Source organism: Bidens hawaiensis, unplaced genomic scaffold (assembly GCF_021521415.1).
Source record: "Bidens hawaiensis isolate Kalapana, Puna unplaced genomic scaffold, B.hawaiensis_p1.1 tig00040253_1, whole genome shotgun sequence".
In the NCBI taxonomy this organism is placed as follows: domain Eukaryota; kingdom Viridiplantae; phylum Streptophyta; class Magnoliopsida; order Asterales; family Asteraceae; genus Bidens; species Bidens hawaiensis.
In genome coordinates, this window is record NW_027497113.1 from 71,809 (window position 1) to 143,897 (window position 72,089).

The 72,089-nt window shown below is 34.4% G+C and overlaps 3 protein-coding genes, 1 long non-coding RNA gene and 2 pseudogenes across 6 annotated transcripts; 2 read left to right on the plus strand and 4 right to left on the minus strand.

The window, feature by feature from the left end:
- The first annotated feature begins 7,457 nt into the window (after positions 1–7,457).
- Positions 7,458–13,776, plus strand: LOC143591995 (receptor-like protein EIX1). The gene is made up of 2 exons (XM_077072027.1): positions 7,458–7,478; positions 12,286–13,776. Exons 1-2 carry the CDS (start codon positions 7,458–7,460, stop codon positions 13,774–13,776), a joined length of 1,512 nt encoding a protein of 503 aa, XP_076928142.1.
- A 3,708-nt stretch (positions 13,777–17,484) lies between these two features.
- LOC143591994 (annexin D5-like) lies at positions 17,485–20,645 on the minus strand (annotated as a pseudogene). The gene is made up of 6 exons (XR_013145826.1): positions 20,484–20,645; positions 19,131–19,276; positions 18,826–19,041; positions 18,152–18,367; positions 17,972–18,061; positions 17,485–17,863 (listed from the first exon to the last, which is right to left on the minus strand). The product of XR_013145826.1 is annotated as an annexin D5-like (transcript).
- An 11,886-nt stretch (positions 20,646–32,531) lies between these two features.
- On the plus strand, positions 32,532–39,477 carry LOC143591996 (type IV inositol polyphosphate 5-phosphatase 9-like; annotated as a pseudogene). The gene is made up of 9 exons (XR_013145827.1): positions 32,532–32,543; positions 32,642–32,766; positions 32,864–32,971; positions 33,058–33,325; positions 33,403–33,593; positions 38,840–38,948; positions 39,018–39,154; positions 39,249–39,363; positions 39,454–39,477. The product of XR_013145827.1 is annotated as a type IV inositol polyphosphate 5-phosphatase 9-like (transcript).
- Positions 39,478–39,849: 372 nt separating this feature from the next.
- Positions 39,850–40,359, minus strand: LOC143591997 (uncharacterized). The gene has a single exon (XM_077072028.1). The coding sequence runs from the start codon at positions 40,357–40,359 to the stop codon at positions 39,850–39,852; it is 510 nt and encodes a 169-aa protein (XP_076928143.1).
- A 2,943-nt stretch (positions 40,360–43,302) lies between these two features.
- Positions 43,303–44,998, minus strand: LOC143592001 (uncharacterized). Its single transcript, XR_013145829.1, has 3 exons — positions 44,048–44,998; positions 43,464–43,919; positions 43,303–43,386 (listed from the first exon to the last, which is right to left on the minus strand). It is a non-coding gene; the product is annotated as an uncharacterized LOC143592001 (long non-coding RNA).
- A 3,249-nt stretch (positions 44,999–48,247) lies between these two features.
- LOC143591999 (protein FAR1-RELATED SEQUENCE 5-like) lies at positions 48,248–51,685 on the minus strand. The gene is made up of 5 exons (XM_077072029.1): positions 51,493–51,685; positions 51,045–51,055; positions 49,131–49,631; positions 48,429–48,980; positions 48,248–48,328 (listed from the first exon to the last, which is right to left on the minus strand). The coding sequence occupies exons 1-5, from the start codon at positions 51,683–51,685 to the stop codon at positions 48,248–48,250; spliced, it is 1,338 nt and encodes a 445-aa protein (XP_076928144.1).
- Positions 51,686–72,089: the final 20,404 nt, after the last annotated feature.

Here is a 72,089-nt window from a genome sequence, read left to right on the forward strand (position 1 = left end):
CTTGACACACTTAAAATGACCTCTAATTTATCTATTTATACTAAAATAAAACACACTAACCCTACTCAAACTATACACAAATTTGACGAACTCAAAGTCAAACTCCTAACTTCTCAGTTCTCACCTTCAAACAAACTAGATAAACTTGTAAAATATTTAAAAACTAAACCGACAAATCTAAGCTTTCAAACTATTAATTAAACCCTTTCCATATACCCCTTCAAGCTTTACTTTATTTCAAAATGACATGTTAACTTTCTTGATAACCTATTTCAGAATTAACTTTTAGTATGAATTCTCCTTAATCGTGAAACGACGTGTTCTCTTGATCTTTTCCCCGATCACACCACATGGGCAATGGCATTCTTGCTAGTTGCTTGTTCTTCTTCTTTTTCTTGCTTCTTCATGCTTTGTTTCTTTTCTATCTATCTTTCTTTCAATTCGTTATTCTTACTTACATTATATACTTGTTGAGTTCTTGATAAAGCCTTTTAAATTATTGTGAATTCTTTCGTGCTTCATGCTTTAACTTGGAACCGAGTTTCTTGCTCTTGATCTGATCATATTTGCTCCTAGCCAACTTGATAATAAGTTTTTTGGCATATCAGTTAACTAGTTTTTCTTACTCCTTACCCACTTGCTAATCAGATTTCCTTACTACAGAGCTACTTGTTGATCTGACTGACTTACTTGATGATCATATGTTCTTGCTCCTTGATGAAACGAACTTGCTTTCAAAGCTTGAATTCCAAACAAACAAGAACCCTACTTGCTTTCTTAGTTGTTCTTGTTGCTACTCTCTCTCTCTCTCTCTCTCTCTCTGCCCCGCAGCTAATGGGGTTGCTTCCCTTTCTATAAAAACGAATCTCAAAATCGCATGATACTAATTGTAGAAAATGAGACCCCAAAAACATGAACACAGAGTTTGATCTCAACTAAGATGCTCTTTCTGTTTTTTATAATTATCGGCATACTTACAGTTACTTTTAACACATCTATTTATACTCAAGCTTGTAGAACAATTAAAAGCTAAATACATAAATCTAAACTTGCAACTATCAATTAAATCTTATTTAGTTAAACTCTTTCCAATTGTCTCTTCAGCTTTTACTTTCTTTCAAAACTGATCCATTAACTTTTTTATGATCCGTTTTAGAATTAACTTTTTTTGCTTGAAATTTTGTAACACTTGCATCTTTTCCACTAACTGGTGTTATAAGTTATGTTAGTTTTTTTTAATGACTATTTTGTTCTTACGCCTAAAAAGAGAGTGTAATTTTTACACTTCTTTTCACAAAATGACTATTTGCCCTTACACCTAAACTTTCAAAATGTGTAATTTTCACATTTTTGTTTACAAAATAACTATTCTGTCCTTGCATCTAAAAGCACAAAATTTGTAGCTTCCACACTTCTTTTTACAAAGTGCCTATTTTATATTTTGCCGTTACTATATGTGTAAACTCTTCGCCAGAAATGGCGAGCTTGGATTATTTTCATTCATTGTCTAACCAAACTCAACTACTTATTATATTTCTCTCTCTTTCACATACACAACCAACCAAGCCCAAAATTTTCAGTTAGAGTAATCTCATCCTATCCTCTAAAATTATGTGAGAAGAGTTTGCAAATTATAAGATGAGTTGTGAGTGGTTGTGATTGTAAATTATATGGTGGATAGAGAAAATGTAGTGATTTTTTCATAAATTTAAGGAAGCTTTATTTGCTCATATTTATTTTTTAATATTTGTTGAATAGGTTGTGAGTAGAGGAGAGAAAAATGTAATGATAAAAATATAAAAATATTATTTAATTGAACAAGAGAGATAATTGTAATGTTTTTTAACGTAATTTTAGAAATAGATATGAGGGATATGTTGAGAATGCTCTCATATTAACAACACAACCAAACCAAGTTTTTAATGCATAAATATATATTACTAGCTTTTACCCCTCGTATTACGGGGGATGTTTTACATTTTTTGTTTCTAATAGTTATATATTTTTTTGGATTTTAATTTTATTTATTGTAATGAAGTTAATAAAGGTTTGATTATAAAAGAGTTTCACAAATAAATGAGAAGTTAAACTTATTTAAAAGCTATCTGAGTTTGATGAGATGTGTGATCTTATTTTTTTAATTACTATATAATTGTTTCTTAATTATAAATAATATCTTTAAAAAAATCGGATATACTTTTTAGTATATCCCTATTTTATATGATTTTCATATCAAATATTTGATAGATAATTTTTAATTTAATGGGATGTTATAACCCGGTTAAGAGGTATCTGAGTTTGGTGAGACCTATAGCCGTAATTCAGGTCAAATGTATGAGAATGTTCCATTTAAAAATAAAACAATTTGACAGTTTATGAAAAAGTAATGAAACAACTAGTGAGCTTTTAAAGGTTTTATTTAGATAATTTAAGATAAGATGATTAGACAATAAGATGTAATTGGGATGGGTCCGGGAATAGGTTTCCTTAGCTAATTTTATATCAATGTCGGTTGTTCCCATCAATTTGTCGACTCAATTTGGGCTTATTTGTCGCCCATTACATACACCCTTACGTGTTATAGTTCCAGTTATTAGTTATCTAATTAAATAGTTGAAAAGATCAATAAAAAGTAATGGTACCTTCAAATTTCCACCGAGCTCTGAAGAGTCTTTTGGTGAGAGGTTTAGAGTACATGATTTTGTATTCATTTTCAATGAGAGCACTTTGTGATGCATCGCAATGTGTCCCATTGATAACTGATGACATTCGTTTTTTTATTAATATTGTTTTGCAGAAACGAAAAAAGTGATAACTTTCGTTTGTAAATCGTTTTGTTCTTGAGTTTTTTAACTAAGGAAAGAAAATGAAAGGGGAGGGAAGGATAAGAAAGAGAAGGGAAGGGAATGTAATTTTTTTTAATTAGGTGTGTTATTAAGTTGGAAGGAAATTAGAGGAAAGAAAATGATAATTATGTTCTTAAGTTGGATGGAAAGAAAAAGAAAATAACACTTTTATAATTGACCTAATGAAGTAATGACGAAGATGAAAAGATTAGTGGGTAATATTGTAATTTGGTTTTTTATCCTTAGTAATCATCCCATTTCTCAGAGGATAATTTATTGGGAAAAAAACATCAATTTAGTCTCTCCTACTTCTTTCTTTTCCATCCTAAAAAAAACTCAAGAACACTCATTTTTTAACTATTCTTAGTTTTCCTTTCATTTCCATCCTTTAAAAAAACCCAAGAACAGGTTAGTCTTTGATCATGTTCTCCGGTTGACATTTTGGGCCAGTCAATCGTGCATTAACCTTTTTTCTATAGCGCCTGTAGGTAGAGGTGCACAAATCGGTTTTTTTAAAAAAACCGGTTCGGTTAATAACCGGACCGGTTAATAACCGGTTTTTGTGTATGAAAACCATAACCGGTCAAACCGGTTAGGACCGGTTTAGGAACCGGTTAGAACCGGTTAATAAACCGGTTTTTTTATTAACCGGTTTTTTAATAACCGGTTTAACCGGTTAACCGGTTTTTTTTTTTTTTTTTAAATAACCATTATTTTTTCACAGTATAAACAAACCGGTAACTACAAGGCAAACCGGTAACTACAAGGCAAAACGGACTGACTCCATTCTTTGCTTTCGTTAGGGTTCTTTGCTTGGAAGATTAAAAACACATAACTTTCATTTATAGCTTTTACATTAAAAATACAAACATTAAATCGTTATCGCATATTCGTAACTCAAAAATACAAACATTAAAGAATGCTTAGACACGATTACATTAACAACTTGCTGTTTCTTACTCATTATTTTCCTCGCTACCCGATCCCGAGCTATTTCTTAGGTAATCGTCGTACGCGGCTTCTTCATCGGTCATTGGTTGAGTGTGTCCTTGATTGACCTCGTCTTCATACAAGCCCGCCTCATAGTCCATTTCCCCCTCGAGTGAGCGTTGATGTTGTGCCCTATCTAAAGAGTCCAAGTAATCCTTGTAGCAAATAGACATCTCTACAGCTGGTGGAGTGAGTCGAGTCCTCCTAATCGATATAACCCTGCCAGAAACAGAAAAAGCAGACTCCGAAGCTACCGTGGAAGCTTGGACCGTTAGTAAATCTTTGGCCATAGCGGCGAGGATCGGAAACTCATCCTCCTTACCTCTCCACCAAGCCAGCAAATCAAGACTTCTAAATTCATCTGGAGTCATGTGTTTCACAAAGTTGGTACCACCATACCTTCCAAGTTCACTGCTTGGGGTGTTTACCTTTTGACGTTTACCGGCGTCTTCCCAAATCATGTAGTACATCCCCATTTCAAGGTCGGTTTGGGATTGGGATTGGGCAACAGCTCTTAACGAGTCATGAATTTGGGAAGACGACCCGTATTTTGTAAGGTAAACATCATACATGTTAGACAAGGTGGTGTTGAAAGCATTCTTTAAAGTTTGGTTATAATAGGGGTTTTGATCGTCGTTTAACTCTAGCTCATCACAAATTTTTTCTATTAAAGCTTCAACACCACCAACATTTATGCAAGGGTTTAACGCAACAGCACATGTCAAAACAGCGGGTAGTTGTTGAAAATATTTTCTAAATTTTTCTTTCATTTTTACACCCATATCAAAATAAGGTGCACCCCTACAATGAAGTTCACTCAACTTTGTGCACATGACAGCAATTTTTGGTAAAGCAATGGGGCTTGTTGGATAGTAAACCCCGGATAAACTAGTTGTGCAAGATTTAAAAATTTGAAGGACCTCCGTAACGATCTCAATCAATAACCAGTTTCTAGGATCGTACGGTGCACATTTACCCCTACTTGACATTATTTGATGAACGCAATTAGTGATTCTTTTTGTTGGATGGCTTTCTCAAACATATCACAAGTCGAGTTCCATCTTGTTGGACAATCCCAATTGGGCCCCAACCATTGACAATTAGCTTCATCACAAAATTTTTTGTATCTTGAAAATGTTTTATTGTTACTAAAAACATCTCGTAACATTCTTTTAAAATTGTTTCTTTGCGTTTCGATCACGTTTAACCCATCTTGCACGGCCAAGTTGATAATATGTGCAATGCATCGGCTATGAAAAAACGCTCCATCACAAATAGGTTTATACTTTAATTTTAAATGGCCAACCGCGGCCGTATTGTTGGACGCGTTATCAAACGAAATTGAAAATATTTTATGTTCAATCTTGTATTGTCGAATGACTTTATCCAAGAGTTTAAAAATATTTCTACCCGTGTGCGGGTAATCAAACAATTGAAACGCAACGGTTCGTTTCATCATTTGCCACGACTCGGGGTCAACCCAATGAGCCGTCACACAAATGTATGAGTCGGGCGAACCATTAGGTACCGACCACACATCCGTTGTTAAGTTTACACCAGTTTGTAAGTTTGAAAAGTATGAAATTAGTTCGGATTTAGCGTTTTTCCAAGCTTTAAGACAATCTCTTCTAAGGGTCGAACGACTTACGTGTTGGTAGCGTGGTTGAACATACTTTTGCATCATCTCCGTGAATTGAGGGTTGTCGAAGTGGTTGAAAGGAAGTGTATTTTGAATCACAAAGTTTGAAAACTGTTGACGTACCGCTTCAAGGTCGTACGTAAACACCGTTCCTTGATTCGTCATCTCCGGCTGCGAACTACTTCCCGATTCGTCCTTCAAGGCCTTGCAAAAGGGCCTTTGTACATGCGCTTTTAAAGTGGAGTTTGCATCTTTGCCATAAAACTTCAAACAATGTTTGCATCGAGCTTTTTGGCTACCGTTAGACATTTCGCATAGGTCGAAATGTTGCCAAACATCTTGGTTTCGTTTCGTGGGGATGACCCGAACGACCGTTTCTCCCGTGTTCGAGGCACCCATGTTGACGGATGAAGCAGCACTTTGGGAGGCCATGATAATCGACTACGAAATAAGAGCGTATGGAGTGGTAATGTGGTATAATTGAGCGTAAGATAACAAAATAATCGCGTATGTAATAAACGTTTAGAGCGTTTGGAGTTGTATAATCGAGTGTGATCTAACCAATACCCAACCTAAGCTATATATAGATGTTTGTGGGGGGTAAAATGGGGAAAAAAAAAACGGTCAAAAAATAAAAAAAACGGCTATATGGCCGTTACTCAACGGGAAAAAACCGGTTTTTAACCGGTTAACCGGTTTTTTTATAACGGTCAAAAACCGGTTTATAAAAAAACCGGTTAACCGGTTTTTTTAATAGGTTATTAAAAAAACCGGTTTTTTAATAACCGGTTATTAAAAAAAACCGGTTTTTTTTATAACCGGTTATAAAACCGGTTTTGGCTCCAAATTGTGTAACCGATATATAAACCGCCGGTTTGTAAACCGGTCAAACCGGTTTACAAAAAACCGGTTTTCTTAAAAACCGGTTTCCGGTTTAAACCGGCAAACCGGTTCGAGGACCGGTTTTTTTGACCACCTCTACCTGTAGGTACCATAACGGCATCATAACGAACTAACGACCCATCTTTAGCATTGCATCGCACATGTTAAAGCCAACTAGTTTAATTATTTGTTTATTTATATATTAATAAGAAACTAAGTCATACATTTATTCAGATTTTTACGGTTATAATTCAAGTAGGAAAAAAGGGCAAGGGCATAAAGATAATAACACATTTGTTGATTTTTCACATGCATGACATATGTCAATTCCTCCGTAATTTTAAATGTCCATAAACTGTTTATACGACGTTTTTAAACAAATATAAAAACACCATAATAATAAGTGTTTTTTTATCTTTAATATATTGCTATATAAAAATAAATAAAAATTAATAGGTTTTCTATACACTGTGTTATGATCATTGTATTTTAATAATTGTGTTTTAACAAATTTTATTTATCATGGTCTTTTTTTCATGAAATAAAAACACATTTCATCTTGTACCTGATCGAATTCAACATTTAAGAGTTAAGACACAATTGTGTTTAGAAAAAAAAATAGCCATTGTGTTTTTCCAATAATTACTTAATTTACTTCTACTATTGCATATCATAAAACACAAATAAGTTGAATCTACACTCCTAGTCAAATCCAAGTATAATCATGCCCATATCCCCAACTTCTTATATAATGTATTTTTCATTTTGTTTCTCATTGTGTTTTACCATCACAATCATCACCATCACATCACTTTATTCGCCGATCGGAAACTAACGAATCGGATGATGGAGGCAGCAACAAAGACTGATCAGAATGGAGCTTGGTGGTGGATGACCTAGAAGCTCTACGGAGATCGACAACAAGAAGCAACCTACGTCGTGACACGATGTCCGCCAATCTTGTGGTTTAAGAAAATGTTGGTGACACATGGTGCCACGCTGCCACTCTCTGGTTTTTGGTGGTAAAAAGCAACTCTCTGGTTTCTAAAAACTCTCTGACGCAGTGTCACGTAGTGACACGTGGCGTGCATAGTGCCACGATGGAAGATCGACAACAAGAAGTAAGTGACACACATGATTATTAGAATGGATTTCTTTTAAATTTTTAGCTCACACTTTTATGAATTTACAATATTATCACATGCATGAATGCACTTTTCCTATCAACACATCAATGCACTGTTTCCTGTTTTTTTCGGGCGAGCAAATAACTGAATTAAATGAATCATAATTAAACTAACCAACTTAATCGAACAGAATTAACCAAACCAAAAAGTTAATTGATTGCTCGATTAAGCTATAACCAGATAACCAAAACCATGGTTGATGACCATCGTTTTAGTCAATTCAAAGGTCTAACTAACCTAAGTAGCTAGGGTAAGTCAGATATCATATCCACGAGTAGCATAAGGTCAGTATTATACTTTTTCGTATGATTATTTACTTAAATATTGACTAAGTTGGACAGACGATGTCAAGCGAAATTTGAAATATTGATTTTAAACAATTTAAGGAAAACGCAACCTCCTCTGGATTTCAAGTTCTATGTTTCACACAAAACTCGTTTGATTAATCAATTGGACACCACATAAAAATGGTGCTGGAAAGTTGGTTAATCTAGGTGATAATTAAAAACATGTCTTTGCCTTCAGATATTTAACAGTTCAATTGCCTATTTACTAGCGGGAATTAGGGTGTTCAAGAAATCCGAAATACAAACCGAAACTCGAATAATCTAATCCGAATTCTTATTCGGATATTCGAATATCCCAATAACTAACTGGGATTCGGATGTGATTCGGATATGAATTTCAAGAAATTCTGGGTAGTTCGGATTATTCGGATATCCAAATATATAACACTAGGTTTTATCCCTTGTATACGGGGTTGTTTTCATTTTTCGTTTCTATTATTTATATCTTTTTTTATTTTTATTTTATTTATTGTAAGAGAGTTAATAATATATTTAGGATTTGATAATAAAAGAGTTTCATAAATAAATGAGATGTTATAACACATTTAAAAGTTTTCTAAATTTGGTGAGACCCATGACCTGATTATTACTTTTACTATAAAATTGTTTCTCAATTATATATAATATCCCTTTTTAAAAAAAATATATTAAATTTTAGTAGCATATCCCTATTTTATAAGATTTTCAAATCAAATATTGGTGAGACTAATTTTAATATAATGAGACATATAACCCATTTAAGGGTTTTCTGGGTTTGGTGAGACACATACCCGTGAATTCGAGTAAAATGTATGAGAAACATTCATTTAAAAATAAAACAATCTGGTGGTTTGAGAGAATGTATGAAAACAACCAGAGAGTTTTTAAAGGTTTCGTTTATATATATTTAAGATGCTATTAGTGTATATAGCAAAGTCCATTAACATTTACAATGACCTTATAACCATAACTAAATTATTCGTTCAATCAACCTAACGCTCCATAGGAAAAAATGTGGTAAAGCTCTGTCGTTATACTCTCTAACACTACTTAACTTCCTTGTAGTATTTTATTTTTATTTTCCAGTTTTGTATGTTTATTTTGATATAACTTAAGTTTGTATATTTGTTATACGAGTTATTCTGAATACACCCGAATTCAATTCAGAACGTCCCAAATTCAGATCGGATCGGATGTCGGATAGGGTTTTAAAATTTTCAAATCCAAACAATCCTAACCGAATAACCTGTTATCTGATCCAATGAACACCCCTGTGAATTAATCAACATACTCTATGCCATACAACAAGCTACTAAGTATTATAATCAATCGAACAAATTGTAAAGTAAGAATTACTAACATATACAAATAATTTAAACAAACCAACACATCAAATTGTTTATACAACGTTGTCAAGGTCCCCGAACCAATCTTGCCGTCCAAATTCTTATACCTACTAACGACATATATTTCTTTATTCATGATATGGGCCTGCCTAACTTCAATATACAAGCCTATATTCCGCGTGCTCCTCTGGGCCTTGGTCCAACGTTAATGAGTAGTCCATGATGAATTATTTTATTAACTTGAGCCCACCTGATTCGCCTTTGTTTTATATAGGGTCATCTAGACCGCTCGTCTAAAATTGCTCGGGAAATGCTTGCTTGTTTTTCGCTCGATTGTAAACGAGCCACTCTGCTTGGTTCGATTTGTAAACGAGCCAAGCAATAAGCAAAGGTCTGCTCGGTTCGATCCAGCTTGAATATTTTAATTCATTTTATATATAATTATATATGAACAAATTATAAATTTATAGACAACACACATAAAATATAAGTATAAATTTTTTAAACCCTTTAAATTTTTTTCTATTCCATCAATTTTATAGTTTCATTTGTTCGTTTCAAGTTTTCAAATACTAGAAGTTTGTTTACATGTTTATTATATCCCACTTCAAACATTTTTCTCATAAAAATTTACAACATATCACACGTTTGTCTAAACACTACTAATTTGTTTACAAAATATATTATTTACAAAATATATTATTTACACCCGTAAAACTTGTTTTTTATTGAAAATTTTAGAATGAAAAAGAAATAAATATTGCTCGAAAATCACTCGTTGTTCGATCTAAAAATGCTCCATTCGATTTTGGCTCGTTTCGATTTTCGCTCGGTTTGAATCTCAGCTGTTTGGTTCGGTTGGGTTGTAATTGAGCCAATCAATGAGCAAGTCTTCCCTAAGTTCGGCTCGGCTTGTGAACAAATAGCTCTAGTTTTATACTTTTATTTAAACACTCCTATTCAAAAAGTCAACAGTAAAGTAGAGCAAATAAATTCATGACATAATTATATATATATATATATATATATATATATATATATATATATATGAGAAGTTTGATGCCGCTAACCACGTGCGGCACCAAACTTGTCCATACCATTTTGATTGTCTATTTTAGTATCGGCAGCATAGCGAATGTAACAAGAACCGACCTAACGTCAATTTTTGTTTACGTAACAGAAACATATTGAATTGGTGTAAACTCACTGCATCAACGTCCGGGACTGACAATGCTAGGGCTTTGATGCCATTTTGTTTTTTTGTTTTAATTCCGGTACCATAACGAACATAACGAAAACCGACCGTATGCCAATTTTCTTTTTAATTTTTTGTTTTAGTTCTGGTACCGTAACGAACGAGAAAAAAACTAACCAAATTCGCGTAAAGTCATTGCCTTTTGTTTTAGTTCCAGTACCACCGTAACGAAAACCGACCAAATGCCTTTTTTTTTGTTCTGGTATCGTAAGAAGCCGACTGAATTCACGTCGACTTATCATCTCAACGCTCGAGAATGACAATGCCTGAGTTTTATCACCACCCAGATTTTACCGACCTGCCCGGCGCAACGCGCCGGGTAAATTCCTAGTTAGTTAATAAAAGTAAATTCAACTAAATACATTTGATGGATGTTAAGAGAAAATTAGTTAAAGCTCAGTTTTAAGCAATAACCAAACTGAACCAGTCAACCAACCCATACTCACCCCTAAAATTTTCTCTTTTTTAACAACATATGGGGTAAAAATAGTTACAAATTAAAGCATATTTGCAGTATCACGCGAACACAAACACAAACACAAACACAAACATATACGTACAAGAACAACGTGAACGTACTACACTTTCTAACAACCATACAGACTAGAGTCTATTAATATCACACATTTATTCAAACACGCGCAAACTTCTAGATCACATAAACGGTCTAAAGCTAGATGGAATGCTAACACATAATTAATGTGAAATTAAAAGGTTTAATACCCTTGAAAGCTTTGTAGAGGTGCATGGCATACATTTTTGTAACATACATTTTTTGAACATATGGAATTTGTAGGATTCGAAATTTAAAATTCAATTAATTCTTAACAATAATTAAGTTTTTATTAAACACTTGGCATTTTAGAGCAAAAACTTTAGTCAATCAGTATTGATGGAAAAAGTAATATATAAAAGATTAAACCTTTATAATTTTTAAAAATAAAACTTACTTAGTTTACAAAAGAGGAAGAACATATAAATATAAAATCTATAAAATTTTAGATCTAACCCAACTGAAAGAAAATAACTATTTTATTAAAAAAAAATACAAAGAAAAAAAATACCTAGCTACATCACTCTGTTGGTGCCTTGGTTTTAAAAAGTGAGAGGGGAAGCAAAGTGCTGGGGTTTAAAACAAAAGCGTCAAGTGTTAGGCGTAACAACAAGTGCTTTTTGCGCGCGAGGCGAAATTATTTATATATGTATATTTTAACATCCTGACCCATAATCTAGATATATTTGAACATTATATATGATTTAATTATATAAACTAACTACACACAACATAGAAAGCGTATTGTATAGCATTTATATGCTTAAAAACCATTTGCGTACGAAAGACGACCGCCTCCATTTCGCTTTAGGTCGTTTTTGCCTTATATCTCGCCTCAGGCACGCCTTTTAAACATTGTCCGCCTTGACTAGCCTAAAGCAAATGAGACCCTCGCCTTAGATCGTCTCTCGTCTTGGTTCGCCTCAGACACACTTTTTTAAACCAAGGTTGGTGCTCAAAATCCAATCATATACAGAAATAGTTTTTCATATTAAAAGCTAAGAAATTTACAAACTGAAAGTTACATATTTAAATACGACATGACAGGAAAGTTGACGTGGAAAAACTGCAAACTGAGAGCGATGACTATAAATCTCCTAGTCAACTCTTGAAAGAAAAGATCAGTTTTTAAAAAGAATTTTATTTATTTTATTTATTGTGATTCTTATTTTTTGCATTACAAAAATAGATTTTATAATATTCTGCTTTACTCCAAAATGAAACCCAATTTTCTTTTCTTTTTACATTCCTCTTCTTCCAGAAACTTGGCTTAAGCATTGTTACCACTTCTTCAAATGTGACATGTACCCAAAGGGAAAGACAATCCCTTCTCCTATTCAAAAAAAGCCTCATAGACATAGATAATGTTCTATCAACATGGAGCGGATTAGAATGCTGTGAATGGCATGGAGTCGGGTGTGACATAAGAGATGGTCATGTTGCCAAACTTGATATTCGTGACAAAGGGCTCGGCGGTGAATTGACTCATTCGTTACAGAATTTGAAGCATTTGCGTTACTTAGACTTAAGCTTTAAGTATTTCTCAGGAAACATTCCTGAATTCATTGTATTGTTTCAACGTCTGGAATACCTTAACTTGGCAGGCTCATTTGATAGCGGAGCCGTTCCTCACCATCTAGGAAATCTCTCAAGTTTAAAATATCTTAATCTGAGGGATAATAATGCCCTTGACATGACCAGTATCGGTAATGTTAAAACTCGAGGCCTTATCACAGATTATTTGGAATGGGTGTCTTCGCTATCGTCATTAAGGTACCTTGATCTATCAGGGATAACCATTGGTAAACGCATTGATTGGTTTAATCCAGTAATTAACAAGCTCCCTTCTTTGCTTACATTGAACATGGCTCTATGTGATATCAGTATCCCTTTAACTGGATTGGTCAATTTCACGTCTCTTAATTCAATCGAGCTCTCTTTCAATTACATCGATCCCACCATTCCTGACTGGCTATCAAACCTTACCGGTCTCATGCATCTAAACCTTCATAAGAACCACTTCCAAGGTAAAATTCCTGGTTTTATTGGAATGTTTAGCACTCTTGCTACCATCGACCTCTCGTTCAATTCCTTTGATACTTCGATACCAGATATGTTATGTAATTTGAGCAGCCTTGTACATCTGAACCTTTCACGGAACATGTTTTCTGGTCCTATTCCTGCAAGCGTGGGACTACTATTGAGGCTAGAAGACCTATGTCTTCGTTATAATCGATTGACTGGGAACATTCCCATGAGTCTTGGGCGACTATCAAACCTTAAGAATCTAGATCTCTCCCATAATTCATTAGTTGGGATTCTTTCTGAAACTCATTTCACCAAGCTAAAGAATCTAAATTATCTAGTGTTGTCTTGGAATTCGTTAGCATTGAACTTCAGCTCTCACTGGATTGCTCCCTTCCAACTACGGACTCTTTTTGCAAGTTCCTGCAACATCGGACCCCACTTCCCAAATTGGCTTCAAACACAGAAAAATCTCCAGGCGTTACATCTTTCTAACTCGAGCATTAGAGATACAATACCAGAGTGGTTTGAGAACATCTTGTCTCATATTCTTGACTTGGATCTGTCCAATAACCATATTGGTGGCAAAATACCACAATTTCATGGCATAAGTAGTAACCCGACAGGGGCGCGGATCTTGAAGATGAACTCGAACAAATTTGAGGGATTACTAGTTCCGTTTTCATCAAATGTGAATTTATTGGATCTCTTAGATAACTTACTATAGGGACATGTTCCTGAAACAAATGATACAATGAATCCAAGTCTACAATTTGTTAATCTCTCAAAAAACCGCTTAACAGGAAGCATTCCAGTACACTTATGCAAGGTTTCTACCATCCGAGTTTTGGATTTATCACAAAATAATTTTTCAGGAAGGCTTCCTGGGTGCTTTGTGAACTTGATTAAATTGAATGTGATAGATCTTTCAAATAACACTCTAAGCGGTGTTGTTCAAAGGTCATTGGGTTCTCTAAAAGATCTAAACTCGTTGCACTTGCATAACAACAAATTTGAGGGGGGCGTCCCTATGTCCTTAAACAGTGGCGGATCCAGGAATTTTTTTCAGGTGGTACAATACATTTAGATGTTTTAATTTCATAGAGTTGGGTATAAAAAATTCCGGGTCGATTTGAGGTTCGGGTCGGGTCGATGGTTCGGGCAAAGTTCATTACATAATAAGGATACGATAAAATAATAAAAGAGACACTGTCATTAGAAATTAAGTAGTTAACAATCAAGAACAATTAACATTTAACAATGAATGTAAACTTACCTTCAAAGTGGGAGGATTCGAGGAAGAGTAGAAGGCAGCGGCGGGGTGACAGGGTGTCGCGGTGGTCGCCGGCGTGCCACGGTGGTCGGAGTGACGGGGACGGCCGGCTCTCGGCTGGTAGAGTGGTAGGTTTGAATAGGGTTAGGGAGAGGCGTTGTGTGTTTTGTGGACTGTGAAGGTCATGAGCGCTGAATAATTAAAAACAATTAACAAGAAGTCAAGAACAATCAACATTTATTATCTTATTTCCAAAAACTATTGTTACTTGAATATCACCAAATACCACAGACACACAAATATCACCAGCCTCAACATTTTCAGCATGAGCCCTACAAAATTTCTCAAACACAAATAACTCTACTGACTCTTCCAAATCTGCAGGCGTCATCCGATGTGCGTATCTGAAATATTAACAAACAAAAGAAATAAATAAACCAACTGATTTGCTTCAGACCAAAAGATTGTTAGGAAAAGATCTAGGCTTGTAAATGAACACGAACAGAGCATGTTCGTGTTCGCTCGTTTAACTTAACAAAACAAACGATCAAACACGAATTAAAACAAAGGGGGTCTTCTTGTTCATTTTCTTAACGAATGGTCAGGAACAAGACACCCCTATTCGTTTAAAAGTTCATGCTCGATCGTTTCTTCAGGGTTCAGTTAAAGTTGAAAAGGAACACCGGAATACGAACATGCTCCATTTGTGTGCATTCGATTCGTTCATAGGTCTAAAAATCCGCTTCTATTACTTGAATTTATAAATTATAACACTTTAAATAGGTGCAAGAAAAGTTCAAAATAAAATAAACGAACCACTATACAAGAGCTCAAATAATATTATTAAACTTACACGAACATCCATGCCTCTGTTTAAAACATCAGCATGTAACCGACCAATAGCTATTTTTCCTTTTGTGTTCATCGCACTCAGTGTGTGTTTTTATTATAAAACCCTAAATGATACTAGGGTAAGTTAGTAAAAATAAGAGTTTCAGAACCGGGAATTGAACCTACGACCTCCGGGTTACAAAACCAACAAGTTACCAGCTGGACAAGTGATTCAATTGTTTATAAGGTGGTTCCTTCCTAATTTATAAGATGGTTCCTTTATTATTCTCTATATAAAAATACACTATTATTTCAAAACTCGGGTGGTTCCGAGGAACCACCCGTTAATACCGTGGATCCGCCCCTGTCCTTAAAAAACTTGATTAGTTTGGACACTATGAATTTAGGGTACAATTCTTTCATGGGCACTATCCCTTCCTGGATTGGCGAAAAGCTATATAGTCTTACATTTTTGAATCTACAGTCAAATAAGCTAACAGGCAAGATACCACTACAGCTTTGTCAACTCAATGCTCTTCACTACTTAAGTTTGGCACGTAACAACATAACTGGGACTATCCCTCAATGCTTCTGGAAATTAAGAAGTATGAAGCTCACAACTTTTCGGACAAGCTGACTTTAGCTATGGCCAATATATGTATTCCTACCAAGAAAATATTTTAGTTACTATGAAAGGAATGCAGGACTATGTGGTCCACCAGTTTCAAGGAGTTGCAACGGAAGTGATGTAACCGACGCCCATGTTCGTGGGGATGAAGGTCAAAATGATATTAGAGGCTTGTGGTTTTATACTGGCATGGGACCAGGATTCCTTGTTGGATTCATGGGACTACTTGGGAGTTTGCAATTCATCAGGAGCTGCAGGGTGGCTTACTTTGAAATGCTCGAAAAGGTTTACAGTTGGCTAACGATATTGAGTCTTGCTTGCTTAAGGAGGAATGTTTTCGAATGACGTACGTTCCCAAACTCCGGTTCGCATAAATATTCAAATAAGCATGATAAATAAAAACTCTTATACAAGTGCAATTATGTTATTATTCAACTTTCCCATATTTGTGAATCCAATATAATATGCAACATTGTTCAATGCATGAAACTAAAAGTCGTGGTCTAGATTTTGGCTTCCTTTCATTGGTTTGTATTGTAACAACTACTACTAGTTAGGGGCGTACATATAACCGAATTAACCAATCCATAACCATATTAACTGATAAAACGGAACCGAACTTAAAACCAATGGGTCGGTTTATATTTTTTTATGAAAACCACTAAATTCGGGTATTATAGATAATTGCCTACCCGCCATAACCGAATCGACTCATGCATATGACCAATCCATTTGTTTAACCGAAAATTAGTGCATGTCCAAAAGAAATAATTAATATTTTAGCTTTGAGGTTTTTTTACTACCATATCAATCTTTAGAATCACATTCAATTATTGATATATTCCAATTTCATAATCACAATCCGTCAATCCCAAGGACACTAACAAGAATGTTTATTGGTTTATTAAAGAGATTATCTAATTATAATATATTAGTTTGAGTCCTCGTATTACGGGGGTTTATCAACTTAACTAAATTAGTTGAACCATAATTAATTGACGGCTTGCTTAAGCCATAATTAATTAACCGAAACTGTGGTTCGGTTTCAGTTTTGGTATGTGACATAACCGAATTAACTGAGCCGAACCAATTATACATATAGCTATTCAATTTTTGTAATGTTCTTTATGATATTTATCTTCATACTCTATATTATGATACCCCAAAAAGCTTATGATTAAAGATTTAACCCTTAGTTAAAACAGACTCCAATATAATATAATGGATTCTTTATGATATGAAAAATTGAGCCAAAATTGTTGAGTTGAAAAAAAGTTGCAAAGTCAAACTCGATTAACAAGTTAACCGAACAACAAATTAGGAAAATCTTGTCGGAAATAGTTGGCTTGGTCTGACCAAGAAAAACAGGGGACTCTTTGGGCGTTGCTTGGGTCGAGTGAAGTAAAGACTGGCTACCTATAAACGAAACAAGATTCAGGAAGACTTCCCTCTAAACATCACTGAAAATTTCATCTGTTTTTCAGGAATGTCAGATATAAGATTTTTAGTTCAAATTAATGACTAGTTGTGTTTTTTTTTTGGATAATTGAGGCGTTCAGTTCAGCAATAAGCAAACCGAACCAGACAACCAACCAATACCAGTGCTATAAAATCCGCTAGGCACTAGTCAGACGGTGAGGTAGGGACTAGCGATTAATTGAGATTAATAAAGGCCTACAAATAAAAACATATTTACAAGAACACATACACAAACAAATACATAGAACAACGTTAACGTACTAGACTTTCTAACAACCATACACACGAGAGTCGAAACATCACACATTTATTCAAACACACGAAAACTTCTAGATCACATAAACGATCTAATGCTAGATGCAATGCTACCACATAACCACAACCCTGGCCCGCTTCCTAATGATGATTCGGACCCAAGAGCGCTAGAAGAAAGGTACGGTAATGGCCCGATGTCTCAGAGTGAACCGCATCGTTTAGACTTTTGTGATGCTTCTTATGATACTCCGCCTTAATGTACTGCATATCAATCTCAGCCCTCGTCACAATTACTCTTGTCAATGTTTTATCGTTCGTTCCCAAACCTTTCATTGCTCTATGCAATACCTACAAAAATTTTAAAGTTTTTTAAAACATTTTAATTAATTATTAAATACAACTCAATTTTTTATAAAAAACGTATTAAAATTTTTAAGGCGTTAATATAAATGATACCTTAGCGAAGTACTTCGCAGGATTTTCAGCACACTGTAAGATGGTAACAAGCGCGTGCTCAAAGTTTCCCGACGTCTCACCTTTTACAGCCTGCAATAAGCAAATAAATAAATGAACACTAACGTATAAATATATCGAAAAATGGTTATTTTGCATTGTGTAAATCTTTTTAGATTGCACCTTTTTTAGTGAGTTCCCGTACATATTATGATATGCGGAACTAACAGCCGCCATATGAGCTCAACTTCTTCCACTAAAAATAATCCTAAACGTCTTCTCATCGGTCCCGAGCCTTTTCTCACCAGCTTTAAACAAAGCCTTAGCATCATTATCCACTGTTGTTCTATCAACTTCCAACCCTTCGCTTCGAGGCGTACTCAAATATGCAAGAAGCAACTGCAAAATAATATCTGAAATGTTAAATCACACTCGTATTATTATCGTAAATTACAGTTTTCGTCCTTTAGGTTTACCCTAAACCGCAGGTTGTCCTTTAACTAAGGTATTTACAAAGAACGTCCTTTATTTGAAAAGTTGTAACACATTACGTCTTTTTCACTAACTAGTGTTAAAAAAACTTTTTTAAATGTTTTTACAAATTGACTATTTTGCCCTTACGCCTAAATAGACAAAATACTTAAAATTTCACATTTTTTATTACAAAATGACTATTTTGCCCTTACACCTAAAAGAACAAAATATGAAACATTCACGCTTTTTTCTCACAAAATGACTATTAAGGCCTTTCACCTAAAAGAGCAAAATGTGTAATTTTCACGCTTCATATTACAAAATGACAATTTTACCCTTAATATAATGAGTTTTTTCCCTTAATGTAACATATAAATCTTTACCTGTCCAAGATCACCAGAAGTTTGAGTTTGAATGGCGTGCTCAAGGTACGCACCGTGAAGCGCATGGTACAACTGCTTAAGATGTTGTAACTGGGACGGAGTCCGGGAACATATGACTTCAGCAGCTGCTTTTAGATCAATATCAGTTGTTAGCGCGTCATGTAATATCATCGCATCCCTTCTGGCTGGATCAGGCATCCAAAGTAACACTGCTTTCTGAAACCATTAAAATCGTCATTTAAATTATTAATTATATTATTATCTTATCAAATTGTTAAAAAGATTAATAATAAATATAATAGTACCTTCACATTTCCACTTAGCTCTGAAGAGAGTCTTTTAGTAAGAGGTTCAGAGTACATGATTTTGTATTCGTTTTCAATGAGCGCGCGTTGTGATGCATCGCGATGTGCAAGAATATTGATAACTGCTGCCGTGTCACAACCGAGACCTGTATACAACGGGTCAAAACTGGTCAACCCAAGAGAACTAGATACCTTAGACCGAGGTCCAAACGGGCCAGAACCAACTTTTTTTTAGAGAAAACTTCTGAACATTTATTAGGAACTCTACTTATGAACATTTATAACTAGTATAAACAGATTCAACATCTTTATGTACATTAATTAGCATTAAATTATTGAAAAAAGTAATTATTATGAGCTTTTTCTTTGTAGTCATGAATTTGACCAAAATTTAATGCATAAAAGAATGAAAACAGGGAGATAATTATCTCGTCTCGTTTTTTAACTTACGAGAGCTTGAGCTTGGCTCGTTCCGAGCTTTTTTCAGAAGCTCGAGCTTGGCTTATTTATCATTTATCAATTATATTATATACAATTTTAATTATTTTTATATATTTAATATTTGTAGCCTAAGCTCAGCTCGAACTTAGCCGTGTAATGCTAAATGTATACATAGAAGTCCACAAGAGGTAAAACTTATATATACACAAAGCTCGTTAACGCTAGAAAAAAACCTAAACGAGCTTCCCATAAAAGGCCCGGGCCCGGTCTCGATAACTTAGCGAGCTTTATTAAAGCTCGAGCTCGAAAAAGCTCGCTTGTTTCGACTTACGAGAGCTTGAGCTTGAGATAATTAGCTCGGGTCACGAGTCGTCTCTTCAAGCTCAGGCTTGGCTCATTTATCATTTATCAATTGAATAATGAAATTATTAATTATTTTTATATATTTGAGAAAAACCTTAAACGAGCCTAAGCTCAGCTCTAACTCATGTAGCAACCTTAATCGAGGCAAATCTCGGCTCGCACTTAACTATGTAATGCAAAATTTAAAGTCCACAAGAGGTAAAACTTAATTATACACAAAGCCCATTAACGCTCGAAAAAACCTAAACAATCTTTATTTGACACTTGAGCTCGAAAAAGCTCGGCTCGTTTTGAGCTTTTTATCGATCCGATCTCGAGTACCCCAAAAGTATAGCCTTAATAATATTTAGGGATAAAAACAAAAGAACAATGACTACAATTATTATCCCCAAATTATCAACTCAAAAATTTAAAGAATCTGCAAAGAAATGAACACTAACATGTTGAATTACAAAATTAAAGACTACCCAGTTCAACTATCAACTTATAATCCAACTGCATGTTGTCAAAATCATAAAATCTGAAACAAATTAAAAGGTTTAATAATACCCTTGAAAGCTTTGTAGAGGTGCATGGCGTCATCACGAGGTGATGATAAGACTGGTGGAATGGTTAAAGAAGCCATTGTAGAGTGGTTTGTGTTTGAATGATATGATGATTGTATTGTACAGTTTTATGTTACTTTGAAATGAAATGATGAAGAAGAAGACAGAAAGAAGAAACAGAAACCATGTGCGTTTGGTATATACGTTTAATAATAGCATTGACGCGTTTTTTCACTTTTTAGATAAACGTCACGTTTACCTGACCGTCTTATGATGGGAAAACGTTAAAAAGGTAGACGTTTTCCTAGATTGCACGTCGAGGTAAATCATGGAGGTGGTGTTTACCTGGACGTCTTGTGACGGGAAGACGTCTACGTTAATGTAAGGTAAAGTTTATTATTATTATTATTATAAAATAGTTATTAGATTAAAAGGTTTGACAAATCAGTTTAAAACTAACTTGGAGGTAATTAGTATCAAACATGATACACACTATATTTTTTTTCACTTTTCTGAACGTCTATCTAACCGTCTTGTGAAGGGAAAACGTCTAGGTAAAGCATAGACATTTTTCTAGAGTGGCTAGTATAGAGATGGTGTTTACCTGGGACGTCTTGTGAGGGGAAAACGTCTATATAAATGTAAGGTATATTTTGTTATTTCGTTTTTTTTTTATTTAATTAAACAATTTTTGGGCAGTTTGTTTGCTTTTTTTAATGATCAACAACACTTTATTAGATTAAAAGGTCTGCTAATTTTGAATCAGTTTATAACTAACTTGGAAGTAATAGCTATCAAACACGATACAACCCCTGGCCTTAAAAAATAAAAATTAAATACATATCATATGTATATTTGTAATTGTTTGGAACGTTGAACGCATGTCTTCATTAAATAATTAAAGATATTAATATTTTACCTGCAAATAAGAGAGAGCGTGACCGACTTCTTTAATTCATAAACCAACGTTCCAATCAAATTCAATATATTATGGTTCTTCAGTCGCTGTTGCTCGCTACTTCATCTCGCTGCAATCGTTGGACGTTCTTCAATTCGATTGCTCGCTGCTTCATATCGCCTTTCTATTCAAGTATTTGGTCACAATTCAATTGCTGTCTGTTCTTCAAATGTTTTAATTGTTTTGTGGATTGAATTATATTTTAGTTTTAGGTAATAAGTAGTTGTATTATATTCTTTATTTGATTGATAGCTGATTTAGGATTAATCATTTTAACAATGTCAAATCGAATTCGAAAGTATGAATCTGGTAATTCAAAAAGACAAAAAAAAAAAAAAAACTAAACGAGATGCTTTAACAGAATCAATAAAAGGATCACTACTAATATTTGTAACACCTACAAGCGTTAATGAACCTAAAAACGTTGATGAACCTATAAACATTGATAAAACTACTAACGTTAACGAACCTACACATTTAGATGAGCAAACAAATTCGGATGAACATATGAACCTTGATGAAAGTGAAACTACAAATGAAAGTAAAGTTAAAGAGTCCCCAAATATTGTCGATCCGAGTCAATGGAATAATATTAGTACCAATTTAAGAGATCTACTTATTGAAAAAGAGGCCTTGTTAAAATTTATGATTATAAATTTCCAAAAGACGAATATTCAAGAAGCTTTAATACGTCTCTTTATATGCAAAAGTTACCAAATGGAGAAAAATTTGAAAGAAAATGGTTGATTTATTCCGTGGAATTGGATAGAGCATTTTGTTTTTGTTGTAAGCTATTTAACGTGAATCAATGTATAAGCAAATTAGCAAATGAAGGTACTAATGATTGGAGAAATATTAGTACCAAACTAAAAGAACATGAAACAACTAATGTGCATATTATGAATATGAGAACATGGATGGATCTAGAGATAAGGTTGGCGAAAAATAAAACAATCGATAAACAAACTCAAGATCAAATAAATAAAGAAAAGGAACATTGGCAAAATGTGCTAGTAAGAATTATCGCCATTGTAAAGGGTTTCGGTAAAAATAATATCGCATTTCGTGGGAAAAATGAAAAACTTTATGAAGAAAACAATGGTAACTTCTTAAGTATAATTGAGATTATCGCGGAATTTGATTTGATAATGCAAGAACATTTACGACGCATAACTAATAAAGAAATTCATAATCATTATCTTGGACACAATATGCAAAACGAACTAATTGATTTATTAGCAAATGAAATCAAAACTAAAATAGTTAAAACGGTTAAAGAGTCTAAATATTTTTCAGTTATTCTTGATTGTACTCCCGACACAAGTCATAAAGAACAAATGTCTGTTATTTTAAGATGTGTAGATATTTTGTCAACTCCGGTACAAGTTAAAGAATACTTTCTAGAATTTCTAATTGTAGATGATACAACCGGTAAAGGTTTATTTGATGCTATTATTGAAAAAATTAATAAAATAGGACTTGATGTAAATGACATTAGAGGGCAAGGTTATGATAATGGCTCAAATATGAAAGGAAAACATCAAGGAGTGCAAAAACGCTTGTTAGATATTAATCCTAGAGCATTTTATACACCGTGTGGTTGTCATAGTTTGAATTTAGTAATTTCTGATATGGCTTATTCATGTGACCATGCTATAGATTTTTTTGGTTCAATACAAAGTATTTATTCTATGTTTGCATCATCCCCTAAAAGATGGAAAGTTTTACAAGATAAAATACCAAATTTGACTCTTAAATCATCATCACAAACACGTTAGGAAAGTCGATTAGAAAATGTTAAAGCTATTAGGTTTCAAGCTCCACAATTAAAAGATGCAATATTGAAATTATATGAAGAAGCTAGTGATCCTAAAACCAAAAGAGATGCTAGATCTTTAGCAACTAATGAGTTTGAAAGTTTTGAATATTTATTAGGGATGGTTATTTGGTATGATGTTTTGCATGCAATTAATTTAGTTAGTAAAAACTTACAAACAAAAGACATGTGTGTTGATGTTGCTATTAAACAACTAGATAGGCTTATTTTGTATTTTGAAAAATATAGAGATGAAGGGTTTGAAAATGCTATGATTGCAGCTAAGGAAATTGCTATAGATATTGGTATTGAACCTATTTTTCGTGAGAATCGTATTATTCATAGAAATAAAAAATATGATGAAAATGTTGACAATGAAACTGTGAAAACTCCTATTGAACGTTTTAAAACTGATTACTTCTTGTACATTGTAGATCATGCTATTAGTTCTCCTAAAAGTAGATTTGATCAATTTAAAGAATTTGAAAATATTTTCGGTTTTATGTTTACTATAGAAAAGTTAAAATCCATCAATGAAGAAGTTTTAAAAAATAAGTTTATTTCTCTTGAAAATTTATTCAAACATGATGAGAAGTTATATATTGATGGTTTAGATTTATTTCAAGAACTAAAAATGTTAAGATATATTATACATATAGAATCTGACACACCTATTAATATATTAAGTTATATTAAAACTTTTAATTCTTTTTCAAATGCATATGTTGCCTATAAAATTATGTTAACTATTCCCGTAACTGTTGCTTCAGCCGAACGTAGCTTTTCGAAGTTAAAAATAATTAATAATTACTTAAGATCTACGATGTCGCAAGAAAGATTAAATGGTTTAACTATTTTGTCAATTGAGAAAGATTTTTTTGAAGAACTTGAATATCAATATTTGATTAAACAATTTGCATCAAGTAAAGCAAGAAAAGTAAGTTTTGTGTAAGTTTGTTTATACACAAAATTAATAATAATAACAATAATAACACCAAATTTTTTTTAACTCCGCCAACTGTAAGCTTTTTAGTTTATTATTGTCGGTCTCAAGCCCGGGTGAAGGAGGAGGGTTTATATCAAATCATTTTGAAAAAGGCCCTAAAAATTTATTAAGCTTTAGGTCTTCAAAACCGTTGAGCCGGCCCTGTGTATTCTTTCAGGCTGGATGGTTTGAATGAGTGTTAAATCAAAGATCAAGTCTCGGGATAAACGGACACTTAAGTCATATTGTTGTTGTCGGTTGAAGTTTACAAATGTTAAGTTATATAGTGTTGATATAACCATGACCTTAGTGTCAATTCTATATAAAAAGCTTTGTAAACAAGTAAACAACTAAGTTGAAATATTTAGGGGAAAATTCCAAATAGACATTATGAGGTGAGAGAATGAGAAATAGTCCAAACTCACTATATATTTTCAAAAGGCAAGGGATTCTCTCATACCACCCTGGATCTTCATACACCATTTTTTGTCTTATACGGCTCGTATAAGGCTATACGGTCGTATAGGACCTGAATCGTGTCAGAGGTTGTCTGCCATCGTTTATTGTGCCTCGTATAGGCCTATACGGCCGTATACACCCTTTTTTTTAAAAAAATGATGACCATATATACAATATATGTGATTTATACGGGTCGTATTTGGCTCGTTTATAGACACTTTTTAAAAAAAAAATGATGACCATATATACAATATATGTGATTTATACGGGTCGTATTTGGTTCCTTTATCACGGGTTTAAATGTTGAGCTCAAGCTTAGCTCGTCAAAAGCTCAAGACTGTCTAGACATATTTTTTGTTTACATATAATAAAAATTTGAGGTTTTTTTAACATCTAGTCAACGTACATTAAAATAAAAATGCACCCCAAAATTTGAGGTTTTTTTAAATCGTTTTCCGACAGCGATTAAGGCAGTCTAAATGTTTCTGCAAATGTTTTCTATACGGTCGTATAGCCCTATACGACCGTATAGCTTTTATGGTTTTGTCTAAATGCAATATGAGACATTTATTGCCTATACGGTCGTATAGGCTGCAAAAAGCTATTTTTTTGTCCCCTTATTAGGCATGTGTACCCTATACGGCCGTATATGTCTATACGAGCCGTATAGGCATGTGGGGGTGGTGTTGGAGGATCACGTCCCTTTTAAAATAGCCCACTACATATTTTAAGTGTCATTCCGTCTATGGTCAACTTTCAAAAATGATAAAAGAAAAAGAAAAAAGAAAAGTTGGGGACCATTTTTCACATTACATGACTCGGAGCCTTTAATAAAATTTTAGATGTAACAAGTTTGGTATGATGTGAATGATATAAATTGAAGGATGATGGTGACCTATGAAGTTAAATAATTTTGTGTGTTGAGAATTTTAAAATCCATTAATATTTATATTGTATTTAATGCCCATTAATCTATGATGGGAGTGATATGCCACTTATACCTTGTTAATTTGTTAACTCAGTTTTAATGTTGTGGGACGTTAAGGTATACCTCTGAATCTGATCCTAACAAGGTGACAAATTGATTAATGATGAGTCATCAATACAATTTTAAAGTCCTAACATTCTTTTCTTGGTTGTGGGCCAATTGCTTTATGGACCCCACTCCAATAGGCTATCATCCAAATTGTTCACAGGCTTTGCCTCATCATAACATTCGGTTTTTGTTTGGGCTAAATTTGCATATTTCATGGGCCCAATCCCAACGGGCTAAAACCCAAATTATTAGTATTATTGTTTTGGTGTAATGGTGATTATGGAGCCTTATGCTATCTAGACTCTAGTTACCTATATATTTATCGACTTATTATTTTTATTTCAGCAACTTAAACAGTTGAATGGAGCTAAAATGTGGTTCAGTGGTCAGCTTTACATGCTCCTTCTATATATTCTGCTCTTGACACCACATTGTTTTATATAAACATGACATATATGTAATTATTTATAAACGTACTAAAGTTGTTGAACAACATTGTTTAAAACAGGGTGAAAATGGACATAAAGTGCTTGTAATTGTAGGTGGATACCTGCTTTGATCCTATATGAACCGTCTATTTCGCCATCTATAGAGAGAGGATATATTGAAACGGTAGGTTTCACTACAACAAATCTGCCCTATTCCGACAACAATTTCCATACTTTTCCCGACAACATGTAGTTGGTATAAATCTAAATTTTTTATCCCGACGACATGTGGTCGGGATAGGTGTTGTCGGAGTAGCCTCTTCCCGAAAAAAAACAAAAAACGTTTCCCAACAACATGTCGTCGGCATAAGTAATGCAAAAAACATTTTTAAGAAAATGTTTTATTCTTTATTAAAATGAAAAAAAAATATTTTAAATAAAATATTAAAATCTTATCCCAACAACATGTCGTCGGCATAGTGATATGAATAAAATATTATTAAAATCTTATCCCAACAATATGTTGTCGGGATAGTTAACTGAATATAATAATATTAAAACTTTATCCCGACAATATGTTGTCTGGATAGAGTTTTAATATTATTATATTTAGTTAATTATTCTGACGACGTGTTGTCGGGATAGAGTTTATAATTATTTATATCAGCTAAATCCTACTGCATTTTTTCGCTATTTTCCGGATTTCAACCTGTTTTTCGGCTAATTGCAAAATACCAAAATCAAAATCCATAATACGCAATACATAAACTTAAATTATCCTACATCATATATACGACATTCAACCCGTCAATTTGTTCAAAAAAAAAGTTATCCAAATGAAACACAACTAAAATGTCATAGCCCTTGTTTAAGCATCACTTTCATCTTCGCTTTCGTAAGGTCGATGTTGCCATTGTTTCTTGGCATCTTCAAGTTTTTTGTCAAACTCTTGTGACATTTAGGCAAACATCTCTTGCATTTGACTTTGTTGTTGTTGTTGAAGTTCGGCTTTTAAACTTTCATGCCAATCTTGTTGTCATGATCCGGAGGAAGAACCAATTTTAGGTACAATAGGCTGTGTTGCCCTTCTTGCAATTTGTCCAATTCCCCGGAGACGCCTGCGTGATTCACCGAAAACATTTCGAAAAACTTATGAATTGCAATAATCATCCGATACATCTTGAATTCTTCTTCTTTCCGCTTTAAGTCGTTCCTAAAAAAATAAACGGAATATATGCTCATTTTGGCCCAAACACACTTTAATTGACCAAAATAGATAAGTTTTGGTAGAAATGGGTAATTTTGACCCATTTGGACCAAAACGTGCATATTTTGAGTTATGTAAAGTGTGTGATGCTCGTTTTGGCCCGAACACACTTTAGTTGACCAAAAATATATATGTATTGGTTGAAATGGGTAATTTTAACCCATTTGAACCAAAACATATATATTTTTTTCCCCCGAACACACTCTAATTGACCAAAATATAAAAGTTTTGGTTGAAATTGACAAGTTTGACCAAAATAAATACAATGGGTCACAAAGTCTAATGGTGCCGCTTCGTTGACCCATTCACCATCCTTTGTATGGGTATCCTCAAAACCCTCAACATAACTTGCTGGTTCTTTGTTTACGGTCTATATATATTGAAAAAAAAAATGAATACTAACTCTTTTAGCATGAGGTTAAACTAGTATGTCTTTGTATAATAGTAACATTTTTCTTACCTGCACCTTACGTGGGTCCTTGCGAGGTGGTTGATTACCACCATCTCCCCCGTGTGCTCGGGCCACATCTGCCATTCCTACAAAAATTACAATCTACAAAGTAGTGTATATTACAAAACTAGTTAGTTATACTTACAAATCTTAATAGTCAAGTGTATCTTAAAACATCTACAATCTACATGTATGCATTACCCTTGGACACAAATAGTCAAGAAATTTAATTGTTATCTGTGTTCATTGTGAATTTAATTGTTTTAAAAGTCTAGAAGCTAATATCACATTCGAATTCTTTATTTTTAAAATTGATTTGCTTCTTTTGCGTTCTAAATTCCATTTAATATGAAACTAAAACAATAATTTATACATTAGTGACACGTTATTTTTGTTAGACGACATAACGAGTGGGCTGTTTTGGGTTGAACTGTGAGCATGTCAAATATACAATAAATACAAGTATAAAGTTCACCCACCCAAACCAAATTGTGAGCACCAAACCAGTAAGAATATTAAATGGCGTTTAATCAAAAGTAAAGAATTAATTAAAAATAGCAGTGTCTCTCGGTCCATCGAAAAACCTCTCGATAACGTAAATGGTTTCATGCTCACATTAAATCTGAGCGAAAACCAAAATTGAAATCAATTGTTTGATGAGATTTCCATTTTTCAAGTGAACGACCCAGATTCAATTATCAAACAATTGAGGCTTATTATTAACAAACAATTGAGGTTGTACAGTTACAAGCAGTTCAAACCAAACCCAGATTCAATTATCATTAACAAACAATTGAGCAAAAACACCCCAGAACCCTAATCTACAACATAAGGTATAGAATACTCACTTAATAGAGGTGGATTTGGGCTGCGTGGCTGAGACGGCGACACAGGTGGACGGAAATGGCTGAGGTACACTGCGGCTTCGTTTGATCCGGTGGCGGAGGTGGACGGCGCAGGTGGATGGAGGCGGTTGGTTTGTTCTCTTTAGAATCAGTGCAATCGGTGGCGGAGGTGGACGGCGGCGGGGTTTGTTCGGAGGTAGACGGGTTCTGGTTATGATTTTTTGTCATGATAGAGAATAAGATGGGTTTTTATTATTTATATCAGGGTAATCCTATCCCGACAACATGTCGTCGTGATATGTTATGAATTTTTTCTTTTTTTAAAAAATTTTAATAATGACGTCATATGTCCACCCTATCCCAACGACATGTTGTCGGAATATGACTCCTAAAAATAATAGCGGGTGTATTTCAATAAGGCGGGTAACTTGAATTATTTTCCAAACATTTCAAGAATAATTTATCCCGACGACATGTTGTCGGGAAAGGTCATTTTTTTTGTTATATACATTGCATACATTATAGATACGTACATAGATGGTTACATCTAATAGTACTTTACGTATACAATATATTTTTATTGTTCACATGATTTCAATGGTATGATTAAGCTATTATATATTATTACTTAAGTTAAATATATTTTCCCGTAATTTTTAAGATAATGTGATGATTAGATTTTTGACATATGAGTCGGTAATGTGTCTCTAAGCTTTAAAAAATATAGAGAAAGAAGATGATTATTTAACATTGTCTTAAATATGTCTTAATTTAAAGGGTAATTTGATAAAAAGACTATTTAATTACTCTCACGAGTTTGGAAAGTTCATTTCACTATGGGCCTCTAGAATGGTTGACCAGGTCTGTTCCCCTTGACCCGGCCCATTTTTTTACCTAGTAAATTTTGTGCCCCCCCTCCCCCCCCCCCCCCCCCCCCCGTAGAGAATTTATGGATCCACTTTTGTATGTATGTATGTATGTATGTGTGTAACAATCTCTATGTATGCATGTATGTAACCATCTCTATGTATGTATGTATGTATGTAACCATCTCTATGCATGCATGTATGTATGTATGTAACCATCTCTATGTATGCATGCATGTATGTATGTATGTATGTAACCATCTCTATATATGTATGTATGTAAGTAAGTATGTATGTATGTATGTAACCATCTCTATGTATGTATGTAACCATCTCTATGCATGTATGTATGTAACCATCTCTATGCATGTATGTATGTATGTATGTAACCATCTCTATGTATGTATGTATGTACGTAACCATCTCTATGTATGTATGTATGTATGTATGTATGTAACCATCTCTATGTATGTATGTATGTATGTATGTAGCCATCCCTATGTATGTATGTATGTATGTATGTATGTATGTAACCATACCTATGTATGTATGTATGTATATATGTTTGTATGTATGTAACCATCCCCATGTATTTATGTATGTATGTATGTATGTAACCATCTCTAAAATGATTTTAAATAAAAGAAAAAATAAAATATAAAGTTTATCCCGACAATATGTCGTTGGGATAGGGTAGTTAATTTTTTATTATTTTATTTTAATTTAAGATGATTTTAAAGAAAAGAAAAAATAAAATATAAAGTCTCTATCCCGACAATATGTCGTTGGGATAGGGTAGTTAATTTTTTATTTTTTTATTCTAATTCAAGATGATTTTAAAGAAAAGGAAAAATAAAATATAAACACTCTATCCCGACAACATGTCGTTGGGATTGGGTAGTTACTTTTTTATTATTTGATTCTAATTTAAGATGCTTTTAAAGAAAAGGAAAAATAAAATTTAAACACTCTATCCCGACAACATGTCGTCGGCAAAAGAATCGAGTCAAAATTTGGTTTGGTCAAAGTTGGTATCGCGAATTAACGATTGACACTTGTAACGAATTCTGGGATTTTCTATCCCGACAACATGTCGTAGGGATAGAGTTAGCTATACCAACAACATCATGTTGTCGGGATAGGTTTCGTCGCAAAAAGACCAAATTCTTGTAGTGTTTTATAACTTTCTTATAGATTGCTAACACTAACAAAGGTTTATTGGAGTACATATTGATTACATATATATATATATTTTGTGTAATTACTTAAGAATGATAACCCTTCATTTAATTTAAATAAGAGAGTTTGTCTCTCAGCAGCCTGTAAAAGAAAATTGGTTAGTGAGTAAATCAATATATTTGGAGATTACAAGCAATTTATTAGTTGTTGTGGAGATTAAATATTGTGCAAAAGATCTCTTACAATCTAAAAGCCATCGAAATGGCTTAAACTTAGAATAATTAACAAGAAAATGCGCGAGTCAAACCTTTTGATAAGACCAAATCTTTGCGGGTTTGGTATCTGTTCAAGCAGCTTTCACGTTAAGTTGACTTTGAGAAAGTGTTTGGTTTTCATAAAAGAGATTACACGTGGGTCGGTTTAGAGGAACAAATAAGCGGGTGGCCAAGTTTAGAATGTCATCTTAGCAAAGGAGTGAGGCAAAATGTAGTGGCAAAATGTTCGTATATATATCGCTAATGGAAGTAAGGGAGAAAATTTTATAAGACGTCATGCTATCAACACGTTATGTAAATGGATTGTGGGAGAACTCTACAGTTAAAAGATGCCTGATTGTATGTCTTCAAATGATTGAATTTCGGTTTTTGCACGTTAACGAGCATGATAGCAATAATTTTACAGACTCTATTGCGTTTTGGTGGGCTTTATTTACACTACTAAAATCTACTACAAAAACGAGCAACTTTTATAGACGGAAGGATCCGTTAGAAACAAGTATAGTTTTATAAATACAATATCATTCACAATGTCATTGAACAATATATATAGTATTTTTGGAAAACTTGCTTTCACTCTACCCAACTTTGGAGCAACGTACTAAAACTCGACCGATCAAAATAAGTCCCAAATAAGTTAACTATCAGAAGAATGAACAGAGTTCATCTTCGCTTTCCGTCTATATGTGCCTTCAACTCTTCAAGTTCTTCTTCCTCGTCACTAGTACCGACTTTGATAACATCATTTGTGACAAGAGAAACATGTTTGATATCCAAATTCATTGATATATCCCACTTCAATTCGGCTTAACATCACCCCGCCAAGATTGTTGGACTGCCTAATTAGGTCGATTTTCGGTTGATGAAAATTTTGTCCATCGGTAATTTCTAATTAATGACATGTTACTAATCGATTTATTTTTTTTAATTCTCCAAAATTACTAACATAATCTTCGGTGATACTCTTTTAATAGTAGAAGTGATCCGGTATGCAGAAAAAGAAAATCAAAAATATTTTGATTTGGGAATCTCCCGGAACCTTGTATCTAGTATATATGACTATGAGATGATATCACATATGCTATACTTAACGTTGGATAATGTTTTTTTATCATGCTCTTTATCATAAGTATTATAATTCAATATAAAAGACCCAAATAAACACATGATATATAACATTAGCAGCCAGGTTCCAAATGGTAAGCAATATTATGATAAGCAAACAAACAAACATATACATATGTAACCTTAAAACCAGACCCCAAATATTAAGGGCTATTAATTAAGGAAAGCGTGTACAATATTATTATGTTTAATAGGTCTAAAACAACGTCATGTACAGATGAATCACTATAGTTTTTTAAATTCCTACTTGCTCTCCCTCCAAAATACAGATGAATCAGTGTTAGCCTTGTATTGTTTTTAAATTCCTACTTGCTCTTTCTTCCACTAACCTCCCATCATTTGTTTACATATATATGATTATCATGCCAAAACAAGTATCTCTCTCTCTTTCTCTCTATATATAAATATATATACATACAAATATCTAGATATTTAATAATGTTTGATCATATGATAAGTTGCCGTGTTTAAGGTTATGTGGCCAAGGTACTGTACAAAGATATTAACCAGAATGATGAGCAGCAATAACTCTGTGACCGATTTTCCGACAAGTCCGGAACTTATCATTAATGGTCTGCTCACAACACAAAACTACAAGTATGACATTAAGTTAGTTTGTTTCATTGTCTCAAAAGATGCATTCTATCTTCGGTAACAAATAAAATCTTTTTATTTTTATTTTTTCAATTTGAAGTATTTTCGTTAGCACGTGGAATGTTGGAGGTGTAGCTCCCACAAGAGATTTAAATATTGATGATTTGTTGGATACACAAAATACTACTTGTGATATATATGTTCTTGGGTAATCTTTTCTTTTCTTAAATTTATAGGAATATTTAACATGCAATTACAATATTATTAACGTATCACTAATGTTAATGTTTTAAGGTTTCAAGAAGTGGTTCCTCTAACAACTTCTAATGTTCTTGGGTTGAAGAAGGACAATGTTTCGAAGAAGTGGAACTCTTTGATCAGAAAGACGTTAAACAATAAATCAAGAATCATGACCCCTAAAAGCGAATTTCGGTGTCTCATCAGCAAAAGAATGGTTGGTTTGCTAATATCGGTTTGGCTTCGTAGCGATCTTTATCAACTTGTACAAAATTCTAATGCCTCATGTGTTGGTTGTGGCATCATGGGTCTCCTAGGAAACAAGGTAAAAATTGCATCAAAGTTAAGATTTCTAAATCAAGCACGTAAAGTTAGTGGATTCTTATATTATTTCCCTCACAGGGTTCAGTTTCAGTTCGATTCTTGTTACGCAACACAAGCTTCTGCTTTGTATGTAGTCATCTTGCGGCCGGAGGGGGTGAAGGCGACGAACATAAAAGAAACTCGAACACACATGAGATAATTTCACGTACAAGTTTCCCAACAACGAATGGATCTTCAGTTAACCTGCCCGGAGGGATTCTTGATCATGAGTACGTATACATTTTAACTTGATATATTTCATAATTCAAATATTTGATATACATTATATATATATATATATATATATATATATATATGGTAGAGAACCTGTTCGCTAATGCCTTAACGTACGAGAGGCACGCGAGACGCTCAAAGGCAAAAACCTAAAACGCTCCGAAAACGCTCACAAAAACTTAAACGCTCCCAAAAACCTAAAAAGCTCAAAAAACGGTCTTCGTGAAAAAAGTAAAAAATTGATCGATTAACGATCCAAAACTGTTTTTTTCAGTTAACCAATGATTAATTGGATATGTATTGACGATTTCAAGATGTTTGGATGTCATTTCATGGATTGATTCATGAAAAACGGGATTCGCGTACGTTAATGTATGTTAAGGATTTGTGTATTGGATCTTTTCTATATATACACACACTATCCTTTAATTAAGTGGACAAAGTAACCTAATATGCATAATGCATATGTATCTTCCACCATGGACTCTTTTAGCGATCCAAATTGCTTCATGAGAATAAAATGGAGCCAAATGGTTTTGAAATGCTAAATAACAAAGTTAATGAAAGGAGATTAGATATTTTGAATGATAAGTAAATTAACATATAAATATTATACTACTCTCTTCTACTTAAGTGGGCAAAATAACTTATTATGCATGTGTCATCATTTCCCACCATCAACTCTTTTTAGCGATTGTTAACAATAAGTTTCGTGTATTAAATTTTATTCGTTAAAGTAACATATAAATATTAAGTTATTGCATATTACATATTTTTGTTTCAAACTTAAAACCTCACATTTCAAATGAGAATGAAAGGTTAATTAAGTGGATCATAACTTTCTGTGAGAACAGAAAGGGCAATATACATACTTATTTTTTATTTGGAAAAATCAAATAAGAAAAATTATTCAAATGCTATTTTATTATCTCTTCTAACATTCCAAATAATATGTAAACAAAATTCGTTTTTATATACATTTACAAATCATGTATATATAGGAATGTGCAAGTAATGTATGTTTACGTAAATGTTTAAAAATAGGAAAAACAAATTAGTTCAATGGTTTTTCTATGTACATAACATGAACGCATGTATATAAAAGTAAATTTTATAAAATTTATGAACCATTGATATATTAAATGATTTAGATATGTTATTTTCTTCCAATAATTTAGTCTTCCGTAATGAAATCTCAGTGAGAGGTAATACTAAAAATTAAGGTACCTATATTTTAAACCCTTTCTCCGTATTCAATTAAGATATATTTAAAAATTTATATATATATATATATGTATGTATGTATGTATGTATAAATTTCATTAACTTGTATTTCTCCTAAAGTTTTGTTTAATATTCCAAAACCAAAAAAAATATTTTTTAATAAAATAAAATTCACTTTTTAAGTTTATATTGGAATATAGATAATAAATAAACCCAAATTATATGTAATACTAAATATTATAAATCATGAGAAAAACCTACGCCCATATAATGTATATATGCGTGAACCCTCAGGTGGGCAAAAGTAAAATTGCACTAATTTTGACATTATTTTACTAATCTCATGAAAATAACGTTAAAAGTGGCGGAAGGTTAATCAGGCATCATGTGGTGGCGTTGATAGCCGAAAGACAAGGGCACATGCACCAATCAGCCGGTGTCCCGATGATTGAGTGCTATGTGCCTTATGTCCAAGGCTTGATGCAAAACTACTATCGAGCCGGGGGTCTCACCGGAAGCAGTCTCTATATCCCTATGGGATAGAGGTAAGGCTGTCTACATTTTACCCTCCTCAGACTCTACCATAGCATTGCTATTGGTGGGATATACTGAGTACGATGATGATGATGATGATGAGAAAAACCTAATGTGTATCTTAATGAATGAATATATCGACAAAAGAAAAAAATAATAGGGGTAAAGTCTGTGAGTAGCATTTTTTTATTTCAAGGTTTATAACAGTTATGTTAGTTTTGAAAAAACATTATAGGTAAAACAAAACAGACTAGTTATAACATACATTATTTTAATAGAGTAACTATATATACTTTTTATTACCATCATGAAAGACCACTAAGGTAATGTTATAACTTATATATAACCTAAGACATTTATATATTTTTAATTAAATTTATTTTAACTTTTTTTTTTATCGGGGTTTAAATTTTAGACCTTCCAAACCGTGTCAGTCTAAGATGTTTAAAATTTTGTTTTTGTGAATGAACCACCAACCTATTAATCCAAGATCTTTATAGTTTTCAAATTAGTTTTATTATGCAAAAGTGATAATTGACACAGCTTAATTGACTTTTATTTCAATGTAAATGATTGAAATTACTTAGAACTGACTTTAAGACCACTTGAGTCATATTATTAAGTAACTTAAAAGCATGCATTTGAAATTTGTTTACTATTTAGTTATTAATTTTTTCATTTTAATATAACTAATAAAGTGATCTGCTTTTAATAAAACATGCATTTGCTTTGCCATTAAAATTAGGGTATAACTAATAAAGTGAGAATACGACATAACTAATAGAAGGTCCTGGATTTATTATCGTCTGATACTCTAATGTTTCTGATTTGTCGATAAGTTACTGTATAATTAAAGATGGAACATTATATAATTAACTAGAAAAAGGTTTCGCATTAACCTTTTTATCCAATGATAATAATTTATTAAGGAGATACTCCAATGGTTTACAAGATTTGTGTCAATTAAATAATTAATAACAATTAATTTATAAATTTCATAACTAATTGCAATTATTGGTGTTAACTGGGTTATGATGGTGACTAGTTTGGGTGTTATTTGTCAAATTGTATAACTTATGTCTATAAGAACCTTGGTATTCAAGGGGTCAAATTCATGACATTTCACGCGTTTTTTTTTTCTCAAAGAGTCATCTAAAGACATAATTGTTATTTGATAAAGTTATTATTTTTGTTTTATTGGTAATCGAGCAGGAAATATAAGTATAAGTTATCTGGGATAGAGTGGTTAAATAACCCTCTTTTAATCATGTAATTGTCTTCTTTGTCGTATGTCTATTTTCTTGCTAGTCGGTGGTTTTAATAAAAAAAGTTGTTGTAAGAAAAAAATATATAAGTAAGAATGTTTACCCAAAACATAATAAACATAGTGTTACCTTTTACTGATCTCTAAATAATAAATAATCTAATAACAACCAATTAATCCTTAATTTGAATGTATATTGAAGGTTTAAAAATGTTCATTGTGTATTTTATACTTATTTAGGATGTAAATTTGCAACACTGATTAATAAATGTAATATATTTACTGTAAGTACATTAATTAAATATTTCTAAAACTATATTTTGTTTTCTATGTAGAAACTCAAATTGGAATGCTTGGACCGGTTAAATCACAACCCACTAATAATACTTCTAATTCCAAATTATCATTATTTACCGTGTACTTTAAACCTTTAACCATATGAAAAGAAACAGCATTATATGCGTATATCGACGCTACTAAGCTAATAACCCTTTGTTATGAATTTAATATTAATATGCATGGTTTGAATAATTTCTTTTGAGTGATACAACTAATATTTTATATATTAACTAATATATATTTTGATGGTGTAATATGCATGGTTCGAATATCTTCTTTTAACCTAACATCAAAATAACTAGTAGTATTGTTTCATGAAAGAACTCAATGTAACAAATTGGTATTTTTATATTTTTTATACTTGCACTATAACTTATAACATTTATGTATGTATTTCTACAAAGTTCATTTATTTTTATTTTAAATGTAACTAAATTGCCTGGTACATAGTACATACAAATAAATCAATGTCACTATAAGATGCTAACATTATCGTTTTTATATTGTTCTGCATTTCCTAGTTGTTTTTAGTTTACGATTGGTGTTAATTATTAAATTGAAACAATAACTAAAATGATTAAAAATTTTGAATTGACATGACTTTTCCTACAAAAGTTCGTCAACATATCTTTCGTCTCCAATTATATCAGTTTATCTTTCGTCTCCAATTATGTCAGTTTCAAGTTAATTATACTATACATCCTAGTTCTTAAATATCTTAATGATATGTGGCTTCTAGTTAAATTATATTTTAATGCATTAGTGATCATATCACAAAGTTAAATTATATTTTACTGTATTAATGACCATATTACATATGTTTAATTACACACGTAAGAGCATTTACAATAGCCTCCCATCAAAAACCTCAAATTTAAATTATAAGTTAATAAGAAAAAAAAACATGCGTTATTTGATTATCCATCGGAGCCATCGTCCCCATCTCGATAATAGTTGAGGATTACTATTCACCTCATAACTATTTTTTAACATTTTTATGAGTTTGTGAGTGAAAGAAAGATAAATCATAATAAAATTATTGAATAAAAAAATACTATTAAATTGAAATAATGATGATTTTTAGTTAGATTTGAGGGATATGAATGGGTAGTCAGTCTACCATGAACGCTCTAATGGCAAATGTTCGTGTCCTAATGAAGGTTTCATTTAAGTTGTTGGGTATACCCTTTTTTTCCTCAAGCGTGAGGTGAGTTGGCAAATGAGTCATCCCACATGGCATCCGATGTGGCACGGGGGTCACGCGCATGACACCTCTGGAAACCCTCCCCTTTGTTGGTCACACATCACGCACCCTCCTTCTCCTTTTTTGTATTAAATAAAAAAAAGGAAATGAAGAATGAGGAAATGGTGTATACTCATATCTTCAAAACTGGCGTGACATAGACGTGATGAGTGAAGGAAAATGAGGCAACTGGTGTATACCATTTAGTTGCGTGAATAAAAATTTAACTAGATTTTTGTTTTGAACGACTCAACATAATTCGACTTAAGTTACATTTTACTTGTTCTCATTATTATTGTTGATCGTGGTTTTGCCGATAATCGATTCTCACAGTTAGAGAAAATAATTATGCATCATCAAGTTGCTAGATAATAAATAACTAAGGTTAAGTTTAAGAAACATTTTTTTATTATAGGCACTTTTCGAAAAAGTCATGGTTGTCGCTTTTTCTTTTAACACATTTCGTCGTCTTTTGGGACTTGGTCGGTCACCTTCGACCTATAAAATGCTTAAATCAATTTTTAACCCTTAAATTTTATATTGCTTTGTTATAGGAGCAAAGACAGATAAATCTAGAATTTTTAATGTATATTCATTATAAATGTTTAATTATTTGGTTCACAAATATTTAGCTACAGTCATGTAGTGTTGCTTGGAGACTTGAATTATCGGATTTCATTGCCGGACAAGGAGACAAGATTATTGGTAAACAAGAAAGATTGGAGTATGCTTATCGAATACGATCAGGTAACTGAAATAACGTAGGAGAATTTAGGGGGGGAAATAATGTTTTAACGGATTTTTTGTTTAACAAAGTTGCGATTGGAGCTCATGAATGGTCAATTTAAAGAATGGAACGAAGGGCAAATCAACTTTGCTCCTACGTATAAATATTTCCCTGACTCAGATGAATATTTCAGCAAGGATTATGAGACAAAACGTGTGCCCGCATGGTAAAATCCCCATCGTTTTTATATAATGGTGCATGCTTACTTATATTGCAATATATGTAGACTTTAATTATGAATGAGTCCGCATACATTATAGGTGTGATAGGATACTATGGACGGGTGAAGACCTAAAGCAAATACTATACAACAGAAGTGAATCCAAATTGTCACATCATAGGCCCGTGAAGGCCATATTCTCTACGCGATGCTAAGTATCGCGATGCAAAAACTTGTATTATTACGACTAGTTGGGTTAGAACTCATATTGAGAGATGAATATTCAACTAATTGTGGCTAATAAGCTCTCAAATTTGAAAGAAAAGTAACCTGATGAAAGTGATTGGGTTGTTTATAAATAAGTAAGAACGAGTTGTAGATATTTTGGTGACATTTATTGAGAGTTATGTGTACTATAATATTGTGATCCCACATCATCTTTGATTAGACAGATGTTGATGAATATAAATCTTATAACTATTACCAAATTGTCCAATATTATAAGTTGGAATTCCTTCAGAAAGGGCAAAACAGTAATTTAATTGCAATTTTAAATATAAAATGGTACATCATTTTTTTTTTTGAACGGCAACTTTCATTAACACAACAAAAGGCTCGCTAGTAAGCAACTAACAGAGCCGGAAACAAACAGAGCAAAACGATTACACATCAAAATTCAACCATTTTTTCCAATCTAACCCTTACCTCCTTGATCGAGCCTTTATCCAAAGAAAGCTATAAGATTTAATTTGCCTCACAATCTTTTGAACATCCACATTTTCTTCCTCATAGATCCTCTTGTTTCTAGCTTGCCAAATACACCAACATGCAATAAGAACAATGGATTGAAATATTCGCATTCTTCTGTTTGAATTGGGGATAAACTTGTGAAGGTCAAAGATGTCCTTTAAAGAGAACACAAAAATTTGAGGAATTTTGCACCATGTGCTTATATTATGCCAAACCAAGCAAGCCACAATGCAGGATGTGAATAAATGTTCGCTGGTCTCCAATCTGCAACCGCACATTGGGCACGCCTTACTATCCGGGATGATCTTCCTTCTAGCAAGCTCTACCAAAGTCGCCAATCGATTTTGCAAACATCGCCACCCAAAGACGTTTACCTTAAGCGGAATCCAATTATTCCAGCAGAATAAATCCAGACCAATAGTCACTTCGGTTGAAACCAACAACTTTTTTACATTTGCCATTGTGAATACCCCGTCTTTATCCCCCACCCAAAACCATTTATCCGACCTTTCATTCAGCGTAATCTGCCCCAATTTTTGAGATAGAGAGACTACATCGTTTTGCAGTTTTGAATAGGAAATAGTTGAAGAGGGCGGTGATAATTAGTATGACGCAAAGAGTGAACAATAATTGATGTGACCTACCAAATTATATGTGATTAGATCATAAGTTAAACAATATATTATGCAACTAACTTGTGATTAGATCCTACTTTTGTTTTATCCTTGTTCCATTCATGCATTCATCTAATATAACTTTTTTCAACGATTATTTGGATCCTTAACGGATCATTAACTTACCCAGTAATCTTCATTCCTTGAGTATGGTACCTTGGGCTATGTGTTCCTTTACATGGTTGAATTTGTAAAATTAAATATTCTTTAATTGAAAATTCAAAATATTATTATAATAATACAATATCTACAAACGTATTCAATAACTAATCATAAGATGATTTAAAATGGCTACTTATTTGGTTTTGATAAAAGCGATGGGTTCACTTCATATTATTTGGTTTTGTTATTCGTGAGTACACATAGGAGCACTCGTTAACTCTATATAGGTATTACATCACATACTTTACTTCATTTCACTCCATTTCATCATAAGAAAATTATTTAATCCCCCCTTAACCTCCTTTAATTATTTAATGTACAACTAATTTTTAAAGTATTGAGTGTGTGTAAATGATTTTAAAGTCCGTTAAACATTTTAACTCATCTTGTTTTCGACGCCTTCTAATCATGGTTTACCCCTAGGCCTTACCGGCTACCCCTAATTTGTTAATACGATATAAAGAGGCATCGCTACTGTGCCAGAGGGCCCTTTTTAGATTCTTATGTTAAGTTAGGTGCGTTATCTTAATATACTTTATTTATCTATAACGGGTTGATATTTTCCACGTATCTATTCGGCCCATATGAATTATCATTAGGGGTGTCCAAAATACCCGAACCCGAATAAGCAAATACGGGTCGGGCTAAATAGGGTCAAAAAATATTAATTGGGTTATTCGGGTTATCCCGAATTGTTAATAGGGTCGGGTTTCGGGTTCATTTTTTAAAATACGGTCGGGTTTCGGAATAACCCGATTAGTGGTGATACTTAACTTTAAATACAATGATTAAAAGGTGAAATAAGCACTGTAAAGGGAGTAATGTAAGCTCTATAGAGGAGTTAATTATTCTGTTTGTTCATGAACCGTTCAATGGAAATTTCATTTATGTTGTGTTCATTTTATTAAACGAATTAACATGAACACATGTTTCAATTGTTCATCTATGTTTGTAAACATTTGTTTATGATCATTCATTTAAGCTTGTTTACGTTCGTTCATGTTCGTTTACATATTAATCGAAAATTGTTAAATATTATTTGTTTATTTAAATTGTTCATTTATGTTCGTTAATGTATATGCATATATGTTCCTTCATGTTCGTTTATCTTTGTTTAATTATGTTCATTTATATTCGTGAACTCTTCGTTTAGATTTTAAATGTACGAACATAAACGAACACGAACATGTTTAGTTTTCAGCTAACGAACATGAACAGAAATATATGTTCGATTAAGTGTCTGTATTCCTTAAAAGTTAAATGAAAGAACACGGACATGCCTTTCTTCATGCCCGTTCGGCTCGTTTACAAGTCTTTATATGTAAATATAAGATAATTACTTGTAAAAGATAATTGAATGGAATGAGAAATTTGCAACCTAAAAGTTACAAACACAAAAAAACAACTTAAAATTATAAAGTAACATGGTTAACCTGATTAACCTGACTAATCCGACAATCGAAACCCAAAGAACCCGAACCTTTATTGTAATTGGATCATTTTATTTGAAATGAATTAATAACTTGAAATAAAAAAAATAAAGATGGATGGTGATATTTCGTTTAAAGATAAAGTGCAATAGAACTATCAAGCAACAACGATAATTATCATTGTCATGTCTGTGGTATCACATGTACCAGCGATAAATATTGCTAAAATTTAACTATGATCAACGATAACTATGATGTTTGATAAATATGTTAATGAAAAAAAAACATTTAACTATGATCAACGCAAATGAGGGTATTGCTAAAATGGGTGAGCAATAGATAATTGAGATGATGGAGGATGATATACTTGTATAAGGTGTAGGACTACATGTCTCAAACCAATAATGGTTAGATGTTGTTCATGTTGTTATGCTGCATTCAACAAATGAAAGATAGATTTCAAGGTTGACAAAAAGAGATGCATTTCATCGTTTAAATTAGGGGTTTTTTACATACACCATGGGGTGTTTTGGAAACACCCACCCATTAAGCCACGGATCGGCTGATCCGCCGCTTATGGCTTGGGTGTTTTTGAAAGTTATGTTTTTTTTGTCTTTTAGCTGTTTTTTTTGTTATTTAATTGTGATTTTGTCATTTTGTTGTCTTATGTTTTATTTACCCCTTATTTTTGTTTTGTTTGGTTTGTTTTTTTTTGCTCGGGTGTAACCGTTTCTTGATCGGTTTTGGAAAGTGACAACGAAACAACAATTTTGTATGTCGGGTGAAAAGGAACGAGATTTATATAATAATAACGACTTATATTTGTTTTCTTTTTTTGTATGTCGGGTGTGGTAACAGAATTTTTGTCGGTTTTAAACTAATAACGAAACAACAATTTTAAGCATAACGCATGACCAGATTTATAAAATAATAATAATTAATACATTACGAGTTCGAAAAAAAAAACCAAACGAATTCGGGAAAAAGTAACAGCATACAAAAAACAAATCTAAAATGCGGCACCACCCGCGTCGTCATCGCTCCCCTCATCGTCGAAACGTGGCGCTGGTACCATGTACTGGGCTCCATGCTGCTGCGCAGACAAATAACCAACCATCCAGGTCACCTGGGTCTCTAGTCTCCGTAGCCTGGAGTCAGTGGCCGGATCCAAACGCACCGCGCGATGTGTACGCGGAACGCGCTGCGGGTGATGATGCGGTGGCTGTTATGAGCACGATAAGTTAACGTTAATAAGACGAATATACCAAAAAGAAAATTAAATGATAAAATATAGCGTACCTGAACACCGTCATAATCCATGTTAACCGCGGGGCCCTGAATTTCCACCTCCGGCTCCTCGATTGGCGGAGGCTCAACAAGTGGGACCTCTTCGTATGGGCCAGAATTGAAATTAGTGACCAGGTGATCCAGGCGGTTAATCTTCTTAACGATTTGCATGCCTTGTGCCCGTCCACGGTCCAGCTCTTGCGGTGGAAGCGGCGGCTGAATGGGTAGTTGCTGCAGTCGGCCCCCGTAGCCGAAATAATTCTCAATCCGCGTAACGAAGGTTCCACCAACCAATTTCCCGCGACCCTGCCCGTTCAAGTAAATAGCGAAGTAGTCGCCGAAACCCCGAGCTAGGTTGCAGTGTCTCCCCGTAAGCAGGCATCGCAAATAAAACAAGTCACGGAGGTTGCAGTGTTCTGAACCCCGTGACGACCCTGTATGGTGTGTGCGATAAGCCTGTGTAGGTACCTATAAAAAAACAATATAATATAATATAATATAATATAATATAATATAATATAATATAATATAATATAATATAATATAATATAATATAATATAATATAATATAATATAATATAATATAATATACAAACCTGTGCAACGGGTCCCTGATGGCTGAGGCTTTGGCGTCTGGCTCGAATTGTCCGTTTTTTATAGGCCAAGGTGTAGCGCTAATCGTCGTCCAAAAACGTCTCAGCACGTCATCTGGTGATTCGTGTATGCTCTGCGTGTAAACAGGGGCGGTTATATCCTCAATCGTGTACAAGCCCAGCGCAATGGCAAACTCCTCCATCGACAGATTATGCCAAATCCCCAACATACGGAACCGAACCTCCGCCTTACTGGTATCCGCACCCTCAACCAGCATCGGCACCTACAAATCTCCCTCCGGGCGTGGCCTGAAACAATATTTACATGTTGGTTAAATAATAAAATGTTACTTTATTTATAAGTTAATTGAAAACGAAAAAAACCCTGAAAACGAACGTTGAGTAAAACTCTAGCGTGAGGACCCGGTAAGCTGGCTCCTCTGCGGTAAACAATCTCTCCCACGGTGTATTTGTTCCTACAATTCTTTCCAGCCTGTTTTCCACCCGAACCATTCTTATAAACTCCCTAGACAAGAACGAGTTAGGTTTTGGCTCCATTCTCCGAAGCTGCGTAAACCGGATTTGATAATCAGACTGCTGGTCAAACCTCAAATGCTCGTAAACATCAAGTACGTCGTCCCCTTCAATGTATCTATCCGCCATCTATGTTTAACACATAAATATAACCGGTTATTGTCAAACCCGTAAGCCAAACCCGTTTCCTTATCAAACCCGTAACCCAAACCCGTTTCAGGGTCAAACCCGTAACCCAAACTCGTTTAAGGGTAAAACCGTAACCCAAACCCGATTATTATTTAACCCAATTAAGCCAAAACCATTCCTTTGTTTCGGCTAAATCCAAATCCAAACCACAATCCACACAAACAGTATCCAATTATCAATTCATATCATAATCAAATTCACTCTAAATTTGATCTGAACTCAAACCGAAACCAAAATTATAAAAATAAACAATAACAGAGTCTCTAATTACGGATCTACTAATTAAATCAAGAGCAATCGAACAAGGTAACCCAAACCCGTTTATCACAAACCCAAACCCGTTAAACATCATACCCGTAACCCAAACCCGTTAAACATCATACCCGTAACCCAAACCCGTTAAACATCATACCTTATTGTTGTCGGGTCGGAGTTGGTGACGAAGTTCGAGACTATTGGGGGACGGCGAATTAGGGTTTTAGTGTCAAATGTGGTGTTTGTTTGAGATGGAATATGTAAACTGATTGGGGGCAGCGGGTTAGGGTTGTGTTTAACTTCGATCCATGGCTTATCGCCCGATCCGCCGCTTAGTAGTATATATTTTTTTTTAATTTACCTATCTAAGGTATAAATAAATTTTATATAAAATAATATTATATATTCATAATATATAAACGGATTTATACTAATAAAAACACAAATTTGATATGGAACCAATACTAAATTACAAATTTGAATATATAAACGAATTGAAACTAATAACAATTAACTACACAAATTTTATATTAAACCAATAATAAATTACAAATTTGAATAAATACATCAAAAGGCACTGGATATTACATCAAATTCAATACAGAGACTAATTTCTAAGATCATCTTCTGATAAGCACTCCAAAAATAGCATCAACACAGCAGTTTTTTTCCGTGGCTCTCCACTCACCGGCAAGCAAGTCACCGGAATCCGTGTCGGCCCACGGCTACAGGTTTGCCCCACTAGAAATGAGGAATAATCAATCATTAGGCCCGGGTATCTTGGCCGACAGCGGCTCCCCAGCCACCCGAAGATCCGGTTTCGGAGCACTCCTAGATACACCGGAACTAGTACCGTATACAGGTACCGTTCCACATATTTCCTCCATCAGCTGGCTCTTGCCATCTATCATGCAAGGCGACTGTTTGGGGGGACACCGAATTCATCAAAGGTCGGTGTCATGTTCCTTATTACATTGGAAGAACACCCCATGGAGCTTGATACGGGACCTTGTTATTACAGAGTTACCAATGTTTCCCGACGCAGTCACCAAAATCCCAAATAAAGGACACTGTCGGGATATATGAAGGGGGACTACGGCAGTTGCACTGGTAGCTCAAAAGTTCAAAATAACATCTACACAGTCACCACTATTATTTTTAAAATATATGTAAACAACCGAATGCAAAAAAACAAGGTTGAAAATATATATTTTTAAATTCTATTTTATATATATTACTAATAAATATATATTTTTATATATATATTTTTAAAATCTATTTTATATATATTACTAATAAATATATATTTTTATATATATTTTTAAAATCTATTTTATATATATTATTGTTATTTTGTAATAATAACGGACTCCAACATAACATCTATGCAGCCACCACTATTTCATAACGAAATTATTACGGCTGCATAGAAGCTATATTCGGACTCCGTCGTCATTATTTTCCGCCAACATATGGTTGTATCTGGGCCTTTACTTTGTAATAATAACAGACTCCAAAATAACATTCACACAGCCACCACTTTTTTTGAACGAAATTATTATGGCTGTGTAGATGCTATTTTCGGACCCCGTCGTCATTATTTTCTGGTGGTGGTGGTGGTTTTGGTGGTATAATCTGGGGGATGTTTTGAGTGTAAGGTTGAGCGTTTAGTTTGATTTTGGCGATTTGAACGGTTAGAACCCGTGGGTATTTAACATCTTCAAAAAATAAATTCGATAAGTTGCGGATCGACCACTAAGCCGCGGATCCAATTCACAGCAGAAACCGTCGCGGATCGACCCTTAAGCGGGAGATTCGATCTACTTTTTGAAGATATTTATTAATATTTTAAAATTTCTGGTACTTTTTTATATTTTTTTTTAAAAAAAATATATTTTAACATGAAATATTTAATTATTTAAAAAATATATATTATCGAAAGAATTTTTTTAAATATCATTTCTTATATTTTTTTAAATAATTTTTATCATGTTTTATATTTTTAAATATCGAAATTAAAACTTTTTTGCATTAAAATTATAATTTTTAACTTGTTAAATAAACATATTATCATATATTTTTGTTTATAAAAATATATTATTTTTAAGTTTTTATCATGTTTTATTTTTATAAATAAACATATTATTTTTAAGTTTTATCATGTTTTATTTTTATAAATAAACATATTATCAGATATATTTGTTTATAACATATATTATACTAATAAAAACACAAATTTGATATTACACCAATAGTAAATTACACTGGATATTACATCAAATTCTATACAACGACTAATTCCTAATCATCTTCTGGTTTATTATCAGTTCTTCTGGATAAGCACTCCAAAAATAGCATCAACACAACATCTCTTTGCCCCACTAAAAATGGGGTAGAATCATTAAGCCCGCGTATCTCTGTTGGTTATCAAATCCGCCAGGATACACAGGATAACTTTAAATAAGGTACCCTAAACAGGTGCTGTTGTGGAAGCTCTCGCGATTTATCATGGGTGCCATCTTTCTTGATACAGGAAACCCAATACAAGCATCGGTGCCATCTTTGTTAACACAGGAAACCTCATGGTAAATCAATCGCTCACGTTTTCAAAATAACATCTACACAGTCACCTTTTCAAAATTATTTTCTGGTGGTGGTGGTGGTTTTTGGTGGTATAATCTGGTGATGCATAGCGTTTTTTGTGTTTTTGGCGAGTTGAACGGTTAGAATTGTTGGGTATTTAACATCTACGAAAATTAAATAAGATCCGCCGCGGATCGACCACTGAGCGGCGGATCCGATCTACTTTTGAAGATATATATTATTATTTTGATATTACTGGTACTATTTTATAATTTTTTTTAATTTACATTTTTTATCATTATAATAAAAATATATTCTATATTTATCAAGTTTTATATTTGTAAGATAATAAAAATATATTATCGAAAGTATTATTTTAAAAAATAAATTATTTATAAGTTAGATATTTTATCTTACAATAATTTAATTTTTCGGCCCCGAATTTGAAGAGACACTTTAAAATAATTTAATTTTTAGAATAATATTTAAAAATAATTTAATTTTTAAAATAATATTTGTGTTTTTATAAATTTATAAAAAAATTATTTAAAAATATAAAACTTGATATTTAAAATTATAAAACTTGATACTTAAAGTTTGCGTGCTGGCCCTCTACTCTGTTTGTTTTATGCTCGCCGAAGTTTAGTCGGTCATAAATCCAGCACGACACGAACTTCTCTTTGTAGGGTACCAACCAGTTGTCGCGAATATAACACCAAGCCTCTACAAACAAATAATAAAAAAAACAATCTAGGCAATGTACAACTAGAATCTAAAATCATGTTTACATAAAGGACAAAGACTTACCACGTCTGCCGTGTACAGCTAACGCGGCTTCCATTTGACCGCAGTTGTAGTCGTACATAGATTTTGTTGGCGACTCATACAGTACTTTCCACCAGTAATTGAATGATTTAGAGATATCATCCTGGAAAAGACTCTTATGTTTTCTCTGTATGTTCTGCGTGATGTGCCACCTACAAAGGTTTTTGGTAGCATTAGGAAAGACTGTTTCACAGGCATTCATCAAGGCTTGGTCCCTGTCAGTCAGGATGACACGCGGCTCCCTGCAGTCGACGAGCATGTCTTTAAGGCGTTCAAGGGCCCATGTGAAGTTACACTCTTGCTCCCTAAAGTTAACTGCGTGCGCAATACAGAAACACTTTGATGTCGACGTCACACCAACAAACTGAACGAACGGACACTTGTACATGTTGGTGTTGTACGTCGTGTCAATCAACAACAAATCTGGGAACTCACGCCACATGGTATGCGACTTCTCGTGAGAAAAGAAAACATTCTCCGTCCTATTGGTGGAAGGATTCTCCCATGTGTAAAAGGTAAACCCATGGGTTTGAAGAAAGTCTTCAAGTACCTACGTTGGGTTTAACAAAAAATTAAGTACCTACATAAAAATGATATTATTAATAATATTATTATTAAATCTTACAGAAAATATATTTTTTATATATGATAAAACAAAACAATATATATTCAAAATAATATATATTAAAAAGACACTTACAAAATAATAATATTCTGACAACAAGTACTTGCATGGGGTGTCACCAATTTTATTTTGGTCACGAAGAACCTTAACGACGTTGTTTATATCCATAGTAATACATTTGTTACCGGGAAAGCTTTTCTTTAGGGCTGACTTAATTTTAGTAGGCCTTAGACCCTGTCTATGCAACGTCGCAACCATATCAATTTCCTCGTCGGTCAGTTTCCTTAGTGTCGGGTGCCCCTCCTCAAACAAAACGGGATCGTGGTTGTGCGTCTCGTTGACAACCTTTACCTTCCAACAATCACCTGGCACGTTGTACCTCCCGACAAGTTTAAATGGACAACCCCTTTTAATACTCCATGTATGCCTCACCGTTCCCTTGAGTTTTGGTTCCCCACCTCGATTGCATACAAGTTCAACACTTCTCTCCCTTGAACATTGGACTGAGATAACACAACCATGCTCACGTCCGGTCTTCTTAACCCAATCCACCAACTCAGCAACAGAATCAAAATACTGATATCAAGCAATGTAAATAAAGTAATATTTAGTAACGTGTTGAAAAAGAATAATAATAATTTTTTTTAAAAAAAAATAGGTCATACATTATTAGTTACATAAGAAAATGACGTCTCCCGTATGAAACGATCACCATCATCATCATCATCATCATCATCATCATCATCGTCATCGCCTCCTTCGCGGTGACCCTCTTGAATGCCATCAACGACGTTGCTCGTGACTGGTCTTGACATGTATGGTTGCTCTCCTAAAGGTAACTGGTACGAATTCTGAGTTCCGTAATACGGACCGTCTACACGTAACTGTTGCGAAGACTGACCATAAGACTCCTCGACTCTGGCCTCATATGTATTAGACGATGTCCTATTATCCTTCGGCCACAAAGGTGACTACCGCCGTATATGATATACCCCTGATAAAAAATATTTTGGCAAGACAACGTATAATATTTAAAAAATAACTAACGCGTTGTTGTACTATATAAACACACTAGATAACCTGGTCAGGATTTGGTAAGTCGTACTGCTCGATATTTCCATACCCCGGCTCATGGTTCAATTCGGGAACTTCATTCAAATCTGGCAAGCCCGACTGCTCCGGCTGATCTTTGTATGCGTAGCCCGACTGCTCGTCGTTCCCGTCACCAAACAAAATATCATATAAATCCATTATATTTTAACAAACACAAAACACATATATTATAAGTTGGATCAGCCAATATTATAGAAATTTAACCATCTAAGATGGATATATGTAGAGAAAGGGAGACGGGTGGGACAAAATCAAATTATTGATTTGATCCGTCGCGGATCGAGCGATCAGCCGCGTATTACGTAGGATGCATGACTAATTTGATAGTCTATGGATGTCGTGTAATCAATATGCGGCGGATCGTCCAATCCGCCGCTGATAACGTACAAACATAATACGACAAACGTTGTGGACATAATAGGACAAAAACCCAAATCCGCGGCTGATCGGTCGATCCGCCGCGTAGTGGGTGGGTGTTTTATTTTTTGGGTGGTGTCTCTAACATCACCCTTAAATTATGCTTAATTTTTTTAGTAATAAATACTGTCTGCTACTATTTATGATTGGTCTGAATTTTGTCTTGAGTGTCTTTGAATTGTATTATGTTTTCTTTTTAAATATTCCAATTTTACTCTATTTAAATATTCCAATTTTACTCTATATTTATTAGAATTATTACGAAGTATTCAAGTATTGTGTATGTTTGAATTTTAATTTGTTTAAGCTAAAATTATAATCTCTTGAATGATGTATTATTTGGTATGCTCTTAATATTTATAGTCGTATATTTCTATAATAATAATTGAGTTAGTAACATGATGATATACGAGTTGGATAAATTTTATTATATAAAAATGTCAATGAATATAAAGATACATTTATAACATCTAATAGATTACAAATTAAAAAAGACAAAAAAAAATTACATGATAAAGCTCTCATAAATCTCTAATAGTCTCTTTGTATATAATATTTAAAGTCTTATTTAAAACTTGACCATTTCATAAAAAGTTAGTACTTTGAGTCCCTCTTTGGTTTTAACTCTAGACAACACAATAGTTAAATACTTCATAATCAATTATTATTCATATTTCATAAGTATTGACAAAGAGAGTTCATACAAAAAATTTAAACAAACAATAAGATAATAAAAAAAAACAACTTGAACAGAACTGAAGGCAAACATAAAATAGTTAAACGAATAATAGCATCTCTCTTTGTCAAAGTTAAAATGCATTTAACTTGTTGAAAGCCGCATAACAACCCTCACAACACTTAACCATTATAAGAATGGAGCATCTTGACCTACGTCTTATACAATTACCGGTACATTTGCCTTCCTCTAACATTTCAAGCTTCTTTTCATCACCAATTGTAGCGAAAACTTCATTAGTCTTTATCATACTCAAATGCTTCCTTCCATTCTTATGTTTATCAATATTGTCGGCGCCGCTTACAAGGACATCACAAACATGGCAATGATAATTACCGTTGCTGCTTAACACTTCAGATGCCATCAATACCTTTACATTCTTTATAGTTGGATGGATTTATTTATTTATTTTGGGTTGTATACTTGTTTTATAAAAAAAATTGTAGGTTCGATCATGCTTTACGTTAGGCCTTGTGATACAATTTATCAAAAAAAATTGTATTAGTCAACCAATTGTTGGGCATGAGAAGTTTTATCAATATATTTATCTACACCCATAGTATGTATTCTATTTCTTAAAACACAAACCTGGAAATGTAATCAAACAAAATATACCATATAACGTAATATTAATTATTTATATAAAACTTGCAATTAAGTGTCTAAAAAACCAAAGAGACGATAATTCAAAAACACAAACGAAACATAAAACAATGTACCACTATTTAAACGTAATTCAATTAATGATCATCAATTTGTATTTAAAGTGAATATTTCAAATATGATAATGCAATTTTTTTTCAAAGAAAACTGTAAAAAACTCAATTCGAATTATACCTGGACGGCAACAACCGGATCAATATTGCAGTTCGGATTTTCACAATATAACCTTCTTTGCTATCGGTTTCATAAGAAGCACCAATTTCTTGGTTCCCAGCATTAACTGTCTTCAAGACAACCTTAAATTTACATCTTTCACATTCAGAATAATACCAAAGAGTCTCTTAACTGATTGGTTTAACAGTATAATAACATATTTAATAGTATAATAACATATTTATATTCATAGATATTGTAGGCCGAATATGTTATTGTGGTTGTACTATTAAGACAATTAGCTTAGACACTATTTGGTATTATTCTGCGTGTGAAGAATGTAAATTTAAAGTTGTCTCAAATACGGTTAATGTTGAAAACCAAGAAATTGGTGATTCTTATGAAACTGATAGCAAAGGAGGTTATGATTGTGCAAATCCAAACTACAATGTTGATCCGGTTGTTGTTGTTCCTAGGTCAAATTCGAACTAAGTTTTTTTTATAGTTTTCTTTGAAAAGAATTTGCATTATCATATTTAAATTATTCACTCTAATTACAAATTAATTATCATTATTTTAATTATTTATAAATAGTGGTATATTGTTTTATGTTTCGTTTGAATCTGTGTTTATGAATTACTGTCTCTTTGGTTATTCAGACTCTTAATTGCAAATTTTTATATTTAAAATTAATAATACATTATATGGTCTATTTTGTTTGATTACATTTGAAGGTTTGTGTTTTAGATAATAGAATACAAGTTTTGGGTGTAGATAAAAAATTAAACTTCTCATGCCCAACAACTAGTTGACTAATACAAAATTTTTTGATAAACTACATCACAAAGCCCAACATAAAGAACATGACCGAACCAACAATTTCTTTTATAATACAAGTACAAAACCCAAAATAAATAAATAATTTCATCCGGTCAGTGGCGGAGCCAGAAAATTTTAATTATGGGTTCGGATTTTTCGGTGTTTGATTTTTTCCGGCATCAAAGTTTCCGGGCCCTGGCGGGTTGGGTCGGTCATTAGGGAGGTAAACTTAAGATTAGTATTCAGTCATTCTTCATCAGTTCAGATATCGTCTAAATTACACGGCCGGCCTAACCACGAACCCGTGCCCAACCGAACCTAAGCCGAAGCCCAGATCCGTGCCAAAAGATTGGCCCAACCTTCTAGCATGGGCTAGTGATGTACTGCTCCACGTGACGATATACAAACCGGAGGTGGGTTTGTATTAGAAATTAGAATTTCATTTTATTACTCCATTCGTAACCCATGAACCGCCCATGCATTAAACCGATATGGGCCACAAAAACTTTAAAGAATTCACGGTATTATATATTTATTTTTCGTATACGCTAACACTTGTAAGCTCACTGCCGTGATAAACTCTTTCTAATACCATGATTTTGTTAATTATTATGTTTATTGTTATAACTTTACTCGTCGTTTTATAAAAAAAAATTACCCTGTTAGTTCATTAAGGCCTAAGTGGCATATTTTTTTCAGCTCGGCCGGGACATGTGTCCAAGCAACACTAATGTGTCTAGGCACAACATCAGGATTGAGTACGAGCCAAAACCGAACTGCTAGCCAAACTTAACCCACCAACGAAATCAGTTAGCGTACCTGATTAACTAAAGGAAGCAAAATTTCCATCGAGATCCTCTAGACTCGCCGACAAGAACCCAACAAGAATCCTACAAGAACGCAAGACCCGAAATATTTATTATCAAGAACGAAATAATTGTTCCTCTCTATAACTAGCTATAAGACATGGTTATATAAAATCTTACCCAATAACGCGAGCAGCTCGGACATCAGGTCAAATTCAAGAACCATCGATCACGAACTCGTGTCCTGAAATCTAGTAGCATGAGAAAGAGTTGAAACAAGGGTTTATTGTTATGGCAAATATATATAGTAAGTAGGTTAAAAATAACTTTCAACTAGCCCCCTAGAGTGGCTTTTTTCTAAAGTAATTATATCAAAGTTTTATCTAGCCCCTTCACGTTTCATTGGTTTGTTACTTCCATACATAAGTTCATAAAGTAACTAGTATCTCATGGCCTCGCTTATTATACAAACAATCCAACAATGTGTACGTCGAATTGGGGTGATACATATATCCTTTAAATAAGCAACCAAATTAGTTAATGGAAAGCGTAGCGGGAAAGGAGAATCGGTAGGTTTAAAGTATTCAAACCTCTTTTTTGAATCGTTAGTTCTAAGAGCAACAACAATTAATCACATTAACCAAGACCTGATCATCATTGATATCATGAACGTCAACATGGAAGCCAATTTAAGTACACCAACACTGCAAGTTGATTAGAGATCATGGTGAAACCCTAGAACACCAAATCAACGAATAGCGTAATGAAATTGAATACTTTCTAGCGTTAGATGTTGAATGGTCGACATCACTGATAATGAATCAACGAATCTTTTTTTTTCAAAAACGGGTTTAAATTATGAGGATTAAGGAGAGAGCGACACCTCAGTAAAAACATGTATTTTTTTTTTTTTTTATTAAGAGTAGATAGATATAGATATGATGGATAAGTTATAGAAAATATAGATATGACTTCTTAGGCCTAATTGAAATTTTTGGCTTGAGTTAGGCCTATTGAGATATGGGCTTTGATGAGCTTAACTGGTAGGAGCTCATTTGTAACTTAAAAAGACCACTTTTAATAATCATATTATATATATTACAATTGCAAAGATTGTTATGCAATGATAGTTGTATCATCTGCTTTCTGTTTGGTACACCCCATCCATTCATTTGATACACTACCTCACCTAAAGTATGCATCATTGTTTTGTACCATATGCATCTAATTGTGTACCATGTTATAGTAAATCTGAAAAGCATCATGCATGGTAAACTGGCATAAAAAGCTTTGGATTAATTCAACAAACAAAAAATCAATAGCATCATCGTTTAACTTAATCGCACAAAGAATTTTGTAAAGATAAAAATAAAAATAAATAAAGCTTTTGATTATACTTCCGATATACAACGTAATCGAAATCGAAATCATCTTTTCAGATTGCCAAAATAACACGATCAATGGAAGGCGTTTGAGTTTGGACTTGAACGACGGTTGGAATTTTGAAGCGTCTCGCTGCTGTCAAAAGGTGAAGACGGGTGGGACTTTTAATGGGTCATCTAATAAAAAGTGACGAACATACCTCACATGCTAGACATGTGAGAGACACCCCCTTCTCAGTTAAGTTTTAACGCTAATTAGTGTTAATACATCAATGTGTTACAAAAATAAACCCAAACCTGTCGCTTGAACCTTAATACCCAGACGTATTACTTTTTAAAGTTATAAGAACTTACAACGTAATTAACTCTACAAAAATATGGATATTACATATTTTCCTTTTCAAACCTCCTTAATTACATGTTTCCTAAGCTCAAAAGATCAACTACATATTTTCTATTCTTAATTAAAAAAATTTCAAATTTACCTAATTTTATTTATTTAAATATATTTTATTTATTTTACCCTTACTTTACGAAAATTTAAAAATTACATTTTTACCCAGTTTAACTAGTTTTTTGGTGTGTATTTCCCATTCATGTGGTTTTTACTAAGATACCTTTTTTTCATTTTGCTACTTAGTTTTATTTCTTCGTCTTTTGCATTTTTATTAAGATACTACGTTATTACTTATTTTTTTTTTTGCGTTTGTCATTATACCTTTTGTTTATCACGAACTTTTATAGTAACAACAATCATAAAGAATACAAATGACAAGCATCAAAATGAAACCGTAATGGATTATTCGGTCGGGTTGTTGGGGTTGGAGTTTTACTTAAATGCAACCAAAAACCGAATCAAATCGTTAAAAATTCAAACCAAACGAAAACCGAGTAAGAATCCAAGTCAGTTTTTGGTTTTCAGTCCAACCAAATAGACCAATAAAATTATATTATATTTATAGAATTAAACAATTTTTAACCAAATAAAACTATTTTTTTCTTGTTTTCTTTAAAACCATCCTTTTAATCCCGAACCCGAACCCGAACCCATATCATGTTGTAACATAATCTGACCCCCACTTCTTAGCACTCGCAAGTACCCGTTCTATATATAGCTATATCACTATATGAGATGAAACCAAAAAGATATATCAAGCATCTCGCATTCATATTATATGTTTGTATGGGGTGAGAAGTACAATAAGAAAGCCACCATGAAAACGACATGTGTCGGTGTATTAATATAAGATGTTCGATCACTTTCTTTCCTTTTGACTTTGGTATTTCATATTTGTCCAAACCTTATTTATTATATTTCACACGTACGTATTAATAATGTTTTTACAACACATGATTTTAAAAGTTTAATTATATGTGTAAAAATACATCACACGTTTTATGATATATATTTATATTTGAATTATCGTCCAAATAGTTACAAAGTTAATGAAAGTATAAATATTTAATTTTGAAGTAGTGTTAACGACTTAATTCAGCTAACGTGACTACCCTTTACATTTAAATTAGCATAATACTACATAACGTATAGCCGATGAGTTCTGCTTACCTTGCTCATCAGCTGACCTCACACTGAAAAGGAAGTGAAGATTTGTACTAGAAGCTGCAAGGTCTAAAATTCAAATCCGATCTTAACCGAGTTTTACTACAGTGAGCCTTCAGATATTGAGTTTTCCCCATAACATGAGATTGTGAGCCTGGGCTACCCAACGTTGTCTGCAATCGCAACGTATGTGGTCTTTTGCCATTGGGTTACCTTAGATAGCTTGGTTTTTATTCGTTAGTCGTTTAAAAAAATCACATGACGTATAGGCGATTATGCGGTATAGCTACATGTCAACATATCATTTGAAAAATAAAACATGTGTATAAATAACTCAATAAAATATAATTTATCTATACTATATAATAAATAAAACTTTTCTTATGCCACACTCACTCTCTTATGAATCCGTATCTTTTTTTTCGTCTCTCTCTCCTATTAATTATACTAAATTTTTAAAGTTCTTTTTACATATTTTTTGTTCAATGATTTCTCTAATTGCTTTTACAAAACATATTTTATAGTTTCAAAAAACTTTAGGTTTATTTATAAAACATTTTTATAAACCGAACATTTTCATTATTCAGCGGGTTCATTGTTAAAAACACGTGAATCTTTAATTGAACTTGACCCGCCTTTTTTTCACATGTAACCGTAATATCTTTCTTTCTATCCATATTTTGTCAATCAAAACCTTATTGATTCTTATTTACTGTGCACTCTTCAACTAACCGAACGTTTTCTTCTATTGATGGTTAGTTCGTACTGTTTTGATTGTACCGTTTATGTTCTCATAATAGTATTTTACTTTAGTTGCTACCATATTTTTAGTGTATTATCTAATGTTGTATCGAAAGAAGTATTTAGAGTTTATGATTATTTTTAAATTTGTGAATAGTAGTTATAATTTAACTTCGTACTTAATGTATTACTCAACTTTATTTATCAAAAGTTATCACTTACAAAATTTACACATGGATACATAACCTAGTAATAATATATAATAAACATTCAATATATCTATAGGGAAGGAGCCAATTACAAAAAGTTATTCGAACCCAAATTTGATCACTCTTCATGGTTGTGTAAAGATTTTATGTCGTATTTAACTTATTAAAAAAACATTGTGGGACCAAATAATAAAAACATCTTTTAAAATTTGGCGGAAGACAATTCACGAGGTTCCATCATGTCCAATGTTTCAAAGTCCCACATCGTGAGTCTTCAACTATACTGAAACGAATTGATATGTATGTATACTTAATTAACAAAATAAATACTACACTTCAAAGCACTTTCGATATATAAAGCAATGTTAAGATATACAAATCACCTTCTATAACATAATGCATTATTTATTGTCCAAACTAAATTACATGTTGCTAAAATGACCCATATTAACATTAGAACAATTGGTCTTCTAGTTCAATATCATAGGGTGATGATCATGGCCTATAAATTTTGGATCTTAGGTCTCAAGTTTGAAACCTAGCTCAAAAGAGTTTTACCATGATGGTGAGCTCCTCCTAGATGGTGTTCCTTGACATTTGGCAAGTCAAACATAAAATGTTAATATATGTATGAATGGTTGACATCTTATCTCGGAAAGACTTACTCGGGTATAAAAGTAACATTGTTAAAAAAAAGTTAACATTATTAGAGGTGAAAAGGAGAGTCCATTGTTAAAGTTAATTAGTTTGCTCAATATTGTAAATTTGTAATATCAAATCTTGATGGGGTTTGTTTAGGTTACTAAGAATTAAAATTATTAACAAGTCCCATTAATGATATGTTAATGTGTAAGGGAATTGCACAGTCTTTATTATTCTTGTAGGGACAAATATCATTGTAGTTTATTGCTAAGGAAGACCATCCATGCAAAAGTTGCAACTTGGTCATAATAGGCAGATAATGCAAATATAAGTTAAAGGTTTCAAAAAAAAATACTCAATAAATAAAAGTTATTTTGAATAAATAATTGTATAAATTAAATGGTACATTTGTACTTAAAGAAAGAAAGAGAATGAGCTGCACGGTTGTATATGTTAAAGTCCAAAATACGTAGTGCTTTGTTTAAAATAGTAAATCTGAAAAACAAAAATAGTTTAATTACTTTATTTTGAGTGGCATGCATTTATATTTTTAATTTTATAAGTTGGTTGTGGCTCAATGGTAGAACACTTATTTTACAAGTGAAAGGTAGGGGGATCAAACCTCACTATCACCAACTTATATGGGAGATATGAGGGATGAGTTCGAGTCCTGATCTCACCCGGTTTTACCGGCTCATCGCTGTCGTGCCGTTTGGCGGGCGTGGGGTCGGGTTTTATCCGGTGAATCCCTCAACAGGTGGACCGCTAGGGGCTCCGTCCGTCCGGAGTAGTGGCCGGCTCGGGCTACTTTTAGTCAATGGGGGCCGCGTACGGGGTACCCGGTGTTACTTAGTTGGCCGTTCAAAAAAAAATATTTTTAATTTTGTTGAGGCAGTTGTAGAATTTCTTGTGTGAAAAACCGAAAATAGACGTAAGTGGTTATTTAGTAGTCCATTAATAGTTATATTAAAATGTTATTTCAGAGTTGGTCAGTTTTAGATATTTAGTGTGTGTTTATTTTATTTAAAAGACATTTTACTGATTTATAAAATGAAGCTTTTTAACGAATAAGTTTTAGAAGCATGCTGACTGATTCTCAGATAACCTAATTTATTCGGCTAGGACTCTTAACGCAAGGTTGGCAAACAACTCTTGAGTCTTATTATATTTATTAGTTTTAAATCAAAATTTACATTTTCAGATAAGTTGTAGTTCTATCTATTAAACAACACTTATATTTTTATAGATAACAACACTTATATTTTTGTCATTAGTAATCATCATTATATCCATGGTGTTTGTTTTTATATCAATTATTTAATTTCTTAAAATATGTTTGAAAGTTCAACCATCAAGCAACATTTCATCAAAGGGCGTTAAATAAAAGCTTAATTTGAAGACCAAAATGCACCAATAATTGATTAAGATAAGAGGAAACCAAATCATAATTGATTAAGATAAGACTATAAGAGGAAACTCAACCGTACAAGCAAAAAATATAAAATATATTATGTGTGAGAAAAATCATGAATTATGTTTATGGAGGAGGGGTGCCTTCTTTTATACATAACCCACAAATGTATTAGTAAAATCCTAAGAATAGATAAGTGTATGTCTAATAATAGATAAGTGTATGTCGTTAAAGTTGAAACCAATAAAAAATGAGATTAAAAGGCGGATAGGGGAAGAGAGAGATATAGAAGAAGCTTGCACAAAAAGCTCTTAGTAACAAGATCCAAGAGTTGGAAGTTATGGCAAAATCTAGAAGCGCTAGCGAATCAAAAAACCTCTCTCGTCTAGCCAACATTGAACGAATAAAAGTTTTAAAAGATGAGATCACCAAAGACTTGAAGCAAAGAGCGATAATCAAATGGGCAATTGATGAGGACGAGATCTCTTAACTTTTCCCGTGACATGATTAATTAATAGCAACTTCTTTAAAAATCTGATAAGAGGGTTATTATTAGATAAGCAGTGGGAAAACGATCCAACCAAGTTATGATTTGAGACTTGCAATTTTTTCTAGGAAAAAGTTTGAAAACCCATGGGCCTTAAGACCTAAGTTCATCTCGGGGAATTATACCAAACTTATCCAACTCGATGGGGACGTGTTTATCGCTCATTTCTTAGCACTTTAAATTAAGCTTAGCATTTGGGACCACGAAACAATAAATCTTCTGGTTTAGACGATTTCACGTTTGCTTATTTGAAAAGACATTGAGAATTATTCGAGTTTTTGTTTTTGAGCATACTCTCTCACTTCCATGAATGTGGTGAAATAAGTATAGGGTTCATCACATTAGCTCCAAAGAAAGATGATTTTATTGTGTTAAATGATTTTAGACTAATAGGCCTAATCAGTTGCATTGCCAAGGTACTTGCAAATCATTTAAAATTAGTTATTCTCATACGCCCAATCAACTTATATTTTAAATCAGAGCATTTTTTTATGGTATGTTTATCCTCAACTAGGTGCTTGCTTGGGTAAAGAGATCAGGTGCAAAAGCGATGATATTCAATGTTAACTTCGAGTAAGCCTTCAATTCATTGAATAAGGGGTTTATAGAATAGTGAGGGGGTGAGGTAAAAGAGATAGGAAGTGATGTGAAAAGTGAGAAAGAGTAAAATAGTTCTTTGTGAAAAATGATTAAAAACAAACTTATAAGAGCATCCATAACAACAAACCTTCAAAAACCGCCACATCAGCGCCACATCAGATTCCAAACTTTTCTTAGAAACTTGCATTTTCTTCCACATTAACAAACCATCACAAACTGCCACATCATCACCTACCTCTACAATTAATTTATTATATCTATTTAAATTACTTTTATAACAAATTTAGTTTTTATAATTCATATATATTTAAATGATATATTAAACGTATAAGAAATATAAATTTAAAAATAAAGCATTTAATATTAAAATGCATTAAACATAAAAATTAAACATACATTAACTCTGAAAATAAAGCATATATCAACTAAAATAAAAATAATACATTTGACAAAAATGTTTACAGTGAAATGTGTGTTGTTGTATGTAAGATATGTCAATTGTTAAATATACACTTTCATTTTTAATAAACAATTTTTTGAAAATCCTACATAACAGTTTGTTTGAAGTTTGATGATACAACCCTATTTAAACAAATTTTTAGCTACAACAATAAAGTTTGAATTTTCACAAATTTGTAAGTACCACATAGTTTTAAACCTAGAGGAAAAGACCCCAATGTAGATGCTGTGTCATTATGAGAGATAAGAGGAGATAATTCAGAAAAAAATGATACTTTTATGTGTTGTGCGTGGGGTAGAAAAGAGAAAACACGTTAGTGCTAGGATAAATACCATCTAGCCAACAAAAACACCTTTTAAAAACGCCTTTATCAGGTAGCGTTTGGTATGCCGTATACGGGAATAAGATGGAGAATGTGAATTAATATCATGAAACGAAAAAGAGGTGTTTGGTTGGTCAATGAAATGGAATCAAGCATTACACAATGGATCTCATTCCACCAAATCATTCCTTCACACTCCCTTTTTTTTCACCCTATTCTCTAGACAACACCACCTGACAACCACAACTAGACCACCACCGCAACCACCTGACCGTTGCTGCCACCACCTTCGCCGCCACTGCCTAACCACCATGCCGCCCCTACAACCACCATTGTTACCGCCACCACCATCGCTGGACCGCCTGCCATCACAACCACCACCACCACTGTCACCGTCTGATCATCCTCCACCACAACCACCACCATCGCCTGACCACCACCACCTGACTGCTGCCACCACCACCACATGACTGTCGCCACGTGCCACCACCACCATCATCTCCGCCATTTATCCTTAACATGATGTGCATGTGCATGTGCATGTGCATGTGCATGTGCATGTAATTTAAAAACTGGTATTCGTAGTAACTAAACTAGGGACCCACCCAAAAGGAAAAATCTTACGCGAATATTAATGTTTTGGATTTGAATGTCTATTAACATGGATATATTGTTGGGTGGGGTATAAATGTGTATCTACAAAGGTAGTTAGGTTCGTGTAAAAATGAAATTAAAATAATAGAGAGTGGATAAATGGGATACGTGTTACACACATCCTTTCACTATCCTTTTTGTTTAAATTATTTGTTGTATATATATATATACATTGCTTAACTTTTAGCCTCTTACTTAATTATAAGTTTCAAGAGGTATATCACATCATTAGGTTAATGGCCATTGTCACGTATTATGCTTTACTACTAATTACTATGCATGGTGGACCACATACATCACATAAGTTGATATGTGTACTCTATAATTGCATCCTAGAAAGCTAGATTTTAGACAGAATTACAAATTTTGTCCTTTAAAATAAGACGAATTATGGTTCGTGTACTTTCTAAGTTTCCTTGCAGGCGGTGTACTTTAAACTTTTTTTTCCTACAAGTTTTGTCCTTTACGCTAACTGGGTTAGAAAAACTCAGTTAAATACCCTCACGTGAGACGCATGTGAGGGCATTTTTGTCTTTTCACACTGTCTATGTATCTTCCTTTCTTCTCTCTCATAAATTGAAGAAACCAAACCTGCAACTTTTTATTCCCATCAAACCCAAACCCTAATTCCAAAAATGACACCCACCTCCTACTCTAACTCTACTCCTACTTACACTCCTACTTCTTCCACCTCCACCGCCGCCGCCGCCAGTTCTTCCACCTCCACCGCCGCCGTCGTTGAACTCCCTCATCATCCAGCGTACGAGTTCAACATCCAACCCCCTCATCATCTTCCAGCATCTTCACCCAAACGACTTCACCATCTTTCTTCCGGCATCTTCACCCCCAAATCTTTAATCTCTAGTTCACCACTCTTTATGCTTCTCAACATCGAATTCCAAATAAAGAGCGAAGATTCAAACAAGCTTGAAATCATTCCTAATCAAACCCTAGTCATCAACTCCGGTCGACAACGTCGCCGATGTACCCGCCCCCTAGAAACGTCGGTGAAGAAAGAAACAATTCCCGTAGATGATACCCTCAAATGACGCCGTCAATGACCTCCTATTCATCAGCCACAAGTCCAGCGACAAAGACACAAAGTCAAAACCCTAACGTCTCGCCATAGCGTCGTTGGCAAGTCGGCAACTTATGAATCCATAAATTGATTGCACGAATCAAGGATTCAGGTAACGATTTGTAAAAGAGTAAGTGGTCGCCAGAAATTCGACTTGAACACAGAAATGGTCGCCGGAAAATTGAGATTCGGTTTTCGGCTTCGCCACCATCGTGGACGGCCCTAAGGCCATGCCGGAAATTGGTGTTTGCATCAGCAAAAGTAAGAAATCCTTCAACACCATCGCCCCATCATGGCCCTGTTGATTATTCCCTTTGTTGTGTGCCGCCTTACCGGAGTTTGGGTTTGCAGATCTGTTTATCAACATTGCTGCCCAAAGGAGGGGAAGGTGTTATAAATAACATGATATAGATGAAAAGACAAAAATGCCCTCACATGCGTCTCACGTGAGGGTATTTAACTGAGTTTTTCTAACCCAGTTAGCGTAAAGGACAAAACTTGTAGGAAAAAAAAGTTTAAATTACACCACCTGTAAAGAAACTTAGAAAATGACACGAACCGTAATTCGTCTTATTTTAAAGAACAAAATTTGTAATTCTGTCTAGATTTGATGAACCACTTCTTTTTCGGATTCCATCAAAAGTAAAGTACAACTATTCTTTTTTTTTTCACCAAAAGCAGGGTTCAATAATTCTCTTCACTTACACATAACATGATGAAATAATCATATTCTATTCAATAATTCTCTTCTATTACAACTATTCCTTTTTATTACATACTATTTAATAGAATGACAATGGTCAATCAATTTACAATATCTATCGGTTACCAACCAATGACAAAACTATATAAGAATACCATTTTACACGTAAAAGTGATCGAGTTTTTGTCTGATACAGTTATGAGAACATTGATCGTTTTGTCGTTGTTTTGATCCCCAATGCCACACTATATGGTATAGACTATTGAGTTGCGCGAACAGTCTCTCTAACTTCTGGGATAAAAAAAATGTTTGTTACCCTCCCTAGACACTATCAGTTTTGCTACGAGTGAGATTTTATTATTTAGATACGTTTGTTTGTTTATATGTTTCCAAGTATTGAATTTAGCTTTAGAAACAAAATTTACTAACATAACTTCTTGTAAATTTAGTAAGGTTTATCAGTTTTATTATGAACAAGTTATTCAAATTTTATATGTGTACACTTTTTTTTTCCCAACTTATTCACGTGTTTTAATTAACTTTTACGCCATGTTTTTGAGTTTTTTTAAATGAGGGAAAAGAATTGAAAACTAAGGATAGTTAAAAAATTGGTGTTCTTGAGTTTTTTTTAGAACGGAAAGGAAAAGAGTAGGAAGAGTTAGAAGAGATTAAATTAATGTATTTTTTCAATAAGTTATCTTCTCAAAAATGGGATGATTAATAAGGATAACTATTTTTTAACATAGTTATCATTTCCTTTCCTCTAATTTCCTTTCAACTCAAGAACACACTTAATTAAAAAAAATCATTCCCTTCCCTTCTCTTTCTTATCCTTTCCTCTCCTTTCCTTGCTTAAAAAACTCAAGAACAAGGCGTTAAAGCTTCACTAACGTTTATAAATACACACCACGTATTGTTACCAAAACCATTGTCGTCACTCTCCATCTACCACTGCCAATCTGCCATACACCACCACTTGTCAACCACTGGATACTAGTGCATTCATCTTATCATTTGCAATCGATACCAGTCTATCAACACATAAAACAATGAGACCAACCAAAATCATAAATAAATTGCAACAAAAGTCTCCCACACTACTAAACAAAAGAGTATCTCCAACGAATGCTTCCGTTAAGAAAGCTTGGGTGAAGCAGTCACCGACTATAATCCGATAGTGATGATTAGGGGTGAAGCTTAAGCTTGGTCTGAGGTGGCCTCGCGCCCTCGCCCCTTCTTTGTTGCTCAGTAGTGTATTACATGTTCATTCTTTGTTTTTGTCTGAAAATTTTTATAAGTATTGTTAATTTACCCATTTTCGTTCAAAAATTTGAGTTGCGTCCACATTTTCGTCTAAGCTTTGTCACTGGTGATGATGTCCCGCTAGAAATTTAATATTTGGTAATTTGATTTCCTACATATTACAATCAAGTATCTTTTTTAAACTTATAAAAGAATATTTTAAACATCAAAATATTCGTCGATGTCTAGGTTGCGGATTTGCTTATTAAGGTTTTATTGAATTCAGTCGAAATTATCAACGAATGTCATATAATGAGTGATACTCTTAATGGTGTCATTGTTTAGAGGGTGAGAGTGATGTAAAGGACTGAACTGTTTTCTTAATTAATCTTTAATGTATTTAATCTACGTAAGGATAGTTTAATCTTAATTTCCACTCAAGCAAAATTTAATAAAACAATCACATTAAGTTTATACTAAATGGACCATACGCCTGTCACTTTATATGTGCATATATAAAATAAAAGGATTCAATTATAATGTAGATGCATGTAAGCGGATAACAAGTTGTACCCTTATTTTTTAATAGCAAATCCGATTCTATTAAAAATAAAGACGTACTAACATCGGGGGTAATAGAAATAATCATATATGTAATAAATATATTGGATAGTCATATTGTAATGCTAAAGAAAATAAGCTATTGTTGTATAGCCTAAACTCTTCTACACATGCGTGCTTCATTTTCTCTTGCATACGTGTTATTAACAACATCAAATTATACCACTAAAGTATGGTTAGACGTGATAATATAACTACAATTTCTGTATGATCCATCTATTATTAAACCAATGATTGAGATGCCAATTGTATGCGCTCATCAATAATTTTTTTGAGCATAAAACAACCACATTATCCGGTGGTTGAAATAATTAATTATTATAATAGTACTTCTACAATGTCATAATCTAAATGAAATTTAAGTCTACTCTACAATTGATAACAATTTTAACTAATTACCATGGATTGAAACATAAGTTGGTATAACAAGTTTTACAGATGTAGAAAGCACAAACAATGAAGCTAAAAAACGATTGTAAAGTATTAAAAATGTCGACTTATGGCCTTAAGCGAGTCAAATTTAACGGTCAACGTTGCATAGATTCAATGCTGAATGGTTATAAGAAAATATTGACGTTGGATACCTTCAATATAATCTTTTTATCGATTGAAAGATAAACGTGCTTGACCTCATTAACTCTATCCGTGTAGGTGAGATACAAGACAAAGAAAGCTTGATGGCCCTTTGAAAGGCAACTTCCTATGCATATACCAACTTTGTTTTATAATTATTCAGTTTATTTTAATTTTTATTAGTGGCATGTTTTTAAGGCATAGAAGATATGGGCACCAACCTTTGACCAATGTGTACATAGATGTGTGTACATTAGACTAGATAAACACCATTCAACATTCAATCACTAGTCGGTTGTTGCTTAGATATAAATGTCACTAGTAGTTCACAACAGAAACACAAGTAGTGACATGTAAGAGATTTTTATTTTTTATTTTTACTTTTGAAACACAAAAGGATCCAATTACAACAGAAAGACAGGTAAACGGGTAACAAGTTGCGTCGTAATGAAATGGATTTTCGACATGTAAAAAAGAAGTACAAGGTGTGTGGATAAATAATAGGTAAGAGAAGGATGTTGCCCTTTGCTTACATCATATCTACTCTTATATTTGATACCAACATGTTTAAGAACAAGTGCATGTTGATCTAGAAAATGACAAAAGTGTCGATATGGAATTGAAGAAACACTAATCGACCCCGGGCAGATTACGGATAATCTGGGGGTTAAATAGATGTTTCCCACGAGGATGAGGTCCAGCAAAAAAAGTTGTTCTTCGGGTGACCTGCAAAGCAGACACCGTAAGCTCGTCACTGAGAAGGGGGGGGTTCCTCCTTGTGACCACCCTCCGGCGTGAGAATCAGACTAGATTGCTCTGAATATAAGTGTATATTAAGAGATTGCTAGAGAAGATAAGATAATGAGATATCAGATGATGTCCTTACCATTCCAAGGTGTTGGAGTATTTATAGCCGAAGGTAGGTTTCCAAGAAGGTACAGCCGGCTGAATAGTATTCCTGTTCTACCAACAGTGGGCTACGCACAAGCCATGCTGGTTGGTGGATAGGCTGCGGCCGATAGTGACAAGGCCGGCTGTATACTGTTCCTTTACTGCCGGCTATGCACTGTTCCACCAACTGTAGGCTACGCACGTCCCATAGTAAGGGTTGGTGAGTAGGCAGCGGCTAATAGTGACAAACAGTACTAGAGGGTGCTCCTCCTCGTACTGTTGTCGGTGAGCTGTCACCCTGTGATTGGTTCATGGGCTGTTTTGGTCAGATCGTCTGTTTTGCCCATACCTTGGCAGGTATAGTACAAAAGATCTTCCATAAGCATATGGACTGGCTCATTTGGGCGGGAGTATTCCCGCCTTGCTCATTCCTTCAGGTGACATTACTGAAGTATCAAGAGTTAGTGCCTTGTGCGTGTAGCCTTGCTATCAGTGCGGGTAGCCTTCCCTGATGGCTTGTATCCGCAACTGCAGGAACAAGCGGGGTACTTTACCATTGGGAGGCTTTCCCTGCGGGAACAGTTGACGTACTGCGCGTAAGGTCTTCATCTCTGAGCATGGTGGGTCCTGCGGAAGCAGTTGGTCGTTGCGCAGACGTCCCTCTTCAAGGTGAGTCTTGCGGGTCCAACTAGGCTCTGCTGGGACCTACCTCTTCAAGTCCCCCCAGTCCAATGTTCTTCTCATGAATTATTAATAAGTGAGGTGAACTTTTGGACTTTAGCAAGGGGTTTTGAAAAGGGTTTTTAGTTTTAAGGTTTTCCGTGGGGATTCTTCCCGCGGTTTTCCTAATGTCACGCAGAAATTCCCGACTTTTCTGCTTGATCTTTGGGTATGAAGCGGGTAGGTCTGTAACCTCCTCGCAAGTCAGGAGCGTTGAGTCCCACTTGTGTGGATTCTCCATGGGGTTTTGGTAGTTTTGAACATAGTGATCAATTATGTTAAAACCACCAATTCCATCTTGGAGTTTCAAACAATATAGTTCTCGACGTTCCCGCTATGCGGGGATGTTATTCCCGTTTCCGCAAGCATGGCCCAGAAGATCCTTCTTGGTTTGAATTTCCTGCAGAGCGCTAAGTATGTGAAGGGTTTTGCCTTGACACTGTACCCGCACTCGGCTTACGGTTACTTTACTTCCAAGGTATTCCTGGCGTCAATTCCCTGCGGGTGCTAAGTATGTGAAGGGTTTTGCCTTAACACTGTACCCGCACCTGTCTTATAGTTACTTGGTTGCCAAGGTAAGGGGTATTTTCCCGCTTACTTTTGAATCTTTTTGAAATTTTGAAATTCGAAGAGTTGGTGAAAGGATAAGAACAGTCCAAACTATTGAAACGTCGTCCGACGGTTTCTTCTGACAGTGTCAGGACGTGCAGGAAGTTATGGCGACGTGACAGTATATGGTCATTCCAGGCGCTTTTTCAGGCGCGTGGGCGCGAATTTTCGGGCGCGTGGCCGCGAAATTAATGGCATGCGTCCTTTCAACAGCTGTTGCCAGCTTGCTTATTGCCACGTGTCATAGTTTCATTGCACCTGCGATTTCTCTCTCTTCCGCATTAAATTCATCGCATTAATTGCGATTAGTATATAAAGGGGGAGAGGGTCCTTTGCAATCCACACTTTCACTTTTCTCTTCATCTTCAAAACGATTTCCGGCGAATACTCACCTTTTTAGTCGAGCATTCTCTTGAAATCGTTCTCTTCTTTCATACCTGCAAGATGTCTTCTGCTCACGATCTTGAGGCTACAGCCCAGGAGGCTGGGGTGTACGCCGAGAACCCGTCATCCACGTCCGACAAGGATGACAAGAGTACTGCTAGCGAGTGCCAGTGTGCTCTGCCTGTCGATCTATATCAGTACATCGTCAGGAAGTTCATGCTCGAGTCTTTCGAGCCTGAGTTTCCTGAACCTCATCAGACGGTGTATGATGCCCCCAGAGGCAAGATCGGGGTATATGCCGCATTCTTTGTCTATGGGAATCTTAGGTTCCCCTTGACGAAGTTTGTGTACCGTGTTCTGGAGAGGCACGGTGTACACCTGACCGAGGTACACCCGATGGCGATCGCGAAGATTCGCCACTTCGAGTGGGTGTGCCGGATTCTGGGCGTTGAGCCCTTCGTCGACCGCCTGATGACCTTCTACTCTTGGAGGTGCATCCAGGGATGGTATACTCTGATAACCCGGATCAAGGGTTTGAAGATTTGCGCAACCGAGCGCAGTCTTCGTTCATTGAAGCGGGAGTTCTTTTATATCTCCGCTCGCGCCATCCCCCTTGCCATGAAGTTCAAGAATGGGCAAGCACTCCCCAGCCTTCACGCCTCCAACTACCAGGAGGCGGAATGGTTCTCAAAGATTTCCCGAGTCCAATCTCCGGTTTACCGCTTTGCGGAGTCCGGGATGGTGATGCTCGGGATGAGCCGGGTGTGGAAGGATGCGGAGGCGCAAAAGATCCCGATCGTCCTTGAATACGGTTTGAACTCTGTCCCTTACGGTATGCTCTGTCTTCTTTGTTTATATACGTTTGTCTTCTAACTGTTTTTCTTTTATTTCAGAGGGGAACGACTTGCAGTCGCTCCTGCATCCGCGGGAGGCTGATAGTCCCGCTCGGATGGGTACTCGTGCTCTAGATGAAAACGAGTTACCCATCCTTGAACAGACGGCGGATCGGTTCGTGGAGGTCTGCCCGCCAGGCCACGAGATCCTGAGCGCCAGGCGGCCAGGTAAGGCGTTATTCAACCCTCGACCCCTCAATGCTGAAACCTCTGCTGGAATTCCTCTAATCTTGTGTTCTGATGAGGAATCCGCAGATGGTCCTCTGTTGGTTTCTACTACCGCGGCGGCCTTCACCATGCCTTCTCCGTCATCGGCAACGACGGCCGATCCTTCAGGTATGCTTGGGGCTTCTCGCCAACCTCTGCCTCCTTCCCATCTGCCTGACCTCTTGGACGGATTTCCCTTGGGTTCAGGTGATGGGTTTGGCGGCTATCGGCCTGTTGTCGACCCTACAGGTGCGTAGGGTTCTTTTGGCCTTTTTTTTTTTTTATATATATCATCTTTTCCTAACTGCTTTTTGTTTTTTGCAGTGTCGGATTCCAATGAAGTGTATGTTCCACGATGGAACATCCGCCGAGGAACAACCCTTCGCACACCTGTGGAGTGCGTGGAGTGGGCTCGTCACGCAGCTCCCAGTGGTGCGTTGGGGGAAGCCATGGCTAGCTACCAGGAGGGTAGGCTATCCAATGAGCTTCGGGTTCTCCTGGCCCGGATGCAACCGCGCGTCGAGCTGCTTTATCGTGAAAACGACAAGTTAAAAGCAGCTCGCATCCAAGAAGTAGCTCAGGCGCGGGCTGTCCGGGAGGAGAATAGGAGGCTTACCGCAGTGGCTGCGGAAAAGGAGAAGGCCTTCAAGGCCCTCGAGGTTGAAGTTCAGGCCCGGCTCGAGGCCCGTTCCAAGGCTGCCCAAGCTGTTAACGAACAGCTTCGGCTGGCTAAGGAAACTGCACGGAACGCAACCGAGAGGGCCACCAAGGCTGAAACTGTTGCTGAGCCTCTACGCCTCGAGAATGAGGAACTTAAAGCCAAACTAGAGGCGCTCCAACAGGCTCATGATGCCTTGGCGATGGAAGACGCCAAGAAGCTCCAAGAGATCTTGGACCAGAGGGGCGTGCTTGACCACACTGAGCGGAAGCTAAAGGGCGTTGAAGAGGCTGCTGCAAAGAAAGTGTTGCTTGCCAACCTCAATAAAAGTGAAGCCGAACGCGCCCGTAACCAAGCTCAAGCCGCCCTCCAAGAGGCTCTGGTTGCCAAGGAATGGCTTCTTCGAGAAGCGTTGTCTCAGGTAAGCTTAACTTCATAATGTCTTTACGCTTTTCTTTGTAAATAGAAAAGGTTTTGATACTTGTATTTTTTCTTGTAGGTTGTGCAACGAGTCTTTACGGACACATCATACGACGATGCCATGAGCGCAGCCCTCAATGCTTCTCATGAGGATGGGGAAAAGGCCGGCTTCCTGCTTGGTCTAGGGTTTGTTGAGAAAGGCATCCCGCCTTCTAACTTCCCTTTGTATGATGTGGATACTGAAGCTGTTTATGACCAAGCAGTGAACCAGTATGCTGCCTTCCCGCATCCGGTGGTGGAGAAGGTGAACGAAGTCGCTGCTGCTGATGATGGGCTAGCTATCCTTAAAGCTTTCCTTGAACCGCCACGCTCTACTGATGGTGCGGGTCCAAGTGGAAGTGGTCCTGAAGCTTGATCCTGAAGATCCCTTTCCACCATCAGAGTAGATTTTTATTTTTGTATAGCTTCTTTTGTATGCGGGTATGCACCCAGCAATCTTTGTAATATTTGAATTTTGATGGAATAAAGATTGTGTTAATTCCTTGCCTTGTTTATTTTACGCATGTTTTGATTTAACTTAGCAATTTCTTTAGTATTTAGATAAGTTAACTTTTTAACGTGGCAAATTATAAGTTTGTTTCGCTTCCTCTTTCATGATTGTGCGGGTATGACCGTCACTTACACTTAGTAGGATGGCTTAACTTTACTTATATCTGACCTGCGTGGAAGTTTTCCTCATCTTTTCCTTTGAAATTTTCTAAGTGTTTAGAATAAGTTAACCTTTGAACGTGGTAGATAA

Bases quoted from the DNA above. Each gene is read 5' to 3' on its own strand.
- LOC143591995 (XM_077072027.1), top strand. From the start codon at position 7,458: ATGGAAGATCGACAACAAGAA. The intron at 7,479-12,285 runs GTAAGTGACACA...CTCTTCTTCCAG, and splicing joins TGGAAGATCGACAACAAGAA to AAACTTGGCTTAAGCATTGT.
- LOC143591997 (XM_077072028.1), bottom strand. From the start codon at position 40,359: ATGGCAAATGTAAAAAAGTTGTTGGTTTCAACCGAAGTGACTATTGGT.
- LOC143591999 (XM_077072029.1), bottom strand. From the start codon at position 51,685: ATGGCATCTGAAGTGTTAAGCAGCAACGGTAATTATCATTGCCATGTT. The intron at 48,981-49,130 runs GTAAGTGTCTTT...AACCCAACGTAG, and splicing joins TGTCAGAATATTATTATTTT to GTACTTGAAGACTTTCTTCA. The intron at 48,329-48,428 runs GTACACGGCAGA...ATTTGTTTGTAG, and splicing joins AAATGGAAGCCGCGTTAGCT to AGGCTTGGTGTTATATTCGC.